The sequence below is a fragment of the Homo sapiens genome, chromosome 1 (genome assembly GCF_000001405.40).
Source record: "Homo sapiens chromosome 1, GRCh38.p14 Primary Assembly".
Lineage (NCBI taxonomy): Eukaryota > Metazoa > Chordata > Mammalia > Primates > Hominidae > Homo > Homo sapiens.
In genome coordinates this window covers 37,335,923-37,399,200 of record NC_000001.11, presented here as the reverse complement: position 1 = coordinate 37,399,200, position 63,278 = coordinate 37,335,923, and the positions used below count along the sequence as shown (strand labels likewise).

The following is a 63,278-nucleotide window of genomic DNA, read 5'->3' as shown; positions in this document are numbered from 1 at the left end:
CTGGCCCTACCTTGGGGGACCAGCCAGGTTCCTGCCTTTTCCTGGTGTTTTCAGGACAAAGTCTGCCCAGACAAGGGGATTGTGAGGAACACCCTGTGATTGCTCTTTGAGTGATAATCGCCTCCTCTGGATCAACAGGTTCTCTCTGCGCAAACTCTCCTTGACCCTCTCTGATGCTGGGGGAAGCCGACTGGTTCCCCTCCCCAGGCTCTGTTCCCCCTTGCTCGGTTTCCCAGGTGAAGATGATGTGGCTGACTCTCCTCGCTTCCCTGAACGTCATTCTACCTGCCGGTCCCCACAGCCTTCTCGCCATGTGGTCTCTTCCTTGCTGTCTCTCCATAGCCTGCTGACCAATGCTCCTGCCCAGTCCCCCTGTGTGGGTGCCTGTAGTCTCAGCTACCGGGGAGGCTGAGGCAGGGGAATCACTTGAACCTGGGAGGTGGAGGTTGCAGCGAGCCGAGATTGAGCTACTGCACTCCAGGCTGGCGACAGAGCAACACTCCTTCTTAAAAAAAAAAAAAAAAAAAAAAAGTTTATTGAGGTGGAACTCACAATATAAAATTAACCATTTTAAGGTGAATGATTCAGTGCCATTTTGTATATTCACAATGTACAATCATCACCTCTATCTACTCCAAAATGTGTTAGCCACCATCACCCCAGAAGAGAATCCCATACCCATTAAGCAGTTTCTCCACATTCTCCCCTCCTCACAGTCTCTGGCAACCACTCCTCTGCTTCCTGTCCCCATGGATTTGACTTGCCAATCCCATCCTAAACCCACCTGGCATTCCTCATTACTTCCTGGTGATGATTTTCTTTTCTTTTTGAGATGGAGTCTCACTCTGTTGCCCAGGCTGGAGTGCGGTGGCGCAATCTCAGCTCACTGCAACCTCCGATTCTCTTGCCCCAGGCTCCCGGTTAGCTGGGATCACAAGCGTGCACCCCGATGGTGGTTTTCTAACACCTAACCGAATAACTGGAAATTTAATATGTCAAATGGACAAAAGAGAAAAGAGTCAGCTCAGGTGATGCAGGAACCAGGGGCTTCAGCCCAGCTGCCCAGCATCTTCTTGCTCTGCAGAGCCACCTTGGGACCTTCGAAACCACTGGTCTAGAATGAGCCCCATGTTACATGGAAGGGGATCTGAAGCCAAGAGAGGGAAGAGACTTGGCTGTGGTCACCTAGTGACTTAGTGGCACAGCGAGGACTGGAACCAAAATATTCTGGCTCCCTGGCTCCCTATAAAGTGCTGTTTTTTTTCCCTGAGGAAAAAATTACAAAAGTGATATATTCTTGCCGTAATAAATTCAAACAGTAAAGAAATATAAAGTAAAAACTGAAAATTTCTCTATCTCTATCGCCTACCCCAGCCTCTGGAGACAATCAGTGTGAAAAGTTTGACTGTGTCCTTCAAGACTTTTTTCTCTGTGCATGCACACATACCCACCCACTCACTCACCTATACACATACACACCTACATGAGTTTTTTGTTTGCTTGTTTGTTTTGCAAAAATGCGATTGTACTAGATTTACCATTCTGTGATTTGCTTTTTATGGTAGTTCTTGAAGTTTGGAAGGACCCATTTGAGAGCTTACAACTGGAGTGATACGCCATGGAAAAATGGAAGTATCTCAATCACATTTATGTACCCAAAGAAAGGAACATGGGCCTAGAGAGCCTGAAGGCTGGGCAGGGTTTGTACAGGTGCAGGTAGCATTCCAGGTGAGCACCAGCTGAGCAAAGGCTTTGCAGTGGTGACAAGTGAGCTGAGATGGACTGAAGAGCTTGAGTCAGGGAGGCTGGGCTGAGAGAAGGGGCCAAACTATGAAGGGCCTTGAATGCCAGGGAGAGAAAACAGCAAGGTGTCAACTAAGCAGCGGGGAGCCACTGGGAGAGAAAAATGGAAGTGGTGCTTCTGGGAGAAGGAATATAGATCTCTAATGTGCATGTGTGTGCCTGTGTGTGCAAGTGTGCACATGCATTGGAGATGAGAGGGTTGTTTTTTTTTTTTTTTTTTGAGACTGAGTCTCGCGCTGTCACCCAGGTTGGAGTGCAGTGGTGCAATCTTGGCTCGCTGCAACCTCCACCTCCCGGGTTCAAACAATTCTCCTGCCTTAGCCTCCTGAGTAGCTGGGATTACAGGCATCTGCCACCATGCCTGGCTAATTTTTGTATTTTTAGTGGAGATGGGGTTTTACCATGTTGACCAGGCTGGTCTCGAACTCCTGACCTCAAGTGATCCACCTACCTCGGCCTCCCAAAGTGCTGGAATTACAGGTGTGAGCCACTGCGCCCAGCAGATGGCAGGGTTTTGGGTGGAGTTTAGATAGCACTGGCAGGAAGGAGCCAGGCAGGAGGCTGTGGCCCAGTCATGGGTGGTCTAGGCAGAGGCTATGAGAATGGATTCAGAGACGACCTGGAGGAACCCTCTGGACTGGTGGCCAGTTGGCTGCAGAGAAAGAGAACCAGACTGATGTTAGGACCGGATCTTGTATAAATGGCAGTAGGGGTGGCGTCACTGGGCCATTGGAAGTCAGGACTGGGTAGCGTCTTGGGGATGTGGCGTGGAGAGGGGAGCTGGGGGTTTTGGATCTGTTTGCCCCAGGTGGAGGTGAAGGGAAGCCAGGGTCAGCTGCCCCTGGGGCACAGAATCACACTTCCATGACTGAAAGGGGCAGGGTCAAGATGGGCTGACTTGAGAGGCTCTCAGCCTGCCCACTCTCTCCCTCTGCCCCCAGTTTTGAGAGGGATTTTTCTTCTCACTCTCCTTCCCCTCCTGTACTCTCTAAGGACTTACTCTGGCCTTGCCAGCCTAGTTTTCAGGACTCTGAGCCAGAATGGGAAACCAAGCAGAGACCAGACTGGAGGGTGACACAGGGGTGGAGGTTCTAGCTGCAGGGTCCATTTCAGGGCTGTCTTTTGCTGTGGACAATGGAAGTACGAGGGAAATTAGAGAACAAAAGAGCCCCAAACCTCAAACGTTTACATCAAGAATTGCTGAGAAAGAGGAGGAGAGGGGAAGAAACCAAGTGCTGGGTGAGAGGGGCAAGAATTTTAAGGTTTGGAGGATGTGAGGTTCTGGGGAAAGGAAGAGAAAAGAGGAAAGGGTCTTTATCGAAGAGTCTAATGGGGTTTTAACTGGATCCTTTTTAGACTTTGAGAGATTCAAGCGAAGATTGGAATTTCCTAATTGCTTTTGGCCATCAGACTGTTTCTTTGCCTGTAGTACCAAGGCAAGACTGGGCCACGTGGGGCAGAGGAATTCATTTGGATTAAATAAGAAGTATTTCCCGCCCCTTTCACATTTTGTTTCTGAAGACGGGATGCATGTCAAACAGATGTACGCATTGTTAGTAAATGAATGATGGAATTTAGGATTAGTAGTGTCAGAGATAGCAAGAAACATACCAGTTAGCATCTCGGTTGAAGGAATAGGAAACCACTTAAAGTAGCTCAGTTGTAAGGGGAACTTGGCTGTAAGGACATTGAGTCTTTCCTGGAGGGATGTGGCAGGTCATTGGGAAAGGGCTGGAGCTGGCTGCTGGAGATGCGCTGTCTCCTCTGTCTCTGCTTCTCACTGCCTGTCTTCACATCTGTGTCTTGTTTCTCTCCTTCCCTGCAGTCCAGCTTCCTTTGCTACTCTGGTCCATGTGGCAGGGAATCAGCCCCTTCAGCTCTGGGAGCTACATGGAATAACACCAGTGTCTCAGGAGGAGCGGAATGTTTCCCTCTGTTCCAATCCCAGGTTCCTGAAGGATGGTGCTGATTGGCTCTGGCAGGGTGAGATGCCCCAATCCCCACCCCTGTGGCTGGTGAGGTGGAGGGGGCAGGATTACTGGGAGCCCAAGTGGCTGCGGGAGCCTCTAGCTGCAGCCCCAGGACAGGCAGCGAAGAGCTGTCCTTAGAGACTGCTAGGGCTATGCAGGCAACTAGTGGCTGCTTCCTGAGACAGTGCTCCTTTCTTGAGTGATTAATTACCATCCCAGTCAAGAATGACTATACAAAATCTGATTTTCCCTGCACTTGAAGACAGAGCTAAGTCCCCTGGGTTTCATCTGCGGCACTGAAGGGGACCCAGGTGGCAGGCAGAAAACAGAGCCCCCTTTGGCTCCAGCCCTGCCGTTTCTCTTCTCAGCCCCACCTGCTGGCTTGGGTGCCAAGTGTAGTCCCAGCCAGGAAGGATTTAAGCCCTCGCCTGCTTGAGCCTCTCTCTGTGTCCTTTTCTCTTCCTTGCTGCTTCTGTGCTTTCTCTGACAAATGAATCCAGACCCCGCCCCTGTGGTGTGGACCTGCTGGCCCTAAAGTGTGTCTAGGAGGGGCTTGGTTCCTGCCTTTCCCTGCCCTTTCTCAGTGACTAGACACTAACTCCAGGCTCTGGGGGCTCTGCTGATGCTCCCCCACACATGCTCCTCGTAGCCATGGCTCTGGCACAGTGCCAGGTGCTGGCCTCAGAGGGTCATGGTGGTGCTGGCGCTGTCTGGGGAAATGACCTTAGTCCTCTTCATGCTCCTTGCTGGGGGCTGGGTTACTCATGACAAACCTGAGCCCATGCCGAGGGCAGCCACAAGCGGGGGCACCAGAAAAGGTAAAACACTTGGCATCAATGAACTTACCCAGAATTTTGCAATTTAAAAACCTAGAAAGCAGGTATTTTAATTTCAAGAGTCATAATAATAATAACATTTAATAGGCTTTCCCTCTGTGACAGGTTTTGCTCTCAGTACTTAATTTATGTTATCCTTAATCCTCACAAACACCTGAAGAAGTAATCTGGCGTCATCACTTCCTTTAAAGATGAGGACACTGAGGCACAGTGAGGCCAAGTGACTTGCCCAAAGCCAGGATTTAAATCCAGCCAGCCGGGCTCCAGAGTCCACAACCCTGATCACTGCACAGGGATTACAGAAGCTTTTGTAATTCCTGTAACTTTTGTGTCATGTCAAAAAAAAAACCCAAATTTTATTTTGAAATTTATAGTAGGGGAGGGGAAGGGAATGGTACCAAATTCTTTTCAGTTTTTAGGGCATCTAAAGATCTGACCTTGATCTTATCTGCTTTAAGCTGATTTGTTAGTTTTGCTTACAGGGACGTATGGGTTCCACTTCTGGCTCCCCTAATCCAGAACTTTCCTGTCCTGGTACAAAGCTCTGGCCAGGGCTCTGTCCCCTTCTGCTGAGGACCTGGACTTGGCCTCCCCCGTGTGGTGCTGACAGCTCGTGTCTCACTATGGGATCTTACAAGTGGGTAGGGGAAGAGGTCTGACACGGCTGTGCCCTTCCTCCCACTCCTGCCCTGCTTCAAGGAGCACAAAACCCTTTCACACCCTGCCCCTGTTCCTCGCTGGCTCCCAACAGCTCTGGGCTAGTGGCAGATGGCTCAGCCTCTAGATGGAGGAGCCTGCTCCTAGGAGGCTCCGACACATCAAAAGCAGATTGGACTCCAGACTTTCGCAGCTGAGAGGCGAGTGTCTTCAGGAGGGATGTGTGTTTATTAAACACCTCTGGAGCCAGCAGCTCAGGTGAGGCTTCTGTGTAGGGCAAGTGCTGAGGCCCAGAGAACAGGGGTTGGGTCCTGACTGCCCCAGAGTGGTGGGACTTTTGTGGCAAGCTGTCCCTGGCCTCAACTCCTCATCCAAATGATGGGGACAGTGGTCCCGGAGGAAGCAGGGAGGGCGAGAGCCATGCCCAGGGATGACAATAATGGTGATGAAGATGATAATGATAGCTGACATGTATTGAATGCTTGCCATGTATAAACTCAGTGCTAAGAGCTGTACAGGCGTTATCCACTCAACAGATCTTTATTGAGTGTCTGCATGATGGCAGGCATTGTTTGAAGTGTTTGGGATAATGCCACAACCTTAGTAAACAGTGCTTACTATGAGCAGGCACCATTCCAAGCACTTAATGTATAATACATTCTTTAATCCTCACAACAGCCCTAAAGGTAGGTAGTATTATTATCCCAATTTTACAGCTGTGGAAAACTGAGACACAGAGAGGTTGAGTAATTAACCCAAGGTCACATGGTTGGTAGGTTGGTAGGTGTTGGCATCAGGATTTGAACTCGGCAAGTTGAGCTCTGGTGATTGTGCTCTTTAATCTCAAATGCTCTAGATGTGAATAAAGCTGCCCTCAAGGATCTGATAGCCACGTGGAAGGAGGTGTGTGTTAAGCAGCTATATATATCTATAAAATGTATTTTCAGATTGTTGTAATTGCCCTAAAGGAAATACATTAATACACTGAGATAAATTATTTTTTATTTTTATTTTTGAGATAGGGTCTTGCTCTGTTGCCCAGGCTGGAGTGCAGTGGTGTGATCATGGCTCACTGCAGTCTTGAATTTCTGGGATCAAGCAATCCTCCCACCTCAGCCTCTCCAGTAGCTGGGACTACAGGCACCTGTCACTACGCCAGGCTATTTTTTTTTTTTTCATGGAGACGAGGTCTTGCTATGTTGCCCAGGCTGGTCTCAAACTCCTGGGCTCAAGAAGTCTTCCCTCCTCAGCCTCCCAAAGTGTTGGGATTACAGGCGTGAGCCACCGTGCCCAGACGAGAGAGATCGTTTTAGATAATTTGGTCAGAACATTCAGTCCTCTCCAGAACCTTATGGTGGGTTCATTTGCTGTCCCATTTTCCAGATGATTATGGTGAGGCTTCGAGGGATTAAATAGGGAGCCAGAAAGGAGCCAAGCAGTAACTCAGATTCAGGGCACTGGCCTCTAATACCTGTAGTCCTGCTCACTGCTGTGAGGCTCCCTGTGCTGTGCTTTGGCCAGGCAAAAGAGCTTTCTATAGGGCTTGGGGTGGGTGAGGTCTGTGGGTCTCTCCCAGAGGATCCACCCTGTTCTTTGTTGCAAAGCATCAGGAGGAAATCTCCCATGTCTCTGACTCCCTTGCTGTCAGCCTTCAGGGCCCGGTGTGTGCACGTGTGTGGCCTGTGTACCCGTGTGGGGTGTGCGTGTGCATGTGCATCCCTGCACTCGCTCATGTGTGATTGTGTATCTGTCTCTCTCCTTCCCTGCAGGCTTCTGCTTCACAGACCATCCTGACCTTTTATTAGGTCACTTTATAATTGATTGAAATGTCCCAGGTACCTTCTCTTAACTCCAGGGTGATTATGACAATTATGATGATTATCAAGTAAAAAAATAAAAAAGAGAGCAAGAGAGGAAGGGGGCTGGGGACTGGGGGTTGGGAATTGCTGGAGAGCTAGGCAGTGCTGTCATTAAGCGACATTGTGTGAGATTGTTCGCCTTCAAAAGGCCTCTGTGAAAAGGAGAGAGTGTCTTTAAAAACAAGGCCCATTATGCAGGCGGCACGGGGTGCACAGTGCTGGTGGGAGGACCATGGGGTGTAATTAGGGCAGTGACAGCTGGAATTACACAGCGTCTCCGCAGCGGTGCCGCCTCTTGGTGGTTGGGGGGTGGGGTTGGGGGGGTGGTTGGAGGAGGGGACAGGTAATACCTGGCAAGTTCTGGATCTTTGCCAGGAGCTAGAGTCCTTTGGCGAGCCAGGGTGACCTGGGATTGGGCAGAAGGGGCAGGGAGCGTGGGGCTGCCAGAGCCATTTATCTCTACCAGGAAGGCAGCCTCTTATTTTTGGAAGCCTTTTATGATGGCTCACCACCCCTTCCAGGCTTTTTGAGCATTCCCACCCCTACAGGGAGTTGGCAAAGGAAAGCCAACTGTGTGGAACAGAGGATGCAGATAAATAATCTCCCAGCCCCCTCTGCACAGGAGTGCAACAGCCTCCACTCAGCTCTTCTTTGAGGAAGGGAAGCTGCACCTCCTGCTGGCCTGCCTGGTCCCTGTGGGGCAGGCTGATGCTTATCTGCAGGGCTTGCTCCAGTCTCACCATTCCAAACCACAGGGTGGGATTAAGCAGCATTCCCATGGCAGGTGGAAATGTCGGATGCCTCAAACCCTTCCAATCTGCAACAGAATGGGGGTTAATGAGTGACCTAGTCTCTCCTCTTTTTCCTTCCAACACAGGGCCCCTCTAGAGCATCCTCCAGACCTGTGGTCCCATAGCTTCCGCTTATACAACCCCCAGCCCAGGGAACTTACTCCGTATCCAACAGGCTCTGGAGCCTGACTGTTTGGGCTTAAATCCCGCCATTTATTATCAATGTGACCTTGGGTGAGTGGTGAGTTCTGTCACCTCTTTGTGCCTCAGTTTCATGAAGATAATAATACTCATCTTTATGCCATAAGGCTGTTGTGAGGACTATCCAAGACACTTGATATTAAGGACTTAACCCAGTGCCTGCCACACAATGAGGCCTCGATAAATGTTCTTCCAAGGTAGCTTAAGCAAATTTTACTGGAAGATAATTCTTTTCTTGCAGTGAGCTAAAATCTGGAAGTTTTTCTATTGATCCTGGCTCTGCATCCTAGGGCCATGCAGTTGGTCATTCATTAATTCATTCAATAAATGCATATTGAGTGTCTATGATGTCAGGCCTTGTGCTGGTGAGGGCCTTGTCTGCAGAAAGTTGAGATGGAATTCCTGGTCTGCGCTTCTCCAGCCCCTCGTCCCCTGCTCTGCAAAGACACTGTGGTCTGTACAAGCCCAGTGGGAGGAGCCAGGCCACAACTCTGGTTATGACTTGACCTAAGAGTGCATGGAGAGGCAGGGGTGTTTGGGGGTGGGAGGGGCAGTGACAGCCCAAGGCCTGGGGCTTTTCCCTCTCTCAGAGCCACTAGGAGAGGGGTCCTTAGCACTCCTCAACCCCAGGAACCCAGGCAGCTACAGGTGGGCCATTGGCCTTGGAAAAGGCCGAATGTCCCCAGCCCTGGGTCAGTCCCCAGATGCTGTAAACATTTCTGCTGTGAGCAAGCTGCAGCCAACGGACTAAGGGGTCACCACTACCTACTAGAGGGGATGTTTATGTTATTATTATTTTTTTTGACTCTTAACAAGGAAAGTCAGAACCTCTGTTTCCTGGAACTCCTCGCGCTGTTGTTTAGATAAGTTTAAATGAGCTGTGATTAAGCTAATTTTGAGGTAATTAACTTGGGGAAGGAATCCTTCACTTCTTAAAATTCTAAGTGACTGTTCATTAGAAGAGGGGGCACTCGCAGAGGAGCCACGCGGCTTTCAGGAGCCCTGCTTAATTAAAACATAAGGAACTCAGCCACAGAGCAAGGGTTTACCGTCATTAATGAAAAATGAATATTCTTTATCTAATTACACAGCATAATTAATTGGAGTCTCCAACCATGGAGGTGGAGGCGGGCAGAGGAAGCCACAGGAAGGCAGAGGCTCCTGTTCCCACAGACCCCAGGAAGGGTTGGAGCCAGGTTCTGGGATCCTCTTGAGGTCTCCTCACAGCTTAGGGCCCAGGCCAACCCTGGCCCAGGATGCAGAAGGGCCGGGTGGGGAGCAGACTCGGCCCCATCTTTGATGCTCCACAGCCGTGGGAGCAGGTTCCTGCCTCGCCCCAGAGGTCTCTTCGGTGGCAGTTTGAGCCTGTGTCAGCCAATCTGCATCCTAGCATTTGATTCTGTATTCAGTAAATTTATCTGGCACCTCGTGTGTGCCAGACTGTGAATGAAACAGATCTAAGCCCTGCGCTTCGGAAGGGCACGGGTTTGAATCCTGGCTCTGCTGCTTTTTCACTGCAGTGATCTTGGGCAAGTTCCTTCATTTTCTGTGTCTCAGTTTGCTCATCTGTAAAATGGGATGAACCATAGCACATAACTCAGAGGGTTGTTATGAGGATTAAGGGAATTAATATTCATAAAGCACTTAGAACAGTGCCCGGCACATATAAGTGCTCTATAATAAATGGTTTTTTTCTAAATAAGAAAACAAATCGGGATGGGTGCTATGAGGAAAAAGAACAGGATGTATTAAATAGCAAGACAGAAGAACACGAAAGGACTGGCTTTAGAAGTGGCATTCAGAGGGAGAGTGGGAAGGGGATGTGGCTGCCTGACTGTGCCCCCTCCCCACCTGCCAGCCCCACTGTTGCCACCAGGTCTGGATATGCACCTTCTGGTGTCTCTACCTTCCTCTCCATCTTCCTTCTGGGGACTTCCTAGGTCAGCAGCACGTTTTGACTCGCCCTCTGAGTGCCCCCAAAACATTTTGCCCAGGCAGGGAGTTCTGTCAAGGCCCAGCTGTCTACAGGTGAGGCCAGCACAGAGCACATGTGAGAAGGCATCTTGGAGATGGTGTCATCAACCCATTTTACTGGTGAGGAGACTGAGGCCCAGGGGACACTGTCAAGGGGCTGGCTAGTGGGGCTGGCTTTCTGATTCCCAGCCCACTACTCTCACTCTCTGTCCAAGGTCAGCCAGCATCTTGCTTCTCTCAGTCTGGCTGGGCTGGCCATCCCCCTGAGTCCAAACCTGATCCAGGATCCTTTTGTCTGGTGCCTGAGGAATCTGCATTGCCCCGCGATTCAGTTTTCTGAGCTCTGGCTCAACGTGCTTTCCAAGAATTTCTTTCTCTTCCTGATTTCCTATCTCTTTTCACCTCTCACTCTCTCTTCGTCATTGCACAGAGCCAGGCACAGAGGCAGCTATTGGGGTTAAAAGATAGATGAGGTCGGCCAGGTGCGGTGGTTCACGCCTGTAATCCCAGCACTTTGGGAGGCTGAGGAAGGTGGATAACCTGAGGTCGGGAGTTCGAGACCAGCCTGACCAACATGGAGAAACTCCATCTCTACTAAAAATACAAAATTAGCCGGGCGTGGTGGCACATGCCTGTAATCCCAGCTACTCGGGAGGCTGAGGCAGGAGAATCACTTGAACCCAGGAGGCAGAGGTTGCAGTGAGCCAAGATCACGCCATTGCACTCCAGCCTGGGCAACGAGAGTGAAACTCTGTCCTGAAAAAAAGATAAATGAGGTCTCACCCCATTTCTGGGCAGGTGCATCCAATCTAGTCACATTCTCTCTCTCTGCATCCTTTGCAACCACTGGGCCCCACTTCTCTCTCCCTTTTGTTTAATCTGGTTTTGAGGGGAACAATGGGGATGCTTTTGCCTATTGCAAGCTGCTGTGGGCATGGGCTCCAGGCCATGCCCACATCGCAGACCAGGCAAAGCAGTGCAGGTAGCATGAGGAGGGCAGTCACCAGGAGGTCACCTGTCACCTGTCTCCAGGGAGGTTACCTGTCTCCAGGCAGGTCACTTGTTTCCAAGCAGGCCGCCTTCTAGACCCGCATGCTGGTGACTCTTCAGAGTTCTCAGGGTAATTTTGTTCCCTGAAAAGGAGGCCATCCCTGGGCCTGCCAGGCCGCTGCTCTGGGGCCTTGCCCTCTGGTTCTCCTGCCCATTTGGGAGAGCGTCTTTGTCACAGGAGCTGTGACAAAGGGGGTGCAAGAGGCTTCTGGCTGAGCTAAACTGATCATACTCTGGATACAGCTTTCAGTTAATCTCTGAGGTGTTTTGAGGTTGTCTTTGGGGAAGAGGGAGAAGTAGGCCTGGGGAGGAGCTAGGTGGCAAGACAGAAAAGAGACAGTGTATCAGGAGGGGCCTTATAAAGATAGACAGATGATAGCTATGGAGAAGAGGCTGATGGGAGAGTGTTGTTAGCTGTCCCCGAGGATTCACCGCTCCAAAAAGAGAATTTGGAATGCCTGCAGCATTTTGGAAAGTCCTTTGTTCCTCCCTTTCTGGGGGAGCCAGAGCCTTCCCAGGGGATTCACTGGGACCAGGTCTCAGATGGGCCAGGAGAGGGGACAAGGGGATGAGAGTACACTAGTGGCTGCTGTGCAGAAACAAAGCCAGGTTGAGGACATGTCCATAGCTCCTCCTGTTTTGCTTAAGCACCTCCCAGGAGTCTGGGTCCCTTCCTGGCACAGTGCTGTGCAAACCAGTCTCTTCCCCAAAGCCATGGCCCCTTTCATGCCTCAGTTAACTGCAGAAAATGCATGAATTTATTTCTGCAAAGCTAACCTGAAACAAAAAACATTATATTGGCTGGAAGGAGAAACTTTGTGGGCGGGAGAGGTGGAAAGTCACTGCTCCTGGCCCCTGGGGATCCCAGTCTCTTCAGAACCAGCTGCATACAGCCAGAAGCTGGGGCTGAAACAGACTCTCTGGTTCCTTATTAGCTCCAGGTTCTCCTTAATCTGATGATTCTTGAGATAGCAGGAAGCTCTTAGTTCCCTTCTCACAAGGGTGGGCTTGAGTGAAATCAAATAGACTTCTAGTGTCGTTTCAATCACCTGCCTGAAAGGCTTGATTTAGCTCTCTGGTCAGAAAGATGGGATTCAATCAATATTCATCCAAAAAAGCACATTCTTCCTAAAAAATTACTTTGCGTATTATTAAACAGTAGTGACACTCCCATCTCCCAGGGAGCCCCAGCTTGTGTTTTGAGAAGAGGCACACAACACATGGGAAAGTTGTGATTTATTTCTTCACTTTCTTTCAGATTCATTTCACGGCTCTTTTGGCAGATGGGACAAGTGGCATTTGACTTTCCTTTTTTTTTATTTTTTTGAGACAGGGTCCTGCTCTGTTGCTGGAGTACAGTGGTACAATCATAGCTCACTGTAGCCTCTAGCTGTTGGGCTCAAGTGGTCCTTCTGCCTCAGCCTCCCAAGCTGGGTGACTACAGGCATGCACCACCATGCCCAGCTAAGTTTTTGTTTTTTGTAGAGATGGGGTCTCACTATATTGTCCAGGCTGGTCTCTTGGGCTCAAATGATCCTCCTGTCTCAGCCTCCCTAAATGCTGGGATTACAGGTATGAGTAACTGTGCTTGGCTGACTTTCCTGAAGGGAGAAGGAGAAGGTACTGGTGGCAGGACTAGGGAGGCAGGGCGGTGGGGCTACTGGTCAGGCCTGATGGCGTGAAGGTACACCCTGTCACAAAGACACATGCACCAAAGTGGTTTTCATGAAACAAGCCCAGTCTGCACTGACTGGCGGGTCTTTCCCTTGGGAGACACAGCCCTGGCTTTGGAATTGGTCAGAATCCTGGCTGTGTGGCCTAGAGCAAGCCACTTTGGCCTCTGAACCTCAGTCTCCTTAATTGTCAAATGGGGAGAATAGCACCAACGTGGTAGGGTTGTGCGAGGAATAAATGGGACAACACACGTGCAGTTGCTGGCTCATGACAGGCGCTCAGCTAATTTGAGTTCCTTTTTTGGAAGGTTGCTGATAACGTCTTTTTCATTTCTGTATATTAAATGTGGAGAAGGCATTTACTAATTTGTTGAATAAATGGAATTTTTATAAAAAAGAAATTTGTTTAGCTCTGAAATTTTACTTCCGTTAGCTAGAGATGTGAATTGTGAGCTTAAATGGTGCGGTGGCTCATGCCTGTAATCCCAGCACTTTGGGAGGCCGAGGCGGGTGGATCACCTGAGGTCAGGAGTTCGAGACCAGCCTGGCCAACATGGTGAAACCCTGTCTCTAATAACAATATAAAAAAATTAGCTGGGCATGTGGTGGTGGGCACCTGTAATCCCAGCTACTTGGGAGGCTGAGACAGGAGAATTGCTTGAACCCAGGAGATGGAGGTTGCAGTGAGCTGATACGGTGCCACTGCACTCCAGCCTGGGCAACAGAGTGAGACTCCATCTCAGAAAAAAAAAAAAAAGTGCATGTTGCGGGCCAGGGGCGGTGGCTCACACCTATAATCCCAGCACTTTGGGAGGCCGAGGTAGGCGGATCACCTGAGGTTAGGAGTTCGAGACCAACCTGGCCAACATGGTGAAACCCTGTCTCTACTAAAAATACAAAAATTAGGCCGGGCGCGCTGGTTCATGCCTGTAATCCTAGCACTCTGGGAGGCTGAGGCGAGTGAATCACGTGAGGTCAGGAGTTCAAGACCAGCCTGGTCAACATGGTGAAACCCCGTCTCTACTAAACATACAAAAAATTAGCTGGGCGTGGGGGTGCACGCCTGTAATCCCAGCTACTCAGGAGGCTGAGGCAGGAGAATTGCTTGAACCTGGGAGACAGAGGTTGCAGTGAGCCGTGATTGCACCATTGCACTCCAGCCTGGGCAACAAGAGCGATACTCCATCTCAATAAAAAGAAAACAAAAACACAAAAATTAGCTGGGTGTGGTGGTGTGTGCCTGTAATCCCAGCTACTAGGGAGGCTGAGACAGGAGAATCGCTTGAACCTGGGAGGTGGAGGTTGCAGTGAGCTGAGATAGATAGTGCCACTGCACTTCAGCCTTGGCAACAGAGTGAGACTCTGTCTCAAAAAAAAAAAAAAAAAAAGTGCATGCTTTGACATGGGTACCTTTGCTGAGGTTGGGGGTGGGGAAACTACAGCTCACAGGCCACACCTGCCCGTTTTTTGTAAGTAATATCACTACACCCATTTATTTGCATATCATCTGTGGCTGCTTTCACACAACAACTACAGAGTTCAGAGTTTGCAACAGGGACTATCTGACCCGCAAAGCCTAAAATATTTACTATCTTGTCCTTTATAGAAAAAAAGTTTTCTGAATTCTGGCTTGGGCCAGTGGTTCTCGAACTTTAGTCTATATCAGAATCATCTAAGGAGCTTGTTAAAACAAATATTGTTGGGCCCCACCCCCAGAGATCCTGATTTAAAAGATCTGTGGCAGAGCCTAAGAATGTGCATTTCTTTCCTTCCTTCCTTCCTTCCTTCCTTCCTTCCTTCCTTCCTTCCTTCCTTCCTTCCTTCCTTCTTTCTTTCTTTCTTTCTTTCTTTCTTTCTTTCTTTCTTTCTTTCTTTCTTTCTTTCTTTCTTTCTTTCTTTCTTTCTTTCTTTCTTTCTTACTTTTCTTGAGACAAAGTCTCACTCTGCTGCCCAAGCTGGAGTGCAGTGGCGCTATCTCAGCTCACTGCAACATCCATCTCCTGGGTTCAAGCGATTTTCCTGCCTCAGCCTCCCGAGTAGCTGGGACTACGGGTGCGCACCACCACGGCTGGCTAATTTTTGTATTTTTAGTAGAGATGGGGTTTCACTATGTTGGCCAGGCTGGTCTTGAACTCCTGACCTCATGATCTGCCCTCGCTGGCCTCCCAAAGTGCTAGGATTATAGGTGTGAGCCACTGTGCCTGGCCAAGAATGTGCATTTCTAACAAGTTCCTAGGTGATGCTGATGCCCGTGCTGCTGATCTGCGGCCACACATTGAGAACCATTGGCTTAAGGCTGTTTCTTATGCCTGGAATGCCTTTTCTCCAACTGCCTTTTAAATTGTAGCTGTTTTGAAAGATCAGCTCAAATGCAACCTCAATGACGCTTTATGAACTGGACACCTGCTATATGCCAGACACTGTAAAGGCATTGAGGATACAATTTGGTGGACAAAACAGACACATTGTCATTCTTTGTGAAGCTTTCAGTCTATTGGGGACATGGACAATGAACAGTTAAAAATATAAGTACAAATTGTGATGGGTATGATGAAGGGCATCATGAGAAAATTAAAAGTGGAGTCTACTCTACTTGGGGGGTTAGGAAAAGCATCTCTAAGGAGAGACATTTTAGCTGACATCAGGATAAGAGAAAGTCATCCTGGAAAGAACGAGGAAAAGATTCTTTCAGGCAGAGGGAAGAATTGTGCAAAAGCCTTGGAGTAGGAAAGAGTGTGTTGCATTTAAGGGGTGAAGAAAGGCCAGTGTTGTTGGAGCGAAGGAAGAGGACATGATACAAGGTGAGTATGGTGATGTAGGTAGAGGATAGGTCACAGATTGCATTGTTGGCCCCAACTTTTAACCCCTCCCTGCATTCACAGCCTTGCCTCAGTGTCATTGTGGGTGTAGACACCTGTCCTTTGCCTTTGGGCTTGGCCACAAGATTTACTTTGGCCAACTGATATTCCTATAGAAGTTCCAGCCTAGGCCTTGAGAGGATTCATATGTTTTAAATTGCTATCTTGTTTCTGCCAGCATCACCAGCAAAACACGTCAAGGCTAATGTGCTGGTCCAAAGCATGCGGAACGGTCGTTAGCCTAAATCAGCTGATCCAGCTGACAGATGGACATGTGATAATATGTTACTGTTGTTGTTAGCCCACTGTGTTTTGGAATGGCTTGTTTTGGGGATGGTTTGTTACACAATAGTAGCTGACTAAGACTAACAATAATGAGAAATTTGAGCTTTATTCTAAGTACAATGGGATGTCATTGAAAGTGTTTAACTAGAAGTGTAACATGATCTGGTTTATGATTGCAAATGATCTCTCTGGCTGCTGTGAGGAGGGTAAGGTGTATGGAGGAGGCAAGAGACCACCCTAAGCCATGTGTCCAGACTCAGAGCCCAGCACAGTGCCTGGCATAGTAGAGGTGCTCAGGAGCTGTTGTTCAGCCCTCCGTAGCTGGAATGAACCCACCCTTCCCTGTATCCCCCAATACTCTCTTTGGGCCCTCTTACCTGTGACTTGGTGGTAACGGTGCTCATTATACTCCTGCTGGATTTGGGATTCTTGAGGGTAGAGACCTAGGTCCTTCTATATGTCTCCTGGGCCCCTGTAGGCTCAGCTCAGAGCAGAAGTCAATAACCTCCCTGAAATGAATTAATATAAAGGGTTTTTCTACAGCTGCTACAAGTTGGATTTTCACTTCAGTGGTCTCTAATGGATCCAGACACTTAAGTGACTTCTACCAGGTCATGGGGTGGCTTCCTTTAAAACCTCATCAGCAAAGAGGGACTGCTTGAGTGGTTCCCCTTTAGTCCTAAGATGCGTGGAAGTGGATATTGCAGAGAGAGAGAGCTCTGAGGCAAGGAGCAACTCCTCTACGAAGGCTTGAAGAACTGGGCAGGAAAGCCAGCTGGAGCCTATTTACAAACCTTTCCTAAAAAACTAACAAACATGAGTAAACCCACTGTGGCAGGAACACCTGTTCTGTGGGGATGTTTCCTAACACTTTACTTCAAAATATCTGGAAAGCAAAAGCAGCCTGTACATACACTCTCAAACTTAAATAAGCAAATCTACTTTTTTTGGACGAATTTTGACTACCCTGGTTCTCACACTATTTACCCATGAGGCTCAGAGTATTTAACCAAAAAATTTTATGACTTACACTAGGATTATATCCCCAAAGAGCAGGCCAAAAATGGGGATAGACTAGATCCTTCTATCCCTGGAAATTTTATAGAAAGACAAAAGCTTTTTTGTCTCATATTAGTTGGTCTGGCTCAAAGGCAGAAACATTCCCCAGATAGCCTCTGTTGAGCTGCCTGTTTCAGGAAATGAGCTTTAACTAGTTCAATAGTTCAACCCAGTGCATCAGAATTTGCTGGTCGTCTAATATGCACCCCTCCCTGGGCTAGGCAGTGATGGGTGGCAAAGATGCCTAAATGCCGTTTTGGCCTCAGCAGTCTTAAGCTTGGTAAGGCAATACATTCATTTTTAGAGGAATTATTTAATTAGAGTCAGTTTCTCTGACTAGGTTGAGCAGAGACTGGGTGTGTTTCTTCTACAGCATGGCATTACCAATGCCTAATACAATGTCTGGCAGCACTTAGTAGGTGCTCACTAAAATTTGTTTTATAATCAAGGTATAATCTATATATGGTGAAATGGACAGATCTTATATCCATAAGATATTCCTGATGAGTTTTGGCAAATGTGCAACCAACACCCTAATCAAGATCTACAGCAGCATTGTCCCACTGAAACATAGTGTGAGCCACACAGGTAATTAAAATTTTTAAATTTTTCTAGCAGCCTCATTACAAAAGCAAAAAAAGACTGGACACAGTGGCTCATGCCTGTAATCCCAGCACTTTGGGAGGCAGAGGTGGGAGGATCATGTTTAGGTCAGGAGTTTGAGACCAGTCTGGCCAATATGGTGAGACCCTGTCTCTACTAAAAATACAAAAATTAAGTGAAGGTGATGGCACACACCTGTAATCCCAGCTACTCAAGAGGCTGAGGCAGGAGAATCACTTGAACCTGGAAGGCAGAGGTAACAGTGAGCTGAGATCATGCCACTGTACTGCAGCCTGGGCAACAGAGCGAGACTCTGTCTAAAAAAAAAAAAAAGGAAAAAGAAACAGGTGAAATTAATTTAGTAATATATTTAAGGCATCCATTCCAAGATGGCCAACTAGGAACAGCTCAGGTCTGCAGCTCCCAGCATGATTGACAAAGAAGATGGGTGATTTCTGCATTTCCAACTGAGGTACCTGGTTCATCTCATTGAGACTGGTTGGACAGTGGGTGCAGCCTGCAGTGGGTGAGCCAAAGCAGGGTGGGGCTTCGCCTCACCTGGGAAGCGCTAAGGGTCAGGGGATTTCCCTTTCCTAGCCAAGGGAAGCCATGACAGATGGTACCTGGGAAAATGGGACACTTCTGTCCAAATACTGCGTTTTTCCCACAGTCTTAGCAACCGGTAGACCAGGAGATTCTCTCCCGTGCCACACTTGGCAGGTCCCACGCCCATGGAGACTTGCTCACTGCGAGGGCAGCAGTCTGAGATTGACCTGCAAGGCAGCAGCCTGGCGGGGGGAGGGGCGTCTGCCATTGCTGAGGCTTGAGTAGGTAAACAAAGCAGCCAGGAAGCTCAAACTGGGTGGAGCCCACCGCGTGTCAGCAAGGCCTACTGCCTCTGTAGACTCCAACTCTGTGGGCAGGGCATAGCTGAACAGAAGGGAGCAGAAACTTCTGAAGAGCTAAATGTCCCTGTCTGACAGCTCTGAAGAGAGCAGTGGTTCTCCCAGCATGGTGTTTGAGCTCTGAGAATGGCCAGACTGCCTCCTCAAGTGGGTCCCTGACCCCCACGTAGCCTAACTGGGGGACGCCTCCCAGTAGGGGCTGACAGACACCTCATACAGGCAGGTGCCCCTCTAGGATGAAGCTTCCAGAGGAAGGATCAGGCAGCAATAATTGCTGTTCTGCAGTATTTGCTGTTCTGCAGCCTCCACTGGTGATACCCAGGCAAACAGCGTCTGGAGTGGACCTCCAGAAAACTCCAATAGACCTGCAGCTGAGGGACCTGACTGTTAGAAGGAAAACTAACAAACAGAAAGGAATAGCATCAACATCAACAAAAAGGACATCCACACCAAAAACTCATCTGTAGGTCACCAACATCAAAGACCAAAGTTAGATAAAACCACAAAAATGGGGAGAAACCTAGAGCAGAAAAGCTGAAAATTCTAAAAACCAGAGTGTCTCTTCTCCTCCAAAGGATCACAGCTCCTCGCCAGCAACAGAACAAAGCTGGATGGAGAATGACTTTGATGAGTTGACAGAAGTAGGCTTCAGAAGGTCGGTAATAACAAACTTCTTCAAGCTAAAGGAGTATGTTCTAACCCATCACAAGGAAGCTAAAAACCTTGAAAAAATGTTAGACGAATGGCTAACTAGAATCAACAGTGTAGAGAAGACCTTAAATGACCTGATGGAGCTGAAAAACATGGCATGAGAACTTCGTGACACATGCACAAGCTTCAATAGCCGATTTGATCAAGTGGAAGAAAGGATATCAGTGATTGAAGATCAAATTAATGAAATAAAGCAAGAAGACAAATTTAGAGAGAAGAGTAAAAAGAAACAAACCAAGCCTCCAAGAAATATGGGACTATGTGAAAAGACCAAACCGACATTTGAATGGTGTACCTGAAAGTGACAGGGAGAATGGAACCAAGTCACAAAACACTCTTCAGGATATTATGCAGGAGAACTTCCCCAATCTAGCAAGGTAGGCCAACATTCAAATTCAGGAAATACAGAGAATACCACAAAGATACTCCTTGAGAAGAGCAACCCCAAGACACATAATTGTCAGATTCACCAAGGTTGAAATGAAGGAAAAAATGTTAAAGGCAGCCAGAGAGAAAGGTCGGGTTACCCACAAAGGGAAGCCCATCAGACTAACAGTGGATCTCTCAGCAGAAACCTTACAAGCCAGAAGAGTGTGGGGGCCAATATTCAACATTCTTAAAGAAAACAATTTTCAACCCAGAATTTCATATCCAGCCAAACTAAACTTCATAAGTGAAGGAGAAATAAAATCCCTTACAGACAAGCAAATGCTGAGAGATTTTGTCACCACCAGGCCTGCCTTACAAGAGCTCCTGAAGGATGCACTAAACATGGAAAGGAACATCTGGTACCAGCCACTGCAAAAACATGCCAAATTGTAAAGACCATCGATGCTATGAAGAAACTGCATCAATTAATGGGCAAAATAACCAGCTAACATCATAATGACAGGATCAAATTCACACATAACAATATTAACCTTAAATGTAAATGGGCTAAATGCCCCAATTAAAAGATACAGACCGACAAATTGGGTAAAGAGTCAAGACCCATCAGCGTGCTGTATTCAGGAGACCCATCTCATGTGCAGAGACACACATAGGCTCAAAATAAAGGGATGGAGGAAGATCTGCCAAGTAAATGGAAAGAAGAAAAAAAGACAAAAGGAAAAAAAAAAGTAAGGGTTGCAATCCTAGTCTCTGATAAAACAGACTTTAAACCAACAAAGATCAAAAGAGACAAAGAAGGCCATTACATAATGGTAAAGGGATCAATTCAACAAGAAGAGCTAACTATCCTGAATATATATGCACCCAATACAGGAGCACCCAGATTCATAAAGCAAGTCCTTAGAGACCTACAAAGAGACTTAGACTCCCACACAATAATAATGGGAGACTTTAACACCCCACTGTCAATATTAGACAGATCAACGAGACAGAAGGTTAACAAGGATATCCAGGAATTGAACTCAGCTCTGCACCAAGCGGACCTAATAGACATCTACAGAACTCTCCAAATCAACAGAATATACATTCTTCTCAGCACCACATCACTCTTATTCTAAAACTGACCCATAATTGGAAGTAAAGCACTCCTCAGCAAATATAAAAGAACAGAAATCACAACAAACTGTCTCTCAGACCACACTGCAATCAAATTAGAACTCAGGATTAAGAAACTCACTCAAAACTGCACAACTACATGGAAACTGAACAACCTGCTCCTGAATGACTACTGGGTACATAACAAAATGAAGGCATAAATAAAGATGTTCTTTGAAACCAATGAGAACAAAGACACAACATACCAGAATCTCTGGGACATATTTAAAGCAGTGTGTAGAGGGAAATTTATAGCACTAAATGCCCACAAGAGAAAGCAGGAAAGATCCAAAATCAAAACCCTAACATCACAATTAAAAGAACTAGAGAAGTAAGAGCAAACAAATTCAAAAGCTAGCAGAAGGCAAGAAATAACTAAGATCAGAGCAGAACTGAAGGAGATAGAGACACAAAAACCCTTCAAAAAATCAATGAATCCAGGAGCTGGTTTTTTTGAAAGGATCAACAAAATTGATAGACCACTAGCAAGACTAATAAAGAAGAAAAGAGAGAAGAATCAAATAGATGTGATAAAAAATGATAAAGGGGATATCACCACCGATCCCACAGAAACACAAACTACCATCAGAGAATACTGTAAACACCACTAAGCAAATAAACTAGAAAATCTAGAAGAAATGGATAAATTCGTGGACACATACACCCTCCCAAGACTAAACCAAGAAGACATTGAATCTCTGAATAGACCAATAGCAGGCTCTGAAATTGAGGCATAATTAATAGCTTACCAACCAAAAAAAGTCCAGGACCAGATGGATTCACAGCCGAATTCAGCCAGAGATACAAAGAGGAGCTGGTACCATTCCTTCTGAAACTATTCCAATCAACAGAAAAAGAGGGAATCCTCCCTAACTCATTTTATGAGGCCAGCATCATCCTGATACCAAAACCTGGCAGAGACACAACAAAAAAAGAGAATTTTAGAACAATATCCCTGATGAACATCGATGCGAAAATCCTCAATAAAATACTTGCAAACCGAATCCAGCAGCACATCAAAAAACTTATCCACCATGATCAAGTTAGCTTCATCCCTGGGATGCAAGGCTGGTTCAACATACACAAATCAATAAACGTAATCCATCACATGAACAGAACCAATGACAAAAACCACATGATTATCTCAATAGATGCAGAAAAGGCCTTCGACAAAATTCAACAGCACTTCATGTTAAAAACTCTCAATAAACTAAGTATTGATGGAATGTATCTCAAAATATTAAGAACTATTTATGACAAACACACAGCCAATATCATACTGAATGGGAAAAACTGGAAGTATTGCCTTTGAAAACTGGCACAAGACAAGGATGCCCTCTCTCACCACTCCTATTCATCATGGCATTGGAAGTTCTGGCCAGGGCAATCAGGCAAGAGAAAGAAATAAAGGGTATTCAGTTAGGAAAAAAGGAAGTCAAATTGTCCCTGTTTGCAGATGACATGGTGGTATATTTAGAAAACCCCATCGTCTCAGCCCAAAATCTCCTTAAGCTGATAAGCAACTTCAGCAAAGTCTCAGCATACAAAATCAATGTGCAAAAATCACAAGCATTCCTATACACCAATAACAGACAAACAGAGAGCCAAATCATGAATGAACTCCCATTCGTAATTGCTACAAGGAGAATAAAATACCTCGGAATCCAACTTACAAGGGATGTGAAGGACCTCTTCAAGGAGAACTACAAATCACTGCTCAACAAAATAAAAGAGGACACTAACAAATGGAAGAACATCCATGCTCATGGATAGGAAGAATCAATATTGTGAAAATGGCCATACTGCCCAAGGTAATTTATAGATTCAATGCCATCCCCATCAAGCTACCAATGACTTTCTTCACAGAATTGGAAAAAACTATTCTAAAGTTCATATGGAACCAAAAAAGAGCCCACATAGCCAAGACAATCCTAAGCAAAAAGAATAAAGCTAGAGGCATCATGCTACCTGACTTCAAACTATACTACAAGGCTACAGTAACCAAAACAGCATGATACTGGCACCAAAACAGATACATAGACCAATGGAACAGGACAGAGGCCTCAGAAATAACACTACACATCTACAACCATCTGATCTTTGACAAACCTGACAAAAACAAGATATGGGGAAATGATTCCCTATTTAATAAATGGTGCTGGGAGAACTGGCTAGCCATCTGTAGAAAGCTGAAACTGCATCCCTTCCTTACACCTTATACAAAAATTAATTCAAGATGGATTAAAGATTTAAATGTTAGACCTAAAACCATAAAAACCCTAGAAGAAAGCCTAGGCAATATCATTAAGGACATAGGCATGAGCAAGGACTTCATGACTAAAACACCAAAAGCAAAGGCAACAAAAGCCAAAATAGACAAATGGGATCTAATTAAACTAAAGAGCTTCTGTATGGCAAAAGAAACTACCATCAGAGTGAACAGGCAACCTACAGAATGGGAGAAAATTTTTGCAATCTACCCATCTGACAAAGGGCTAATATCCAGAATCTACAAAGAACTTAAACAAATTTACAAGAAAAAAAAACAAAAAAACCCATCCAAAAGTGGGCGAAGGATATGAACAGACACTTCTCAAAAGAAGACATTTATGCAGCCAACAGACACATGAAAAAATGCTTATCATCACTGGTCATCAGAGAAATGCAAATCAAAACCACCATGAGATACCATCTCACACCAGTTAGAATGGCAATCATTAAAAAGTCAGGAAACAACAAATGCTGGAGAGGATGTGGAGAAATAGGAACGCTTTTACACTGTTGTTGGGAGTGTAAATTAGTTCAACCATTGTGGAAGACAGTGTGGCAATTCCTCAAGGATCTAGAACTAGAAATACCATTTGACCCAGTGATCCCATTACTGGGTATATACCCAAAGGATTATAAATCATGCTGCTATAAAGACACATGCACACATACGTTTATTGTGACACTATTCACAATTGCAAAGACTTGGAACCAACCCAAATATCCATCAATGATAGACTGGATTAAGAAAATATGGCACATATACACCATGGAATACTATGCATCCATAAAAAAGGATGAGTTCATGTCCTTTGCAGGGACATGGATGAAGCTGGAAATCATCATTCTCAGCAAACTATCACAAGGACAGAAAACCAAACACCGCATGTTCTCACCACAGGTGGGAATTGAACAATGAGAACACTTGGACACAGGACAGGGAACATCATACACCAGGGCCTGTCACGAGGTGGGGGGATTGGGGAGGGATAGCATTAGGAGGAATACCTAATGTAAATGATGAGTTGATGGGTGCAGCAAACCAACATGTCACATGTATACCTATGTAACAAACCTGCACGTTGTGCACATGTACTCTAGAACTTAAAGTATAATAAAAAAAGAAAAAAAATTTACCTAAACTAATATGTCCAAAATATGGTCATTTCCATATGTAAGCAATGTAAAATTTATGAATGAGATGTTTTATATATTTTGCCTATCCTAAGTCTTTGGAAACCAGGTTTTATACTTAAAGCACATTTCAGTTCAGACTAGCCATATTTTAAGTGCTGAATAGCCACATGTGGTTAGTGCCTACTGTGTTGGACAACACAGAATCAGAACCTTTTCTTCACCCTAGGAAATTCTGATTTCTGCCTGCCTGTGAGTCAATCCCCTTGTTACCAGATGCAACTGCTTTTCTGATTTCTATCACCATAGATTAGTTTTGCCTGTTCTTGAACTTGTAAAGAGCTCAAACTCGTGTGTTTGGTTTCTTTTACTCTACATAATATTTTCGAGATCCATGTTGTGTTTATCAGTAATTTGTTCCCTTTTCATTGCAGAGTGGAGTTCCACTGTCTGCCTATGCCATGTTTGTGTATCCACCTTTAATAAATATTTGTTTTTGAATGAATGTCAGTGCAACATGGTAAGCTACATAAGGAGCCCCGTGCGAAGGACAAAGTGTTCTATGGATTCAGGGTGGCAGGATGACAAGAATTCAGGGGGTTGGATGGCCTAGGGTGGTGTTCTAGAAAAGCGGGGCATTTGGATTGGACTTAAGGAGATACTTAGAGTCTCGATAGGTGAAAGTGGAGGAGGGGAGGCATTCTACATGGAGGAAGTGTCTGGAGCAAAGGCCTGGACCTGGGTGGTCAGGACTGGATTTGGAGAATGAAAGTCTAGAAGAATTAAGGTAGGCTGGGGCCAGATCTGGAGGTCTTGAATGATGCCATAAAGGAGTCTGATCCTTCCAGGAGTACGATCAATTGCTGCTCTGGAGCAGGGACGCAGCCCTAGGTGAGAAAGATCTTCCTGGAAGAGGAGACGCTTGGCACAGGTCTTGACAGATGAGACAAGGTTTCACTATGTTGCTCAAGCTGGTCTTGAACTCCTGGACTCAAACAATCTTCTGGCCTCGGCCTCCCAAAGCACTGGGATTACAGATGTGAGCCACTGCCCCCGGCCTGGATGAGCTTTTCTGTGATTTTCCCAGCATCCCTTTTGCTGCTCATCTTCTTGCTTTGGTCCGGGTTATTGCCTCTATCCAGACCATCCTTCAAGCATCTTCCAGGAGGAAAGCTTCCTGTCACTTCCCTGGCCCTCATCCCCATGATGTGGTTTCCTCCAAGTCAATCTCATGCTAATGTTTTTCCATTACAGCATCGTATTAACCAGAAGCTGCATTTACCTGGACCATACATCAGCCCGAGCCTGTCTCCAGTGAAGAGTTGTGTCGTGCTGGAGGGACCATTCATCACACCTGCCCAGCTTCTGGAGGCTCTCCTGGGCTTTGGTGTCTTAGGTCAGAGCTGTCACAAACATCCCACATTCACCTTGTCCCTGTGAGGGGAGGGAGCTCCAAGTACTCTCTGGCCTTGAGAAATGGCCCCTGATATTCCATTGCTTCAGCTATGACATCTCTGTAGCATCACAATCTATGCAACTTGGATAGAGAGAGGCTATGGGTCACACCATCAAATCTGATTGAAATTCATCTTCAATCAATCATGTTGATGTTGTATCTGGAGCTGACCTGGAAGCCTGAATATTCCTGGTCTTATTTACTTCTCACACCAACCCAGCTATCCCCATTTCAGGGATTACAAAATGGAGCACTGACTTGCTCAGGGTTACTTATGCTGCAGAAAAGGGGCAGATCCAGGGTCGGAACTTGGGTCTCTTGACTCCAACACCAGTGCTCGTGCCACAAAGCCAGCTGCCTCAGTGAGTGGCTTCCTGGCTGGATGGCTGGTTTCTCAGGGTACTGACTTGCTTTGAATGTCCTTTCTCCCTTTGCCTCCCCAGAGGGCGGCTTATTTCTTTAAGCTCAAGAAGAGGGAAAAGAAAAAAGGAGACGGTGAAATAAATTTATTGCCATGTTAGAAACATTGGATTGAAGAATTGATCCCTACAGCTAAGTAATTTCCCTCTTTCGTGCAAAATATAAATAAATCTGTATGGCTTACGCTGAACGATGCGCCCGGGCCGCCGGCTGGATTTCACGACATGAAATGCCCTTCAGAGTCTTGGGCTTCCTCTCCTTGACCCCACCAACGAGGTGTTCTAAATGGCCCTTGTGTTGTCCCTGAAGGAGGGATGTTGGCAGCTCCCTCGTCTTGCCTGCTACAGTTGGGCAGACTTAGGGATGTCTTGCAGAGTCCTTCCACAGCTCAGCTCGACCCTGGCAGGTGTGGCCCAGAACGGCTGATTTCCAGAACCGTAAATATACCAGCTTAATTATTACTGTTATTCTTTTCTCTAGGCAAAAGGGGAGGAGGTGGAGGGTGGGGGGTTGGTATCTCAAGTGTGTGATTATGTAACACAGAGCACTCCTTTTCCCTAAAGGTTTCATCTAATTTCTGTTAAGAGATGGCCAGTGTGGTGTGTCCAAATTAATCACGGGGGGAAGCTTTAGTCATCCTGCTCTCGTTGTGGTTTAATTTTAGCATGTTTCCCTGGGGTAGCCCTCCTTCCCAGCCTCTACCTAGTCTTAGGTAATTACAAGCCTGGAAAGAAAGAGGGAGTGTTGGCTGGCAGATGCCACCCACTCCTTGGCTGGCTCAGAGACAGAACTTGGCCTCTGTACTCTCCTTCTGCCAAGTGGGCTCCTCTGGGCTTGGAGTGTCAGGAGAGGATTTTATAAGGTGTAGGAGTTTCCCAGGAGACAGATGTCCTGGCCTCTTTGTGTGGTTTTCCATCTTGGAAGGGCCCAGGAGTGCAGATAGACAGCCTCTAAGGAGTTAGGAACTTAGGACCTGAGGAAGAGGATGAAGTCTGGCTTCATGCTGGGGAACTTGTGGTTGCCTCCCAGAAATCTTGATGTGGGACTTCAAGTAAAGAAGCAGGAGCTTCCAGGGTATGTTGGGGTCAGGCTGTGGGGAGGGGGCCAGTCTCTCTTTGCCTGCTTGTTCTTTAGGACAAAGTCTCTGCAACTTTTGTCTTCAGCCCCTGCAACACTGGCCATCCTGGGGGAAGGGAGACAGACAGCTCAGCTCATCACTTGGATTCTGCTGATGGCTTTGATTTTCCATCCCCATCAGGAATGAGTGTGGAGGGTCTGCCCAGGTGGGACCCTCAAGTCCCACTCTTTGCTGCTGGCAGGAGTTTATGAGGATCCTGGGTCCAACCCCCATCACTCCTGGTCTTGTATTTACTGCTTCCTAAAACTAAGAGAGCCTTGACAAGGATAGAAATTGGTACCAGGAGCTGGGTTGTATGAAACCACCTGCAGTGGGCATACACCATACTTACTGGTCTTTTTAGCATCAGAACCACCTTCCCATGTGTATTAGTCAGGATTCTCTTAGAGGGACAGAACTAATGGGATATGTATATATCCATATATATATGTGTGTGTGTGTGTATGTAGGGGAGTTTATTAAGTATTAACTTACATGATCACAAGGTCCCACAATAGGCTGTCTGCAAGCTGAGAAGAAAGGAGAGCCAGTCTGAGCCCCAAAACTGAAGAATTTGGAGTCTGATGTTTGAGGGCAGGAAGCATCCAGCACAGGAGAAAGATGTAGGCTGGGATTTTCACATTTTTCTGCCTGCTTTTTATTCACTGGAAGCTGAATAGATTGTGCCCACCAGATTAAGGGTGAATCTGCCTTCCTCAGCCCACTGACTCAAATGTTAATTTCTTTTGGCAACACCCACACAGACACATCCAGGATCAATACTTTGTATCCCTCAATCCAATCATGTTGACACTCAGTATTAACTGTCACAAGTCCACCCCTTGTCAACTTGAACCCATACGCACCTCTGAGAGCATACATAATCTTCAAATAAAGACAATAACAAGGTTGTAATTACGGCTAACATAATACAACTATCCTTTGTACAACTGGAAATGCACCAATCCCCAACCCAAATGCTATTACATAAAGTTAACAATACTTACATGCTGACATGAAGTCAATAAATCTTACGTCACATTATAAAGGAAAAAGGAAATAAAATGAATTTTTCTTTGGTAGAAGTGTATACATGCATAAACATGTTTTTAACAAAAGAGGAAATACTCATGACAGTTACAGTCTTCATTTCTGCAGCTGGTCATGCGGTTGTAGCTGGTATTGACTACTGCCTTCTACTACTACTCATTCTGTATTCCCTTTGCCTTCAGCAAGTACCTCAGCAGGTCATGTGTGTGTGTGTGTTTGTTTTTTGTTTTTGTTTTTTCCTGGTGGGGAGTGACCCAGACCTTCATTCCTGAAGGGTCTGGGCCATCTGTAGTCCTGCCTGGATTGGGCTGTTGTAGTTTCCCATTGACCTTAATCACAGGGCATGGTAATACTAAGAGACACCCTAATGGTCTCCTGTATTCCATGCATACTCTTCCTTACCTCCGTTGTGGAGTAGTAGACTGATCTCATCTTGATAGTCGGGGTCAATCACCCCAGCCAACACTGTAACTCCCTTCTTAGCCTGTTGACTTCAAGGTAGGAGGAGCCCGAAGTGTCCAGGTAGCAATCTTAACTTCCAGTTTAATGAGATCATTGTTGTGTCTCCTGGTGGCAGTGTTCCTCCCTCTAGAACTAAGACCCATAGGCCAGCAGAATGTAATGTTGCAGGAACAGGAACCAAAAATTTTTCTAGTGGATCACGAGGGGTGATGGTGAGTGGTGCCACTTCCACTTTCATCCCTTGATTCCTGGGCCTGTGAATCCTGGCTATGGGAAAAATACTGCCATATATTGGACACTGATTCAGAGCATACACAGCCTTCTGGAGAACTTTGCCCCAGCCCTGTGAAATATTGTCACCTAGTTGGTGTTGTAATTGCGACTTCAGAAGGCCACTCCACCATTCTATCAATCCAGCTGCTTCAGGATAATGGGGAACATGGTAAGACCAGTGAATTCCATGACCATGAGTCCACTGCTGCACTTCTTAAGCCACAAAGTGAGTGCCTTGGTCAGAGGCAATGCTGTGTGGAATATCATGATGGTGGATAAGGCATTTCGTGAGTCCACGGATGGTAGTCTTGGCAGAAGCATTATGTGCAGGATAGGCAAGCCCATATCTGGAGTAAGTGTCTATTCCAGTGAGGACAAACCTCTGCCCTTTCCATGATGGAAGAGGTCCAGCATAATCAACCTGCCACCAGGTGGCTGGCTGATCACACCGAAGAATGGTGCCATACCAAGGGCTCAGTGTTGGTCTCTGTTGCTCGCATATTAGGCACTCAGCAATGGCTGTAGCCAGGTCAGCCTTGGTGAGTGGAAGTCCATGTTGCTGAGCCCATGTGTAACCTCCATCCCTGCCACCATGGCTACTTTGTTCATGGTCCCAGTGGGCGATGGCAGGGGTGGCTGGGGAAAGAGGCCGAGTGGTGTCCACAGAACAGGCCATCCTATCCACTTGATTATTAAAATCCTCCTCCACTGAGATCACTCTTTGGTGAGCACTCACATGGGATACAAATATCTTCATAGTTTTTCACTACTCAGAGAGGTCCATCCATATACCTCTTCCTCAGATTTCTTTGTCATCAATTTTCCAAACATGCTTCTTCCAATTCCCTGACCGTTCAGCCAAACCATTGGCTATAGTCCATGAATCAGTACATAATCGCAGATCTGGCCATTTCTCCTTTCATGCAAGGTGGACAACCAGGTGCACTGCTTGAAGTTCTGCCCACTGGGAAGATTTCCCTTCCCCGCTGTCCTTCAGGGATGTCCTAGCAAGGGGCTGTAGTGTTGCAGCTGCCCACTTTTGGGTGGTGCCTGCATATTGTGCAGAACCATCTGTGAACCAGGCCCTGGTCTTCTCTTCCTCTTTCAAGTGATCATAGGGAACTCCCCATGAGGCCATCAGTGCAGCCTGGGGGAGAGAAGGCAGGGTGGCAGGAGTGGAGACCATGGGCATTTGAGCCACTTCCTCATGTAACTTACTTGTGCTTTCAGGACCTGCTGGAGGCCGATCACATATATACCACTTCCATTTGATGATGGAATGCTGCTGTACACGACCCATTTTATGGCTACATGGGTCAGAAAGCACCCAGTTCAGCATAGGCAGTTCAGGTCACATGGTAACTTGACTCATAGTCAAACATTCAGTTTCCACCAAAGCCAAGTAACAGGCCAAGAGCTGTCAAAAAGAGAGTAGTTATCTGCAGAAGATGGCAGGGCTTTGCTCCAAAATCCTAGAGGCTTCCTCTGTGATTCACCTATGGGAGCCTGCCAAAGACTCTAAACAGCATCCCTATCTCCCACTGACATCTCAAGCACCATTGGATCTGCTGGGTCATATGGCCCAAGTGGCAGAGCAGCTTGCACAGTAGCCTGGACCTGTTGCAGAGCTGTCTCCTGTTCTGGATCCCACTAAAAACTGGCAGCCTTTTGGATCACTCAATAAATGGGCTGGAGTAACACACACAAATGAGGAATGTGTTTCTTCCAAAATCCAAATAGGCCCACTAGGCATTGTGCCTCTTTCTTGGCTGTAGGAGGCACCAAGTGCAGCAACTTATCCTTCACCTTAAGGAATATCTCGACAAGCCCCACACCACTGGACCCCTAGAAATTTTACTGAGGTAGAAGTTCCCTGAATTTTAGTCAGATTTATTTCCCATCCTCTGACACACAAATATCTCACCAGTAAGTCCAGCGTGTTTGCTACTTCCTGCTCACCGGATGCAATCAGCATAATGTCATCCGTGTAATAGACCAGTGTGATATCTTGCAGAAGTGAAAAGTGATCAAGGTCTCTCTGAATAAGTCTGTGACACAAAGCTGGAAATTTGATATACCCCTGAGGTAGGATAGTAAAGGTATATTGCTGGCCTTACCAGCTGAAGGCAAATTGCTTCTGGTGGGCCTTATGGACAGGAATGGAGAAAAAGGCATTTGCCAAGTCAATGGCTGCATACCAGGTACCAGGAGATGTGTTAATTTGCTCAAGCAAAGAAACCACATCTGGTACAGCAGCTGCAATTGGAGTCACCACTTGGTTAAGCTTACAATAATCCACTGTCATTCTCCAAGATCTATTTATCTTCTGCACAGGCCAAATGGAAGAGTTGAACTGGGACGTGGTGGAATCCCCACCCCTGTGTCCTTCAAGTCCTTGATGGTGGCACCGATCTCCACAATCCCTCCAGGGATGTGATGCTGTTTTTGATTTATTATTTTTCTAGGTAAAGCCAGCCCTAATGGCTTCCATTTGGCCTTTCCCACCGTAATAGCACTCACCCTACCAGTCAGGGAGCCAATGTGGGGGTTCTGCCAGCTGCTAAGTATGCCTATGCCAATTATGCATTCTGGCACTGGGAAAATGACCACAGGATGAGTCCAGGGACTCACTGGACCCACTGTAAGTCAGATCTGAGCTAAAACTCCATTAATTACCTGACCTCCACAAGCCCCTACTTTAACTGGAGGACCACAATGACGTTTTGGATCCCTTGGAATCAACGTCAGCTCAGAGCCAGTGTTCAGTAGTTCCTGAAATGTCTGATCATTTCTCTTTACCCAGTGCACAGTTACTCTGGTAAAAGGCTGGAGGTCTCCTTGGGGAAAGATGGGAGAAAGATTCACTGCATAAATTGTCAGTAATGTAGTGGGGTCCTTCCTCAAGGGGACCTGGCCTCCCCTTCATTCAGGGGAGTTCTGGGTCTCTAAACTGGCTCAAGTCTGGAAATTGATTGAGGGGCTGTGATTCTCTGTTTCTATAATTCAAATTAGTCTTTTGTCCATTTGACCTAGGAGTTTTCTACTTGTATAAATTAAGTAGGAAAGCAGGAGGCTTCCTATCAATTTCACTTCTACGAACACCATGATTAATTAGCCAGTGCCAGAGTGCTACGTGAATCAGACTATTCTGATTGCAGCTTTGCCTCTGCTGTCCATTATGGTAGCTATGCCCACCTTGCCTTTGATGGTTGAGTGCTGCCACTTGGTCCCTGTCACCTCGAGATCCAATTACTCCCATTGTATTTAAATTTTGTAGTTGAGTGACCGTGGTTCCCACCATTAGTTCTGACATACAAAAAGAGCAATTACAGGGCTCTTCAAAGATGCAGGTGCTGCCCTCACAAATCTATTTTGCAAGGCATTGGTCAAGGGTATATCTTCTGGACTTTCCCAGCTGGGATGAGTAGGTCTAAAGTGACTAATCAACTCCACCATCCCAATCTCCCTAAGCCTTTGGATGCCTTCCTCTACATTAAACAAAGGGAGATCAGGCATTTCCAGCTGACTCACAGTGGCCATCTTTTAATCCATAGTTCAGCTAACCATGCAAATAAACTATTAGAACTTTTTTTTTTTTAACTCCTCGAGCTGCAACATTAAATGCAGAGTCCCTACTTAGTGGACCCAAATCAATAAATTCAGCTTGATCCAACTCTATGTTCCTTCCACCATTATCTCATGCTCTTAATATCCATTGCCGTGCTTGTTCTCTGGATTGCCATTTATATAAATTAGAGAACTCAAACCGTTCTTTTCGAGTGTAGCACACCTCCTCATGGGTCACACTCTCAACCTCATTTCCAGGGGCTCACCGGGACTTTAGTGTGGTTTTAGGTCTAGAAGCAAACAGGGGTGTTGGGGGTGGCTCCTGAAGAGAATCGACATTATTTTGCCTGGCAACTGCCTCAGGAGAGGCCATCACTGTTGCCTTAGGCAGCACAGAGTTTATCTCCTCAGGCAACGGTGGAAAGGCTGATGGCAGCATGGGTCTGGGAGGGGATGTTGCCACTACTTGGGATGAGAAAGCTGTTCCTTTTGGCAAAAAAGGTTCATCAGAGTTCACAAACTCAGTGTCCCCAGCTTCATCAGGGTCCTCCCACGTGTCCCCATTCCAAGTTTCAGAGTCCCATTCTTTTCTAATCAATGCCCTCACTTTAACAGTAAACACCTGGTGAGGCTATGCATGCACCTTTCGTTGCAGGTCAGCCACTTACATAAGAGCTTGTGTCTGTTTTTCCACAATTTCAGCTCTTTCTCTACAGGAGATAAGACTCTTACTGAGGGCAGCCTCAGCAGATTTGAGGCTTAGTATCTGCTTTTGAAGCTAGGAGACAGAATCCCTGATTTCATCATTTTCTTTCATCACTTTGTCAACTGAACTTAGGAGCAGCCAACTAGCTTCATTATATTCCTTGGTTCTCCACATATGGTCAAAGGTATTATGTATAGAGTCACTAAACTCCTTGCCTCTCATGAGTGGTGAATCAGGAGTGTCAAATGCATTTATTTTGTATAACTCTCTAAAGAGTTCATGCCAAGGACTATCAGTGTTCTCCATACTATTAGAAGTAGAGTCCTTAGCATTTTTGGATCTAATCATATTAAGCAGTCACCTCCAGAAACCCCAAAACCAACAAAGGAACTCCATCCTTAATATTCTGTTCCTTTAGAACCACTCCTGGTACCAAAATCTGTATTAGGTTCTCTTAGAGGGATAGAAATAATAGGATATATATAGATATAGATATAGATATAGATATAGACGGATATATATATCCATATTTCAGCTAACCAAGCAAACATATATATATGTTTATTAAGTATTAACTTACACAATCGCAAGGTCCCACAATAGGCTGTCTGCAAGCTGAGGAGAAAGGAGAGCCAGTCTGAGTCCCAAAACTGAAGAACTTGGAGTCTGATGTTCAAAGGCAGGAAGCATCCAGCACAGGAGAAAGATGTAGGCTGGGAGGCTAAGCCTGTCTCTCCTTTTCACATTTTTCTGACTGCTTTATATTCACTGGAAGCTGATTAGATTATGCCCACCAGATTAAAAGTGGATCTGCCTTCCCCAGCCCATCGACTCAAATGTTAATCTCTTTTGGCAATACCCACACAGACACACCGGATTAATACTTTGTATCCCTCAATCCAATCAAGTTGACACTGAGTATTAGCCGTCACACCATGTTTGGGAATTTTTCCAGCTTTTGATTCTTGGTGGGAACCAGACAGCCTCAGTAGAGAATCTGAAAACTCACTTGCCTAACCTTCCTTGAAGTTGGGGCCTAGGCTTGGAACTTTGGTTCTGCAGAGCAGACACACCCATCCTAGACTTTGACTAGGGAGTCAAGAAACAGGTACCTACAGAAGCCATTCCTGTGAGACGGCAGCAAAAGCAGCAGCTGCAACTTATTTCTGGAGGCATCCATGGAGGAGGTTCTAGGAAACCTGAAATATGGAAATATGAAAATCGGGGCTGCTGGTGGTAGTGTGGGGCAGAGGGCAATGGGACTCTCCTTCACACCCAGGGATGAAAGGATCACATCTGTGCTTCACTGCAGTGAGGCACCTAAGAAGTGATCCCTAGGAACCCAGATGTGTACCCACCATGGGGTGGCCAGAGACTTGGCAATGTACTCTGTAGGAAGAGTGAAGCAAGTGGTTACTTCTTTGACTTTAAGAGAAGTACAGCAGGAAAGAGGTGAGCTCTGGCCCCAGTTTTCTGCAGGATGAGGCAAAAAAAGTTGAAATCATGTAATTCTGCTGCAGAAAGCTTTTTCTGCCAGCTGCTGGTTCTCTGAGATCCCTGAGGGCCAGGTCTAAAAGAGAATGCAGGTTGTTCAATGAGAGCTTTGGCTAAGTTCTCCACTGGGCCCTGTTGCCAGAGTCAAGGCTCAGGGGATCCCCAGTTCCTGCTCCTTTGAAGCTCTTCCAATGCGGTGTTCCTACTGGACATGGAAGAGTTGTCCTTTCTCTCTCTCTCTCTCTCTCTCTCTCTCTGTGTGTGTGTGTGTGTGTGTGTGTGTGTGTGTCTGTGTGTGTGTGTGTGTCTAGGACTTTAGCCCAGTATGGGTCTCTGCCCAATATGCAAGGACAGGACAGATTAGGGCTTTCCATTGCTCTTAGGGGTGAAACCCAAACTCTGTATGACCCAAAAATCCCTGTGGCTTTGGTTATTACCCACTTCTCCAGCCTTAAGTCTGGCTACAATTTACTTTCTCTCCTTAAGCCACGCTGGCCTTTCTCACAGGCCTTTAGAAAGAGTTAGGATTTGTTCTGCAGATGCTTTACATATATTTTCCTGCTGTCTGGAACACTCTTCCTGCCCTTTCACTGGCTAACTCCAGGCCTTTCTCCATTCTTAAGACCTCTACACAAAATCCGGTTTGTCTTTCTGAACCCAATTCTTTGACTGTGCCATTCTCTGTACGTTGAACAGATCTATTACCTCCTTTTGTGTAGGTGCTGTACCTCTATTAATGCAGCCTCTGAGCACTAAATTATTTTTGGCAGTAGGTTCATGGGATTGACTCAGCTATCCTTACAGACGTTTGATGTCCCTGGAACTGTCCTCTCTTTCAAGGGCTATGAATTCAAGTTTGCTCATGTGCAGCTCATCTCTGAAAACAGCTGGATCTGGCTTCAAGGCTGGTCCGCATCCTGCTTGCTCTTATTCCAGGCTCTTTGGCTTCTCAAATGCAAAGCTGCTGTTTTGTGCTTCTTGCAGCTTACTTTGGCTCTCCTTGTGAATATAATTGAAATTTCACAGTCATCAGTTTTTAAAATGATTTTCTGCGCTTTGGAAGTCAGTGCGAGTCACAAAATGTCTTCAGAATATTCTCAAAGCTTCTTGCAGAAGTGAATCTGTTTTCTTCCTGCCTTTCCACAAGCATTTGCTAAGCCCCTACTGTGTGTCAGGCTCTGAGCTCAGTGCCTGGAGGAGGAGGGGGATGGGAGGCAAAGGAGGATGGGGCGGGGCCCCGCCCTTGCTGCAGTCTAGTGGGGAACTCAGACAAGCACGCTTGCATCCAGGAGCAGAGGCAGCTGTGATAAATACCAGGCAGAGCGTCCAAGTGCAGCGGGAACACAGAGACTGGCGGACGGTGGGTGGGGGAAGTGTGGAATGCTCTGCTGGCTTGATCTTGCCCCTGTCTGGAAACCATTGCTCTGAGTTTCTAGGTTACAGATGTGGAGATGTTTTCAAGGGACTGGGAAAGTTTTAGAATCATTCTGCCTGGAGACAGAGAGATGGCTATCATGACCTTTGTGTGATTTTAGTCCAGCCACTGCCTTATCTAGACCTTGTCCATGCTCTCGTCTCCTTGTGAGTATGTACACGCTGGTGCTGGTTCCCCTGCCTGGAGTAGATGTCCCTCCCTGTCACCTGTACAGATCCCTCCTTAGTCCCGCTGTCTCTGGGAAGCCTTTCTTGGTGGCTCCAACTGTAGGGAGAATGCCTTTCCTGATGCTCTGGGTGCCCTAGGGGGCCACTGGCCCTTTAGCCCCACCTTGGACAGCTCCAGAATCCTTTTTCTCTGGGCTCTGTACTGGAATCCCCTGTTCTGCCAGGCATCATTCTTTTCCAGCATCAGTGACATTGACTGAGAGTCATCGGAGTGTGGTGGTTAAAAGCAAATGCAGTCAGATAGTCACTCCACAGTGGAGAGACCTAGAAACATCAGCTTAACCATGTGGTCAAGGTGACAAGTCATGCTGGTATCATGCGGCCCCTGATACGATGTGAGGAGAAGGGTGCCACACCTCTGTGGTACGCTTCCCCAAATCTGTAACCTCAGACTATTCATGAGAACATATCCATCAAACCTAGACTAACGAATATCCTGTAAGATACCTGATGCTGCTCTTTAAAAGTGTCAGGGTGGTTGGGCGCGGTGGCTCGTGCCTGTAATCCCAGCACTTTGGGAGGCCGAGGTAGGTGGATCACCTGAGGTCAGGAGTTTGAGACCAGCCTGATCAGCATGGTGAAATCCCATCTCTACTAAAAAAATAAAAAATACAAAAAATACAAAATTAATTGGGCGTAGTGGTGCATGCCTGTAATCCCAGCTACTCTGGAGACTGAGGCAGGAGAATCGTTTGAACCTGGGAGACAGAGGTTGCAGTGAGCCAAGATTACACCACTGCACTTCAGCCTGGGCAACAAGAGCGAAACTCTGTTAAAAAATAAAAGTGTCAGGGTCATGAAAGACAATGAAAGACTGACAAATGGTCACAGATCAGAGGAGACAAAGAGACAGGATGACTAAATGCAATGCGGGATGCTGGATTAGGTCCTGAAACAGAAAAAGGACGTGAGTGGAAAGACTGGGAAAATCCTAATAATGTCTGTAGTTTGGTTAATAATAGTGTGCCATGTTAATTTTTAAATTTTGATAAACATACCATGGCTAGGTGAGACCTAAATATTAGAGGAAAAGGGTGAAGAGTATATGAGAATTCTCTGCTCCATCTTTGTAACTTTTCCATAAACTTAAAATTATTTTAAAATAAAAAGCTAAAAAAGGACAAGTGTTCTTAACTAGAACACATGGCCTCAAATCCAGCCCCTCCACTTCCTGGCTGCTGAACTTTAGACATGAAACTCAACTCCCTGAGCCTCAGTTTCCTCATTAGGAAAACAAAGGCCTATTTTTCCTCATTTGGAAAACAGTGTTCATCTCAGTAGGCTTGTTGAAAGGATTAACTGAGCTAATTATGAGGTACGCACCTAGAAGGTGCCTGGCACACAAGAAGTAATCAATAAGGTTTCACTATTATTATTGTTATTGATGAAGGAGGAGTTCCAACTTCTACAAGGTGGGAGGGATGGGGAATATGCTGGGTGACAGAATTCAATAAGGTATGAATAATTCAACATGATTCAATTAAATAAACATCTACGGACTTTGTCTGTGTGCCAGGCTTTGCACTGAGGAGAGAGAAGTCAGACCTGGTCCTTGCCTTGGCGGGGCTCAGACATGAGTTTGGGGAGTCAGACCCAGATGCAGATGATGACACTGTGGGGTACGTGGAATCAATCAGAGGCAGGTTGAAGTGGCCGTGAGGTCAGAGGCAGGAGCTCTTTTGGAGTCTGAGACTGGGTGAGGAATCCGAGAAGGCTTCAAGGATGTGGTGGCACTTGAACCAGGTTTTGATATATGAATAGGAATTTTCTAGCAATACGGATGTGGGCATAGAGTCCTAGTAAGTACATTATGGGTAACTTAAGGCATATGCTTGATGATTGACCCAAGTTATTTCAAATCTTCTTCTCTGTGCTGCAAAGTGGGTACTTTTATTACCCATTTATGATGGGGTAACAACAGAAGCCCAGGGAGGGAATGGGGTTTCTCCAGGTTATAGACCACTAGTTGGCAGAATTCAGATTCCAACCCCATCTGTCTGACTCCCAAGCCACCTGCCATGAGGAAGGAGCAGTGTGCCCCAAAGTGTGGCACCACTAGGAGAACAAGTGCTGGTGGTGTGGTGTGATGTCGTCTTCCAGGTGTGGAGGAGGAGGAGGGAGACAGGCTGGTGAGATGGGGCTAGGCAGTGCCTGGGGGACCCTCACTATTCCCAGGAGTTTGACTCTCTGATAGGCCCAGGGAGCCACAGAAGGGTTCACCTGGGGGCATAGGGTGGCCAGATCTGTGTTTTAGACAGCACACCCTGGCTTCAGTGTGGTGTGCCAGGAGGCAGAGTGAAGGCAGGGACCCCACGGGAAGAAGGGGAGGGAGATGATGGAGAGGAACAGGCAATGAGAAGGCAGCATCCCGAGAGACCCGCCAAAGTGAAATGAAGGAATGTGAGAAAAATGTGGCTTTACTAAAACAACCGTGAAAAAACACAGGGGTCCTAGTAGACCGTGACCTTTGTGTGATCCAGCCGAGTGATGTGGCTGCCCCCAGGCAGAGGGACCTCTCATAAACAGAGAAGCAGCAAGGTGCCAGTCCCCCGTTCTTGTCACAGGCCACTCCTAGCTCTTGAGCTCAGTGCGTCTGGCTGTGTTCCAATGCTGTACTCCAAAGGGCCCAGAGACACAGTGGGGGCTGTTTCACATGAGGGTGGCCTTCCGAATCATACCCAGGAAAGGGCAGTTGAAGAACCTGAGTGTTCAAACTAGAAGAGAAACAACTTAGCAGAAACAGAGCAAAGGGGCCTGTGAGCCCCAGAGGACAAGCAAGGGGCATGACAGTGAGTCTGATTTGGGATTTCCCTGAACTCACCTTTGTTCCTTCCGCTTCATGCTGCTTTCTCTGAAGCTAGAAGTCCTTTGCTTCTGTGGTCCACAGGGTGGGTGGAAGAGGCCCCGTCCCACAGTTTCTGAGCTCCAGTTGCCCAGTGGGACTTGATCTCCACCTCGCTCCACCTCCAGTTTCCCACAGTCCTCAGGGAAGGGACTCATCGGTGCAGCTGGAAACGGGGCTGGACAGAACCCAGTAGGTGTGGCATAGCTCACCTATCTGAACCCCTCTATCTGGGCTCTTCCTGAGTTCATAAAGTCTTATTCACCAACCTGAAGTGGTTTTGGAGGAGGAGGTCTGGAAGCAGAGGGTACGTCATTCCCTGAAGATCTGTCCTGCCTAGAGAAGCTGGGACTTCTCTCATTCTGGATCAACATTAGATTGCATTTGCTCATTATTTGCTCATTTTCCATGACTGGAGACATTTCCGGTGTTTGAACACTGAGACTCTGTGCCCCTAGAGTCAGGGCTTATGTTTGGGGAGCCACCCTAAGCCACAGCCTCTGTGGCTCCTGTGCCCCTGGACTCTCCAGGGTGTGGGGTTGTGATGCTAATTAACTATAAACAGTGGGCTTGAAATTGGAATTTTTCTGGGCTCCAGGTCCCTGGTCATAGCATCGGATGCTCATTAAACCACAGGTAGATGAATTGGCTCTGTGGATGCTGACTGTGCAACCTTGGGGAGGTGGCAGCAGCAGCTGGGATTCCAGCTCCATGAGGTGCTGACAACACAGTGGACAGAGTCGCTGGCACAGGTGTTGGCATGGTTTCGTGGTCTCATGCAATGGGCCCAGATCCCAACCTCTCTCTGTTTCTCCTCCCCTGCCACCCCCAGCCCCCAACACACACACACACAATCCTGGGAACTGGGCATGAGGGATCCTGGCTCTCACTCCTCTCTAGCTAACTAGCTGTGTGACCTTGGGCAGCCTAAACTCTCGGGGCTTCAGTTTCTACAAGATGAGGGGTTGGATGGGAAGATTCCAGAGCCTTCTTAGCATAGGGTTTCCCATGAGATAGAGATGCCAAACATCAGATCAATCATGTGGAGGAGGTTCTAGAACCCGAACCATCCAGACTGTACCAGCTGGGGAACACAGCCACCATATTATTAGTCTTTGATTGTAAGAGCAGCAAGCTCTATCTGCTTTTTGCGAGGGCTCCCCTTCCCCCTGAAGTCTCCCCTGGCTGGACAAGGTTGCTCTGTTGGGTTGCTGGGGGCAGCAGGCTCTCCGATCTATGCCTTTTCTTTAACTCTGCTCTTCCTGGGGAAGCCCTCTGTGCACTGTCATTTGCAGGTGGCAATTGGTCACTGCTATGCGGCTCACTTCTCAGTGTGAAGACCACTTCCTGGGCACTCTGCCTGGCACAGCTGGCCCTGCTTCTGCTTCATCCCTGCTCCATGTCCCTTAGACCCTGCCGCAGGGCACCAGAGCTGGGGTGGAGAGAAGGCCCACCTCTCCTTCTTCCTCCTGTGTCAAACCTGGCTGTGTGGGCACCAAAGCAGCTCAGCCTGGGCCCAAAGTCTCACACAGTCTTTCGTGAAAACAGCTCCTTCATCTTCTGGGCTTTACCCCCTCCACTGAATTCAATCTCAGCCCAGCAGGTTGAGCTAGGGCAACAGATGCCATCTTACCCCATGCCTCTGCTGTTTTCTCAAACTTCCTTTCAATGCAGAAAAACACTAGAAGCTCCCAAGCAGATCAGCCAGCGGTGGGTAAAGAGGAGGTGATCACCTGAGCTGCTCCACTCTCTGGAAGCATCCAGTATCTTGCCCCAGCCCAGCCCTGCCCAGTCACTGCCAGTCTCTCTATTTGATTTCTGTCCCAGTGTTTACATCAATCAGAATTAACCAATGTTTATCAAGTGCTTATTGTGTAGCCAGCATGGGGGAAATTACTTTTTTCTTAAAAAAAAAAACAAAAAAAACTTTTCTTTTCTGTGATTTTTTTTTGTCCCAGATCTCTCAGCCTTTTGGAAAGGCTGCCTTGAATTATTCAACCTGCAGTACAGATCTCTGGAGAACATAGCCTCACAGCTACTTTAATCACTAGAAAGGTTCGGAGTCAGTTATAATCAGCTGGAGTCAATGTGGAAATGCTCATCTCTGGCTTGAAAATAAGATCAAAAGGAAGACCAAGGAGGAGATAAAATCTGAGATGAGAAATGGATGTTGGTTTCCAGAAGTTCTTAGGTCTTTCTCCTATTTCCAAAGGGGGTCACAGATCTGAAGCCCCAGCCCCTGGGAACTCTGCTTCCCTTGAGGCACACTACTGTGGATTTCTCTGACCTTTTCTTATGACATTGGGAAGCCAGTCACACCTCTGCCAATTCAGGGACAAGTTGAGTGAGACGGGACCTCTCTCTGATGGAGGTTTGGTGGACAGCTGTTATCTTCTAAGCTTGTGTGAGTAAAGGGAGGTGGAGATGAAGATGGGGATGAGCAGGGGAGGGCTCTTTCTACCCTGAGCTAACCTGAGATTGGGCATGTTCAGGCAAGGGCTGGGGGAATGGAGGGGCGGAGGGCTGGCTGGAGGGAATCTGGAGACATCACTAGGGTGGGAAAGCATCCCAAGGGAGGGGAGAGTGGGGTCTGCCAGCTTGCTCTTAGGGGAGAGGCAATTCTGGGTGCTCACCTGAGTTCCTGCCTGAGTCCTTGGAAAGTGATGGGGGAGAGGACTGCAAGGAGAAACAAGGAAATGTGTATTAGTCTGTTTTCACACTGCTATAAAGACGTACCCAAGACTGGGTAATTTATAAAGAAAAGAGGTTTAGTTGACTTACATTTCCGTATGGCTGGAGTGGCCTCAGGAAACTTACAATCATGGTGGAAGGGGAAGAGGCATGTCTTACATGGTGGCAGACGAGAGAGCTAGCAAGAGCAGGGGAAACTGGCTTATAAAACCATCAGATCTTGTGAAAACTCCCTCACTATCATGAGAACAGCATGGGGAAAACCACCTCCATGACCTAATCACCTTCCACTGGATCCCTCCCTCAACACGTGGGGATTACGGCGATTACAATTCAAGATAAGATTTGGGTGGGGACGTAGCCAAACCATATTGAGGTATTTTTGGTAAAATCTCTTAGGCTCAGAATGGTCCCACTTGTGTCATCTGTGTCTGAGAGTGTGGGGGCCATGGTCCCCAGCTTATCTCCAGGGCTTCAGAGAATGCAGAGCAGTGCTGGTGGGTTGAGGGCCCAAGTTTTTTGTCCCACTGATGGCTTGATGGTGACAGGCCCTCACCTGCAGCAGCTGGGGGGCACTGAGGCAGCTCAGGTGGGACTCAAGGAGACCTCTCCCCTCTCCCCCGTTGCCCACCATACTCTGCCTGAAGATGGGTCAGCATTGATGGCAAGAAACTGTGCCCCCTCACCACCTCCAAAGGAGGAAGGATGCTTGTTGCCTAAGTGAAGGAGCCCCTGGAGGCCACAGCTAGGGCTGGTGGGTGTGCCCTCCTCTCTCTTGCAGCCCTTGCAGGAGATAGGATGGAGTGTTGGGCAGGGCTGTTTCCAGTGGAAGATCAAGTTCTCTGCCTGTGTTTCTTTTCCCTCCACTCTCCCAACTAGTAGGTCTTGCGGGGGTGGAGTGGGGGCACTCTCCTTTACCCCCATCTCACTGCTGCTTTCTCTCTGGTCCTTGAGGGCAGGGCGGGGGTGGGGCTTGTGCTGGAGCCAGGTCTTGTCTCATAGTAGTGAGGCCTGAGGTCAGGTTGGGAAGCGGGTGACTTAGCCTAGCTTAGGGAAAGGGGTCCTGGGTGGGTCCAGCCCAGTGTGCTTGTATTAGGGGTTGGGACTGGAGCCCAGCTAAGAAGGTGCTGGCCCTGGGTCTTCCTTGTTATGTCTCTTTTCCCTAAGGGCCTTTCAGGAGGAGGGAGGGAGCTGGGCCAAGGCAGGATTTGGGAATTCTGGAATGGCTTCGATGTCATCCTAACAATTCAATCTCAGTAGCACTCCAGTCATAAAACCCCAACCCAGTGGTGGTAGAGGGTGCTGGCAGCCTTGAGAGCCTGGGGCAGCAGCATTCTCGGCCCCCATATCTGTGCCCTTTGTAGTGGGTACTGGCCATGGCCACAGGAGCATGGGCAGCAGAGGCTGTGGCGTCAGCTCTCACTGATGGATTCAGATCAGGAAAGGTGGCAAATGTCAGCTGTAAGGTGGCAGCCGAGAGGGTGTGTTTATGGGCACATGTGAGTCGCCCATGGGGTGCCCAGGCTGTCTGGGGTCAGTCTCACTGAGCTCTGTCTCTGACCAGCTGTGTATCCCTATCCTCTCAATGCCTCAGTCTCTTCACCTGTAAAGTGGATAGAAGATTGCACTCAGGATTAACAAGCGAATGCATGCGAAAGCACTTGGCAAAGTGCCTGGGATGTAGAAAACCCTCAGTGAACAGCTCTTCATGCTCAGTTGTGTCTCTGTGTCCTCTTAGAGACTGGAAGTCCTGCAGCAGCACATGGAAGTTATAGCCAGAGGAATGCTGCTTGTTGCTGTGATCGTAAACTCCTTCATACCCCACAGGCTTGGGGGTTGGCTAGAAAATATTGGGTAATTAGAAAAACATTTTTTTCATTTGCAGAGCAGTGAAGCCGCAGCAAACGGATGGGCCTTGCCCTCAGCATTTCCCCGTTTCAGTAGAATCAGCAAAAAGTCAATTACATCCTATTATAAACATGTACTGCACAAATGAAAAAAAATGAACGCTACAGAAGGGTATAGATTCCTCCACCCTGGGGGGCTGTTGGCAGTTTGATGCATTCCCTTCAGACCTACCCTTACATGTGTGCAAACATATGTCATATGCAATCACCATGCTTCTGTCCCTCCTTCTTTCCCTCCCTCCTTCCTTCTTTCCCTCCCTCCTTCCTCTTTTCCCTCCCTCCTTCCTCCTTTCTCTCCCTCTCTCTTTCCCTCCTTCTCTTGCTTTCTTTCTCTCTTCCCCTTTCTCTTCTTTCAGAGAAGAATCATACCACAAACATATTATTGACATTGCTTAGTACTGTTCTTCCCCCCCCCCCATTATTGTGTCAGGTACATCTTATATCAATACATATATTTCTATCAAAATCACCCCCACCCCCACCATATTCTCAGAAGATTTAAGGAATAAAAAGGGACAAAAGCTTTTCTTAGGGTTTAAGGGACAATCTAAGAAAGAAATCACTTTTATAAAAGCCTTTAAAAATTATTTTCCCTGGTTAAAACATTAATGTACTTTTAACCCTCCTCCTGTAAAAAGCATTATGTATCTCATAATCTCACTACTCATACATAATCATTGTTAACATTTTGGTACAGTTCTTTCTAGTCTTTTTTCTATGTTCACTTTTTTTGTGTGCTTGTGTGTGTGTGTGTGCTTGTGTGTGTGTGTGTGTGTGTGTATTTAAACAGAATCACACCATAACATTTGTAATTTGTGTTTTCTACTTAACATTATTTCATAGATGTTTTCTCTCACAGCTATGTATTATATGGGCCCAAATATCTGGTAGCCAAGCATATAAGGGCCCAATTTTCCCATCTGGAAGATTTAATTAAAAGTTTTGGGGCCAACTTGAGTATACAAATATTTAGGGGTAGAGCTGAAATCATCAAATGCTAACTGACAATGTTTAATTGACAAATTCAGTTACACATAGACATTTAAACCACATATAAAATATGTTAAATTTAGAAAGATTCATTTTTCCATTTCACATTTCACCAACTCTGTCAGCATCTTTGACATCTGTGCTTCCATCTTCCCTGGGGCTGCTTTTATGAATTACCCAACATAGCTGTCCGGAGCACACCATTTTCCCTTTTGTCTAACTTGTTCGAGATTAAGATGCAATGCTTTTAAAATCTGTGTACAATGTTGTCTCTGGCAATTGTATTTTAAGCCACGAGTACCTATTTGCATAACATTAGGGCAGTCTTTTCATTTGTCCCATAAGTGTGTATTCGTGATACCCACAACGTAACTGCTAACTGGATTGCTTCTCAAGGTGACCTTTAAAGGCTTGTTTACAATGACAGCCAACACTTGCAATTGTGAGGTTGTAACCCTGAGAATAATTACTAAATCTCTTAAATTCCTTTGCCTCCTTTTTGCCGGTTCCCTCAGGTAACCCCTATAAACATCCCCAACTAGCATTGATTGAGGTCAGGTACGGCTAATGTGATTTCCCCGAACAGTACTTTGTTGTTTAAAATAAAGTAACTAAGAAAGAGTATGCTTAATAGGAAAGTCATTGTAAGAATTTGAATTTAAAGAGATTTTCTGTTTTCTAAGATAATTGTGGGAAAAATCCCCATGTTACATTTGGAAATACATGATGTATTTTTAAAGACAAGATTAATGGAAGCATGGCTTTCCATCTTTTGGCCGCATCCTAATTTATTTAATCATTCCTCTATTGTTGGACAGTTCAATTATTTCCACTTTTTTGCTATTATAAATAACAAGGCACATTCTCGTACTTATATCTCTGGCACATTACAGATTATTTCCTCAGGACAAATTCCCTCAGGGTCAAATGGTGTGGATATTTTTAAGAATCTTGATACATCATGCCAAATTGCCCTTCAGAAAGGTTGCATCAATTTATAATCCCACCAACAGTGAATGGTGCTGGGCATTTTATAATAAATATGGAACATTTCTGAAATTAATGGGAAAATGCTTCTTCATAAACTCATTTGGCTTTTCTGTAGAGTCAATTTATTGGAACTATAGGAGTCTTTAGAATTTACCTGGTCCAACTGGTTTTCCAATACTCTTGCATACATCTTGCAAAGGGAAACTCTTTACTCCAAAGGAGCCCTTGCTAGAATTGGATGGTTATGACCTTCTGTAGTTCAGCCAAAGTATGCTTCCCTATAGCTTGCACAATTAAACAGATATTTACTGTGCTCCTCCAATGTGCACCCAGCCTAGCTCAATGTTGGACACACCCACTCATTGGAGTTGGGGGATAGGGAAATTGAGACTAATGGGTACCAACTCTGAAGCCGGGTACCAACTCTGAAGCCAGGCACCACAGCAGGCACATCTCCATGAAGCTGAGGTTATTGTGCCATATTTTAGAGATAGAGAAATTAAGGTTCAGAGAGGTTAGGCAACTTGTCCAAACTCACACAGCTGGTAAACTGATGGGCTGGGATTAAACCCAGATCTGTCTTATTTTCTAAGACCCCATATTGGCTTTCCTAGGTCTTCTGTTTTGGAGCTGCTGAAAACGAGTTTGCCCTACAGGATAGAGTCTCCTTACCTGCCACTCCGTGCCATATCCAGAGAGCATACATGCCACAGTTGTCAGGACAGCCCTGATTTCAAATCTCCTGTCTTGTTGTCCCACAAGTACTCCCACTGTGGTGGTTTGCAATTAGTCAACTTGGTTAATTTGCAATTCTGCTTTCCTTTGTGGACTCAGGTTAGAGCTGGGCAAAGAGGAAGCTGCTCAGGATTGGAAGGTGGGAGAGAAGCATCAGCCATCACTCTCTGAGGTCGCCACAGTCAGATGGAGTGACAGATGAAGAGATGCCTGGTGGGTCCCAGCTTGTCCTCGTTCTTCTCCCTTTGCCTCCAGCTCTTCTCCCTGGCTACCTACCCTGTTGGCCAATGGCGGCTCATGCTCATCACCAGGCATGTGGCTGCAGACACACGGAGGTGGGAGCCATGCAGAGGCACCGGCTCTTCACAACCCTCTCTGCCAGCACCCGTTTCAGGGTCCTCCTTTGATGTTGGGTGTGCTTGGCTTCTCCAAGTGACAGGTTAGTGCCTCCCCTGGGCCTCCATCTGATCTTCTGGACCTTTGCTTCCGCAGCTTCCCTCAATTATGCAAATTCTAGGTCTGATTCCTAGAATAAATACTGGATCTCAAAGCACTCACAGGATTCTGCTCCCCTGGCTGAACTCTGGTGGAAATGATGTCATGTGACTTCGAAACTAGGCCTTAAGAGTCCTTGCAGTTTTCCCTGTCCTGAGGCCACATCATGCTGTGAAAAAACCCAACTTAGCAGAGGCTGAGAAGTTACACGGAGGAGAATGGAAGAGCCCTGGTCAATACACACAACTGTGAAAAAAATAACTCACTGTAGACATTTTTTTTAGGCTGAGAAAATATTTTTCTATTAATTGGTTGATCTGTCATTATATTCCATTGCATAGTCAGTGATAATATACTAAGTAAAGTTTAGTGTAACCATATTAGAATAATCTAAATTTGAAGATATTTATTAGCTTTATTAACTTATACAAAATAAAATTCACTGCTTTTTTATCGTGGTAAAATATAGACAACATACAATTAACCATTTCAGCTACTTTTAGGTGTGCAGGTCAGTGGCATTAGGTACAGTCACATTGTTGTATAAACATCATCACTATCCACCTCCAGAACTTTTTCATCATTCCAGACAGAAACTCTGTAGCCATTACACAACAATTCCCCATTCCCCCACCCCTTAGTGTAGGTTTTTTTTTCCCCATTTTTTTTTGAGAAAGGGTCTCACTCTCTCACCTAGGCTGGAGTGCAGTGGCAGGATCATGCTCACTGTAACCTCCAACTCCTGGGTTCAAGTGATCCTCCCACCTCAGCCTCCTGAGTAGCTAGGACTACAGACGTGTGCCACCAAGCCTAGCTTTTTATTTTATTTTTTGTAGAGATGGGAAGGAGGCTGGCTATGTTGCCCAGGTGCCCTCAGTGTAGTTTTAGGCCACTAAATTTTGGGGTACGTTGTTACACAGCCGTAGATAACTGAACATTCATACTTGGTGAGGTCATATGCTCTAATTTTCTAGTTTAAAAAATAGTTTCTCAGGCAAAACTATGGAGATGGTAAAAAGATTTGTGTTTGCCAGGGGTTCTTGGGGTAAGGGTGGGAAGGTATGAGTAGGTAGAGCATAGAAGATCTTTAGGGCAGTGAAAATGCTCTGTATGATACTATAATGGGGATACCCAGAGAGAACCATGATGCAAACTATGGACTGTGGACTCTGGGTGGTGATGATGTTTCATTGTAGGTTCATCAATGGTAACAAATTCTTTTATACCAAATGAGTTACAGAGGAATGCTGGTCTAACAGAGGAGAAAGGTGCCCAGAGAGAGGGTCCTAGGAAAAGCATCTGCAGAGGGAGTTGGGTCCAGCCCTCTTAGCTTTGGGGAGGACAAGATAAGTAAACACAAGGATTCACTAACCCATTCATTCACCATTGCCTTGCACAATGTTTGTTTCATTCTTAGCTATTTGCAGGGTACTTACTGAGCTCAGAGTCTCCTGGTGCTCTAGTGGGGGGCATTGATAATGGGGGAGGCCAGGCATGTGTGGGGCAGAAGGCATATGGGAAATCTCTGTACCTTCCTCTCAACTTGGCTGTGAATCTAAAAACAAAAAGTCTTAAAAAATAACAACAACCAAAACATAGTTGCCCAAACTCTGTGTCTCCTCTTCACTAGCCCAAATAGCACTGGAATATTTTCTTCAGCTACTTCTCACGTGGCGAGCTTTCAGATCCTCTCCACCCTGGTGAGTCGGCCCTGGGTCCTGGGCCTCACCTATTTGCCTTAAAGTGGGGCCTGCAGAAAGAACATGAGGCTCTAAGGATCACGTGTTGGAGCAGCACAGTCCAGGGTAGAGTTTGTAAACTGATGGCCTGAGGCCTCATCAAGCCCCCAGATACGTTTTATTTAGCACACACTATTGACATGCATAATGGTTGAAAATAACTTGAAATTGTTTTTAATGTTTAAAATTCTAGAGATTCACATACAAATCTGGATTTCTGGTTTCTCTCAAAAATAAGAAGATTGGGCCACACTGGACCACATTCCCATGAGACAGAGCTCTTGGCTGGCTGAGTAGAGGTGGCCCCTATTGGGGGCAGAGTTGCGCTCTCTAGCCTTTTATAATCCAGACCAGGCCCAGCTGTGCTGACTTCCCAACCCCTTACACCAGCCCCTTTACTCCTGTGTTCTATGTGCTGCTAGACACTTGGGCATTTGAGTTTCAACATCTAGTCTAGAGAAATAGCCACCTCCCATGAGTGGGCCTATGCTTCTGTTAATATGGCCTTAGGGTTCTAGCTGTTTGGCCTCTACACTCTGAGCTCAGAGTCTCCTAACCCTCTGAGCTTTTCTTGGGAACTTGTCCTATGACATCTTGGGCACTGTATTAGTCCGTTTTCATGCTGCTGATAAAGACATACCTGAGACTGGGCAATTTACTAAAGAAAGAGGTTTATTGGACTTACAGTTCCACGTGGCTGGGGAGGCCTCACAATTACGGTGGAAGGTGAAAGGCACTTCTTACATGGTGGTGGCAAGAGAGAGAATGAGAGCCACGTGAAATAAGTTTCCCCTTATCAAACCATCAGCTCTCATGAGACTTATTCACTGCCATGAGAACAGTATGGGGGAAACTGCCTCCATGATTCAGTTATCTCCCACACACGGGAATTATGGGAATACAATTCAAGATGAATTGATGTATTGAATTATGGGGGTACAATTCAATATGAGATTTGGGTGGGGACACAGAGCCAAACCATGTCAGGCACGATGCTTAAGGGAGGACATAGGGGCGTTGGCGAGGTTTCCACATTTTCTTGGAACTGAGGGAGAAAAAGAGATTGTGGCAAGCAAGTGCCTGGCTGAGGTTTTGTGATGAAGGCAGGGGTTTGATTTCAGGACCAGACTCTGGCCTAGATCCTGGCCTGACAGCTCCTCCCACAGCATGGAATTACTATTACCACGTCCAGGGCTCCCCGACTGGCCATTGCACTGTGAGCTCCAGGAGGGCAGAATGGTGATTTCCTAGATTTCCTAGAGGCTGGCAGTACAGTTTTGTTTGTTTGTTTGTTTGTTTGTTTGTTTGTTTTTTGTTTTTTAGATGGAGTCTGTCTCTGTCACCCAGGCTGGAGTGCAGTGGCATGATCTCAGCTCACTGCAACCTCTGCCTCCTGGGTTCAAGAGATTCTCCTGCCTCAGCCTCCTGATAGCTGGGATTACAGGCATGCACCACCACACTCAGCTAATTTTTGTATTTTTAGTAGAGACGGGGTTTCACTACATTGGCCAGACTGGTCTCAAACTCCTGACCTCAAGTGATCCACCCACCTTGGCCTCCCAAAGTGCTGGGATTACAGGCATGAGCCACCATGCTCGGCTGTAGTAGAGTTTTAATAAGTGTCCGAGTAACACGTTCAAAGGGGGAAACAACTGAAAAATTATAGAGGAATGCTGACATGATAGGAGAACAGTGCCCAGAGAGGAGTCCCCAGGGCAAGCATCTGCAAAGGGAGCTGGCTCCAGTTCTCTTAGCCTTGGGGAGGTCGGGATACACAGATGAACCTGGGACGTAAACACAGGATTCACGAACCCATTCCTGCATTTGTTCTCAGCTACGTGCAGGGTCACTGCTGGTTCTGCATGTGGTCACTGACACTCAGTGATGGGGCAGGGAAGGTCCACTTCGACTGAAATAAAAGGTCTGACGGAGCAGGAGGCTCCAAACCCGTGGAAATGCTCACACCTTCTCTTGGGAGCTTAGGGCATTGGTGGGCATCTAGCTGAGTGTTCTCAGTCCTGCCTTCAGAGTTAAACAGTCTCATGAATCCATGTTCTGCCACTTTTTAGCTGTGTGACATTTGGCAAATCCATGAGCCACAGTTTCCTCACCTGTAAAATGGAGAAACTACCCACTTTCTGGGTAATTGGGATGATTTTCTGAGATATTTATTTGAAGCACTCTGTAGAGTGCCTGGCTTGCCCCAGCCCTTCCATGAATGATGGCTTTTTTTTTTTTCCTGCTGTCATTAGAAGGCAGGGGAAAGATGCTGAGGGACCATGGCTGAGTGGTGGGTCCCAGCCTCCTGGGGAAGATGAAGGATGTGTCCTGGTGCAAATCATCACACAAGCCCAAAGGTGGGCGACCAGAAGATGGGAACAGCAAAGCCCTGGACACTTGCTGGCCATCTCATTTGGTTGGACAAAGAGGCCTGAAGCGGTCTTGCCTGTTTTTGGTTTCTCTGAGAGGAGAGGAAGTGGCCAGGGGGAACTGGGTCTAATTCTATCCAAGATGAATGGAGTTAGTGATGTGGAAAAGACACAAACTTGGAAAAACATGAACAAGTCAAAGTGGTGCCTGGAAAGGGGAAAGTCAGACTCTCTGGAAGTTGGAGGGGGGCTGCTGGGAAGTTCAGATACAGGTTGCACGAATGTCTAAGGCTAAGGCATGAGAGGGAGGACCAAGTGAGACAGCAGGTGGGTCAAGAATGGGATTCTGGGCTGGGCGTGGTGGCACATGCCTGTGGTCTCAGCTACTCGGGAGGCTGAGGTGGGAGGATGGCTTCAGCCCAGGAGATTGAGGGTGCGGTGAGCCGTGATCGCATCACGGCACTCCAGCCTGGGTGACAGAGCGAAACCCTGTCTCTATTTTAAAAAAATGGGATTTTGCCCACACAATGGAGGATGATCTCATAAGTGTCAGGTGACCAGTGGTGCCCCTGCCATGGGGCTCATCTATCACTTGTTACTGACTTCTGGTGGGTGCTGCTCAGTGGGGCATATGTGCAGCAGGCCTCACTATGTGGACCTCTGGGCCTCTCCAGAGCGCATTCCCCATTTACACAGCTGGAGGGAGATCACCAATAATCCTGTTGCTCAGCACCTCCTTAATCTGCACCTGCTGGTCTCTAAGCTCTCTCCAAGTGGGCACTTTGATCAGGCACAGCTCAGGACCCACTCATGCGGAGAAAGCACAGTTCTAGGCCTGCTTTCCTCACCAAGCAGGCATTCACTCCTCAGGTTTGTGGAAACTCTGGCACCAGGGCTGGCATTTCCTAGATGAGGCACACGAAGAAGAACTAGAGCTGGGGTTGTCCTCTCTTCCTCCCAGGATGACTTTTTTTCATGTTTTCCTAAATTGCATTTTAAAATCTTATTTATGTTATTATACATTTGCATCATAAATTCTTTAAAAAAATTTTTTTTTATTTCCACAGTTTTTTGAGGAACTGGTGGTATTTGGTTTCATGAGTAAGTTCTTTAGTGGTGATTTGTGAGATTTTTTGGTGCATCCATTACCCGAGCAGTATACACTGAACCCAAAGCATAAGAGTGATACAATGGACTCTGAGGACTCAGGGGAAAGGGTGGTCAGGGGTGAGGGATGAAAGACCAGGATGGCCTTCTATAGAGTGTGGCACCTACTGTTTGGGAAATGAAGGAAGTACTCGAGCAGGATGTCCAGCCATCTCCCTGCACTCAGGAACTCTGCAGGGGCCTCTCCTGTCCCTCCACCTTCTCAGTGGGTCCTGCCAGCTGTCAGCAGCTGTGTCTGCCTCTTTCCTTGCTCCCATCACCTGCCTCAGGCCCCCTTTATAGAGGGACGAGGAGCCGGTGTTCATAGTAGAAATCGTGATGTTTGTGTGTCTTCCCTGTCTGGCCCTGCAGAGCACAGCCTCTCTTTCATGCTGATCTCCCGATTGTCTCAGGGCCCTACCAACCTGGGGGAAGAGTAGCCAGGCTGCTTATTGAGCAGATTCTTCATTAGTGGCTGCAGGACGTCTCTCCACCGTCCCTATCTTGACTGTGGAGTTTGGCAGCTGAGGCATGGTGCTCCTAGTCTGATCCTGCTCTGTGTTGGATCCTGTGGCTTAGCTCTTGGGGATGAGCTTGGATAGTTCCAGTCCCAGGAGCCATGTGGATATGACCTCAATGGATGGGCAAAGTTATATGAATCCCTATGCCAAGGCCTGGGCCAGGCCTTCCTGCTGACTCTCTTTCCAAGCCATTATGCCAGCTCCTTCCTGCCCTCCTCCCCAATCAACGCCATTAGCAGTGAGAATGGAGGAGATCCTCCTGGCCTTCTCTGTAGCCTGATCGTCCACAGCAGCTTTTCATTGCAACCCCCTTGCACCCCACCCCACATTCTCTTTTGCTTCAGCCTAGACCGTTTCGCCAGTCTTCCTGCTAAATACAGTAAGGATGTTACGGTTTTCTCCTGCCTTTTGATGCATTTTCAGAAATTCAACTTCCACGTCTCTGCTACTATCCACAAGAAAAAAATACCCATTCAGGTGCTCTAAAGCAGCTGCCACAGGTCAGGAGGAAGTGGTCTTGAGCCCATGGGTAGGCTCTGCTCCAGAGTTTGAGAGAATTTCTTTTATTTCCACCAATTCTCAATCTCAGGGACCCACTCCTCTTATATCAGGGTGCATTGTGGGGACTTCCTTTTCTAGGGATTGTCAGCCTCTGTTACGAGTACACTTAGCTTTCCTTACTTTTGGGTGCCATTGTGGCCTTATTATTTCTCTCTGTCTCTCTCTTTTTTTTTTTTTTTTGAGACAGAGTCTCGCTCTGTCACCCAGGCTGGAGTGCAGGGCGCGATCTTGGCTCACTGAAACCTCCACCTCCTGGGTTCAAGCAATTCTCTGCCTCAGACTCCTGAGTAGCTGGGATTACAGGCACCCGCCACCATGCCCAGCTAATTTTTGTATTTGTAGTAGAGACAGGGTTTCACCATCTTGGCCAGGCCGGTCTTGAATTCCTGACCTCGTGATCCACCTGCCTTGGCCTTCCAAAGTGTTGGGATTACAGGTGTGAGCCACCATACCTGGCCTATTTCTCTTTCTGGAGTCTCTCTCTGGGTCCAAACCCATAGAATGTATGACACAAAATCAAGTCTCTTTCTGGACTTTTTCTGGAGTCTTCCCATCATCCTGGGGAGAGTCAGTCATCTGAGCATCTGGCCTGCATCCCTGTCTCCATACTCTCTGGTGGTGCCTCTGGGATTCTCTCTTCTCCTTCGTCAGCACCGACACCCACCACCCCTGTGAATTCTTTCCTGAAGAAGGCCCACTCATGCTCCTGTCTTCTTTCAACCTTCTGAGATCACAAGACTCTAATGCTGCCCTCTTTCCCCATTAATCTCTCCATCCCCTGCACATAGCCTTTTGGCTCCAGTGTGTATCCCTAAATTTCACCCCCCAACTTAAAAAAATAGAGACAGAGTCTTGCTGTGTCACCCAGGTTGGAGTGCAGTGGTGTAATCATAGTTCATGGCAGCCTTGAACTCCTGGGCTCCAGCAATCCTGCCTCATCCTCCCATGTAGCTAGGACTACAGGTATGCGCCACCACACCTAGCTAATTTAAAAAGTTTTTTTTTGTTTTTTGTTTGTTTGTTTGTTTTGGTAGGGACAAGGTCTCGTTATCTTGCCCAAGTTGGTCTCCAACTCCTGGCTTCAAGCAGTTCTCCTGCCTGGAACCCCCAGAGAGCTGGAGTTATAGGTGTGAGCCACTGTACTTGGCTCTAAATACCCTTTTAATTACCAAGTTCAAATTCCTCCAGAGATGACTGTGGCCAGCTCCTAGGATGACTGGCTAGCCAGTGGAGTCAGATGTTTCCTCTTTGACCAAACATCTGTGGCTAGGTGGTGATGGGGTCATGTGATACAGAACATGGCTGGTCCCACTCAGTAGAAGCATGGGAGGCCAATGATGATGAATACCTTTAGTAAAGGAACACAGGCCAAACATGCCCTCTAAAACCCACCAAACAGTCAGGGCACATCCTAGCTCCTGCCCCCTTCCTGCTCACAGGGACAGGGCCTTAACACCTCCATGCTCCCAAGATAGGATGGTAGCAAAGCTGAGCAGCTAGCTGCCCATTCAGAAGGATCAGGTGGGGCACCCCCAGGGCTCAGAAGGGGACATGGAGGAGTGATTCCAGGAGATCCTGAGCATATTCATCCCTGCACACAGGGACTTTCTTGTAGGCTCGCGGCTGTGGGCTTCCAGTGTTTGTGCAGAGCACCTGCAAAGGCCCAATGGCTGATTTAGTCCTGAAAACCGGAGGTGCCTACTGAGAGGCCTGGGGAGAAAAGGGCTGGCTTCTGGAATGGACTTTAAGAAAGTGGAGACTGTCTTATTTGCTGAGTAGGGTTGAGTTGCAGAGCTGATGACCCACCTAGATCTCCTCCTGTGGCGTCTCTAGAAATGGAGATGTCTGACAAAAGGCAGCAATGATTCCCTCCCACACGTCCCACTTTCTAGTAACCATTTCCTTCTACAGAGGGGCTGAGGCAGACCCCAGCCCTTAGGGCAACTGGGCGGGAACTCCAGGTTGGCTGTGGAATAGGACATTCCAGGCTTTGCTTATTCCAGGCCTGGTTTTCTTAATATAACTCACAAGTCTATTGGAATACTTTTTACATTTCTAAGATATTCTTGGAATGTGACTTGTGGGTGCATAAAGAAAACCTTGGTCCGAGAAACACAGACATGGGTTCTAGTCCCTGGTCTTTCAACTTGCTGTGTGATCTTGGGCAAGTCCCTTCCTCTCTCTGAGCTTCCATTTTCCCATCTGGATAATGAAGGGATTGGAGGAGATAATATGTAAGAACCTCACTAGCTCTCAAGTGAGCATCATCACAAAATCATTCGTGTTTATTGAATGTTTCTATGTGCTATGTATGTGCTTACCTGCCTTATCTCACTGAATCCTATAATTATTTGCCCATCTTTTTTCAGAGGAGACAATGACAGCTCAGAGATGTTAGGTAACACACCTAGGATCACACAGCCGGGACATGGTGGGGCCTGTCTGATTCCAGAACCTCGGTGGACCCTTCTAGAGGAAAGGGACTGAAGACCAGGTTCTCACTCTCGAAGGCATCAACAGCTTTTGGGGCTGCTCATTGGGCCCCAGTGCTGTCCTTGCTACTTAACAGTAGGATGGAGTCAGTGCGTTTATTAAAACTCTGTGGGGTTTGAATCATCTTGCCCTGTCGTCAGATAACAGATAGTCCATAGGCCTGACAGTCAGACATCATGCCGTCCCTGAACCTCATTTATGTCCTCTAAATGCCAGAGCTGGATGAGGTCCTTTTTCTTTCATGGGAAGGCCCAGCATCCTAAGGAACTGCAGTCAGGTGAGTCTTTTTCAGGCAGCACTTTCTTCATAACCTTCCAACGTGTGAAATGGCCCTTTCACGACATGCTGGCGCCGGGGATTTTTTCTTAAATTAAGAATTTGATACATTCCTTCAGTTCCCCTCTAGGGGTTACAGAGAGCAGAGAAAGTGATGCCTTGAGTTAATGTGCAGGTGTGGTTATGCATTTTGAAGGAGCTCTTGACAATCTCCAAGAAAAAAAATGTCCCTAAATGACCCTCGGTTTTTGGTGAGAATTGCTAACTTGTATAAGTGCTGAAGGGAAGTCCAAAGCCTTTCTCTTTGAGGGTCAAACGACAAAGTGGAAGCATGTGTGTGTGTGTGTTTGTGCACATCCATGTCTGTGTGTATATGTGTGTGACTGTGTGAGTGTATTAATAAATGTAATGAGTGTGTTCTTGTGTATATATGTGTATGCACATGTGTACACACAAATGCGTGTGTTTGCAAGCTCGTGTGTGTATTAAGGGGTGTAGTGGCATTGGGACTGAGCTGTTCCTAGTGAGTGCTCTGCAGAGGAGGGGGCGCTACACAGGCAGTCTGTTTTGCTGGGTGACCTTGCAGCCTCCCACAGGGCTGTTGTGAGACTTCTTCACCATGGCTCACGTGCAGAGGTGTCTGCCACACGGTACCCTGCTGGCTGTTCCGAGCTGGGGAATCAGTCACCCTTCCTTGGTGAGGGCAAACATTCAGGGAAAGTAGAAGGAGGAGGTCCTGGGAAGGGGAAGTGGCAGGAAGTAAAACAAATGGGAGCTTTATCCTGGCTTTGGCAAATTACGTGGCCTCTTCGTGCCTCAGTTTCCTCATCTGAAAATGGGATATCATTAGTCCCTACAACTAGGTTGTTAGGAAGATTAAGTGAGTGCTGATGGAAGTGTCTGGTGCATGGCAAAATCATGATTAATTTTTTCCATGCATGAGTTTTTATTGAAACTATACATATATATGAATTAATAGGCTTTATTTTTTAGAATGCTTTTAGGTTTATAGACAAATTGATCAGAAAGTAAGGAGAGTTGTCATATATCCCCTTCCCATCAGTTTCTCCTACTATTCACATCTCATATTAGTGTAGTACATTTATTACAATTGATGAACCAAGATTGATACCCTGTTATTAACTCAAGTCCTTAGTTTACACTAGGGTTCACTCTTGACGTTGCACATTCTACAGGTTTTGACAAATGCATAATGCCATGTCTCCACCATTAAGGTTCCACTGCCTTAAACATCCTCTGTGTCCTTTGTAAATCCAGGCAGCCTAAAAAAATAAGGAAAACAGAAAAATGAGAATAAAAATCTTCTGTGCTCTGCCTATGTCTTCCTCTTTGCCTCCAACCCTTGTAACCCTCGGCAACCACTGGTCTTTCTACTATCTCGTAGTTTTGCCTTTTGAAGAATGCCATAGAGTTGGAAACATGCAGTATGTAGCTGGTTGGGATTGGCTTCTTTCACTTAGCAGTGTGCATTTAAGCTTCCTCCATATCTTTTCATGGCTCAATAGCTCATTTGTCTCTATCGTTGAGTAATATTCCATTGTATAGATGTACAATGGTTTATTTATCCCTTCACGCCAAAGGACATCTTGACTGCTCCAAGTTTTGTCATTATTAATTTTGTAACACCTGGCAGGCCAGTGTCCTGGTTTCAAGGCAGGGACTTTAAAATCAGACTGAATATCTCCACACTCTGCCTGTGCCGCTAGTTGGGTGATCTAGGGAGTTACTTAATCCTTTTGACTTCCTCCCTCTGAAAAATGGGGCTATGATAAGGCTACACTGCTGTTACACAGACACCTACACTGTGATGGCTCAAGCTAGATGGACATTTTTCTCCCTCAGGTAATAGTACAGGTGGGGTGGGCTTCAGGTCAGCAGGGGGCACTGGCCACACTGGGTCAATTCAGGGACCCCCGCCCTACGTTTCAGCATCAGGCTTCCACAGTAGCTCTAATGGTCGCAGTTCCAGCCAGAGGGCAGGAGGTAGAGGGTGGGGAATTCACCCACTCTCTCAGCTGCCCTTGCCTGGAAGTGGTGGACATCACCCTTGCTCACATGCTTTGGGCAGAACTTGGTTGCATGGCCTCACCACACTGCAAAGGAAGCTGGGCAATGTAGTCACGAGTCCAGCTTTAATTGTAATTAAATGAAAGAGAGAGTAGTGTTTGGTGGGCAGCTGGCAGTCTCTGCCATGTAATAAAACCTACTTTGTAGGTTTGTGATGAGGATTAAAGGAGGGAATTTGTATAAAGCCCTTAGTTTAGTGCCTGGTGCATAGTTAATACTCAATACGTGTTAGTTTTTTTCTATGATTATTCGCTAGGAATTAAAGGGTCACAGCATTTCTGAGCTGGGGGCCTGTTTTAGTCTGCTCAGGCTGCTATAACAGAATACAGATACTCCTTGACTTATGATAGGGTTATGCCCTGATAAATCCATTGTAAGTTGAAAATATCATAAGTTGAAAATGCATTTAATACCCCAACCTACTGAACAGCATCGCTTAGCCTAGCCAACCTTAAACGTGCTCAGAACATTTACGTTTGCCTATAGTTGAGCAAAATCATCTAACACAAAGCCGATTTTATTAAAAAGTGTCGAATATCTCATGTAATTTTTTGAATACTGCACTGAAAGTGAAAACCAGAATGGTTGTACAGGTACTCAAGTAGAGTTTCTACTTAATGCATATTGCTTTTGTGCCATTATGAAGTCAAAAAATAATAAGTTGAACCCTTGTAAGTTGGGGACTGCCTGTATCCTAGACTGGGTGGCTTATATACAACAGAAGTTTATTTCTCACAGTTCTGGAGGCTGGGAAGTCCAAGATCAAGGCACTGGCAGATTCAGTGTCTGGCGAGGGCTCACCTCCTGGTTTCTAGATGGCACCCTCTTGCTGTGTCTTCACATGGTGGAAGGGGTAGAGAGCTCTGTAGGGTCTCTTTTGTAAGGGCACTGATCCCTTTTATGAGGGCTCTGCACAAACATTCAGTCTATTGGGGTCTTTTGAAGGGATCTAGCCTGGTGGGTTTCACACTGTGTTCAGATGTCCCCTTACAGACCTCTCAGAGACCCCCTGGGGGGGTGCTGGAAGACCAGTGAGAGTCCAGCCCCCACCTGGTTTCAACCAGAGATGTTCCTACCTTACCTATTTCACACACTGGGTTCTGTGTAAGATTTAAATGAAAGAAAAGGGTCTGCAGCTTAAAAAAATGTAAAAACTAGAAATACCATTTGACCCAGGGATCCCATTACTGGGTATATACCAAGAGGATTATAAATCATGCTGCTATAAAGACACATGCACACGTATGTTTATTGCGGCACTATTCACAATAGCAAAGACTTGGAACCAACCCAAATGTCCATCAATGATAGACTGGATTAAGAAAATGTGGCACATATACACCATGGAATACTATGCAGCCATAAAAAAGGATGAGTTCATGTCCTTTTTAGGGACATGGATGAAGCTGGAAACCATCATTCTGAGCAAACTATCGCAAGGACAGAAAAGCAAACACTGCATGTTCTCACTGATAGGTGGGAATTGAACAATGAGAACACTTGGACACAGAGTGGGGAAAATCACACACTGGGGCCTGTCGTGGGGTCGGGGGAGTGGGGAGGGATAGCATTAGGAGATATACCTAATGTAAATGATGAGTTAACGGGTGCAGCACACCAACATGGCACATGTATACATATGTAACAAACCTGCACATTGTGCACATGTACCCTAGAACTTAAAGTATAATTAAATAAATGAAAAAAAGAAAAAGAAAATGTAAAAACACTGGCCTGGGGCAATTTTTGGAAGTCACACAGTGGGCTCTCCCACCTCCTGTGAGCCCCAGCCTCACTTCAACCTTGCCTCTTGGTTAGAATGGTTAAGGGCTGGCTCCAGCTTCATGAGGACCACCAGAGGAGACATGAGTGGGGACAGTGATGAGGACAGAAGAGACAGGAGAACAACAGTCCTCCAAGGCTACAAGCTGAAGTCAGCCTGGAGTTCATCTCCAGTTACCGGCTGCCCAGCCCCCCAATTGGGATGAGGACTTCTTAATCTGATTCTCCTGGCCCAGGGCCCTGGGCGGGCAGGCCCAGGCTCTGGAAGCTGCAGAGTGCTCAAGGCCATGGGTAAGCCACACATCTCCTGCCTGTCCTTGGGCAGGGCTTTGCTCCCAAGTCCAGGACTTCACATCTGTGCCTGATGCATTCTGCCCTGGCATGCTGGCCCCATGCCCAGCATGCCAGCCTATCCAGATGGCTTGAATCAGCTCTATTGTCCTGAGTATTTGCTTTGTCTTCCAGCCTTATGGCATCTGTGAAAGTGATGAACTTACCTCCCTGTCATCTGTGCTAACCAGAAGGCCACGGGGCACAGTAGTTAGGAGCATGGGCTTTGGGGTCAGACCCCATTTCAAATTCTGGCTTGTCCACCTATTTGTGTGTGTGACCCTAGGCCTTCAATTGCTGGTGGGGAAATGGGGGTAACACTACCTTTCCCAGAGGGTTCATGCAAGATTAAATAAGATAACCCATATGAAGCCTTTAGAGTAAGTGCTCAATAAATGGCAGCTATTGTCAGTGATTTATGAGCCTTGCCAAGAGAGAAGGCTTAACATACTAAAAAATATATTATAATAAAAATACAGACTTGCTGTAAAAGATACCGGAGGATATAAGTAAAAGTCTCATCCCTGTCTTGTCTTTTCTTATCCACCCACCTCCGCATACCTCTCCAGAGGTTACACTTCTTAAATCATCTTTAATGAGCCACAAACCCCTCAGTGACTGTCAAAGAACCTTGTTACACTTTACCTTATAAACTCCCTCACCTCTGGCCCTGAGCTCCCTTTCCTCTCTCCTCCTGCCAATCCTGCCCCCTCTCCCCTCCTTCTCCTCCTTCAAGTTCCAGCTACATTGAACTGCTGGTCCAGATGCCAAGTCTTTGCATGTGCTGTTTTGTCTGCTTAAAGTGCCTGTCCTCCCTTTCTTTTCATCAAACTCCTACTCACTCTTCAAAACCCAGTCCATGTGTCTCCTCCTCTTTGTGAAACCATTCTTCACCTCCCTTAGGCCCCACACCATCCTGTTCTGGAATGGTCCAATACAGTCCTCTTGACCCCAACTTGGCTAAGGGCTGCTCCAAGGCAGGGAGCTGGGTCTAAGCCTCTTCCCTTCTCCAGCTTGGAGCCAACCCAGAGGAGATAATCAGAGATAGCCTTTGAAGGACTAATTTTCTTGAGGTTTATGTTTACATGCTAACCAAAAGGCTTGTTGGTTCAGCCTTGTAGTTCTAATTTCCCTTTTGTTGGAGGGACCTCTGAGCTAGGGCCAGCCTCAGCCCTGTGGCTCTGATGAAGCCAGTTCTTCCTGGAGATGGATTAGGGTAAATTTAGTGAAGTTAATGGCCAGGGAGATATAAAGGGCTTTGCCCCACAGAACAAGCAGAGTGTGGACTCTGTCTCTGTGATGAATGGAGGACCCCCTTCAGTGGAGCCATGGGGAGAGAAAGGGAATGCTAGTGTTTCTCCTTCCATTGCTGTGGGCCTCTCGGTAGGCTCGGTTGGGTGGGGCTCAGGCTCCTAGTTGCCCTGGCCCTTAGAATGGGACTTGTGCTTGTGACTCTGGAGTTTGGAAGCAGTGTGAGGAGGTGCAAAGGTCTAGAACTTTCTGCCAGAGACCCTGAGGGCTCAGTTGCAGCTGATGTCTCCCCTGCAGCCCCACTTACATGGGTCTGGAGAAAGCCAGGTAGGCACGTCCCAGGTTGGTCTGGGTGCCTTGGCTCAATGCCTGTGCTCTGTTAGCTTGTCTCACCTTGACAACTCTCTGGCCCTGGGACAGTTAGCTTGCCATCTGTTGCACTCTTCCCTTCTAAGTCATTCCTGCCATTTCTGCATGTCCAAATCCAGCTCATATTTCAAGACCCACTTCAAACAGTCTCCACTGTGAAGGCTTCCCTGATTTCCTTACCTCTCTCCCCATACTGGGATAGGTTTTTCCTTCTATCAATTCTCAGGACACTACACTTTGGGCATTTATGACCTCAAATCTACCATTTTTTTAAGTTATAAAATTAATGCCTACTTATTTAAAAGGTCAAACAAAATAGAGATTTATACAATGCATTTTCCCCTCCCACTTCTGCCTCTTCAATTCCCCACTCCTCACCCAAGTCCCCAATAACCCTTGTAAGGATTTTGAGTGTTCCTTACATGTCTTTCTCCATGATTCACATGCATGTGCACACTCTTATGCATACACACACACATACACACATGCACTCAGACATGCACACTCGCACAAACACACACTGTGACCAGCAGCTTCTGATGTGGCTCCCAGTGATTCCCACCTCCTGGTATTCATCCTCTTGTGTTATCGCCTCATCTCACATGTGAGCTGGACCTAGTAACTTGCTTCTAATGAACAGAACACAGCAAAATCAACAGGATGTCACCTCTGTGATTACGTTACAAAAGACTGTGACTTCTGTCATCTTGGTGTCTTCTCCCTGGCTCTTCTCATGTGCTTACTCTAACAGAGAGGGCTGCTTGGCAAGGAGCTGACGGTGGCCTGAAGCCAACCATCAGTGAGGAACTGAGGACTTCCATCCGAAGGCCCTTGAGGAGCTGAATCCTGCTAACAACCACGCGAGTGAGCCTAGAATCAGATCCTTCCCCAGTCAAGCCTTCAGATGACTGCAGCCCCAACAGACATGTTGAATGCAGCCTGTGAGAGACCCTGAGCCAGGGCACTCAGCTAAGCTGTGCCTGGATTCCTTACCCACAGAAGTCAGGAGATAATAAATGCATGTTGTTCCAAGCTGCCAAGCTTTGTGTGTGTGTGTGTGTGTGTGTGTGAGAGAGAGAGAGACAGGGTCTCTCTCTGTCACCCAGGCTGGAGTGCAGTGGCGTGATCTTGACCCACCTCAACCTCTGCCTCCTAGGTTCAAGAGATCCTCCCACCTCAGCCTCCCAAATAGCTGCGACTATAGGCATCTGCCACCATGCCGGGCTAATTTTTGTATTTTTTGGGTAGAGACAGGGTTTTACCAGGTTGCCCAGGGTGGTCTTGAACTCCTGGGCTCAAGTGATCCTCCTGCCT

General features: G+C 46.8%; 1 long non-coding RNA gene across 3 annotated transcripts, besides 2 other annotated features; it reads left to right on the top strand.

Annotated features, from left to right (window-relative positions):
* Positions 12,777 to 12,946: an enhancer, noted in NCBI's record as "experimental_7809 CRE fragment used in MPRA reporter constructs". NCBI's record gives its function as "activates a minimal promoter by MPRAs in K562 erythroleukemia cells, with activity observed for the introgressed 1:37851941 variant allele {active_cell/tissue: K562}" and the evidence as "EXISTENCE:reporter gene assay evidence [ECO:0000049][PMID:34662402]".
* LOC107984942 (uncharacterized) lies at positions 25,394 to 47,503 on the top strand. Of its 3 annotated transcripts, none has more exons than XR_001737979.2 (3): positions 25,394 to 25,578; positions 46,644 to 46,757; positions 47,037 to 47,503. It is a non-coding gene; the product is annotated as an uncharacterized LOC107984942 (long non-coding RNA). The 3 variants fall into 3 exon arrangements; XR_001737978.2 differs by adding an exon at positions 41,190 to 41,635 and having other exon boundaries at positions 46,644 to 47,503; XR_007065850.1 differs by having other exon boundaries at positions 46,644 to 47,503.
* Positions 37,009 to 37,196: a silencer, noted in NCBI's record as "fragment chr1:37827606-37827793 (GRCh37/hg19 assembly coordinates)". NCBI's record gives its function as "represses an EF-1alpha promoter that drives an FKBP-Casp9 reporter gene in an ReSE screen in K562 erythroleukemia cells {active_cell/tissue: K562}" and the evidence as "EXISTENCE:reporter gene assay evidence [ECO:0000049][PMID:32094911]".
* Positions 47,504 to 63,278: the final 15,775 nt, after the last annotated feature.